This window comes from Lynx canadensis, chromosome A1 (genome assembly GCF_007474595.2).
Source record: "Lynx canadensis isolate LIC74 chromosome A1, mLynCan4.pri.v2, whole genome shotgun sequence".
Taxonomy (NCBI): domain Eukaryota; kingdom Metazoa; phylum Chordata; class Mammalia; order Carnivora; family Felidae; genus Lynx; species Lynx canadensis.
Genome location: NC_044303.2, coordinates 129,672,753 through 129,744,841, shown reverse-complemented (window position 1 = coordinate 129,744,841; position 72,089 = coordinate 129,672,753). Strand labels below are relative to the sequence as shown.

General features: G+C 41.5%; 1 long non-coding RNA gene across 1 annotated transcript; it reads right to left on the bottom strand.

The window, feature by feature from the left end:
* Positions 1–41,221: 41,221 nt before the first annotated feature.
* Positions 41,222–68,989, bottom strand: LOC115518311. The gene is made up of 5 exons (XR_004343647.1): positions 67,809–68,989; positions 67,074–67,192; positions 61,303–61,351; positions 59,452–59,582; positions 41,222–41,558 (listed from the first exon to the last, which is right to left on the bottom strand). It is a non-coding gene; the product is annotated as an uncharacterized LOC115518311 (long non-coding RNA).
* Between the last annotated feature and the right edge of the window lie 3,100 nt (positions 68,990–72,089).

Genomic DNA, 72,089 nt, shown 5'->3' with positions numbered 1-72,089 from the left:
CATACAATTACCTTCTCCATATTCACACTGCTGAATAAGCTGAATTTTTAAATTATACACTTGTAGCTGGTTGAAATCTTCCCTAAGTATAAAACAGATGTTAAGTATCTTGAAAGTTGATTTTAAGATATTTCATCCTTTGGTTTCCGGACAGGAAAACTAGCCTTACTTCAAAACTCTTAAGAAAGATTACCACCATGCTAACTATTTTCTCATCTTTGGAACTATTCTCTGATTATATCACTTGCTCTTGTTCAAGTGTCACCAAGTGAACTTTAACCTGAAAATTCTGGCTATGTTCACATTCTGAGAACCAGAGACTCAGAGTTTGAAAGTTACCAGGTAATGGGGGTGGAGATGGTAGGAATCTATATGAAGTGGTAACATGCTTGGTGAGCTCATTAATTTTTAGCTGAGTTTTAAGATGGCCTGATTTAATTGGGTGATTTCTAACTTGTTCTAATACAGGGGCTTGACAAACAGCAGAAACTGAGTCATTCAGGTTGTTGTCTTTTGTTTTTTAACTGCCCATTTGTGAAAAATGATACCATCGCTTGGAGAGATGTTTACAAGCGACATGAGCTCCCATATCTTACCTCCACACGTCAGCCAGGGCGGAACTGGCTTGGACTTAAGAAGAGGTGATGATGTCAATGAGAGTAGCCATGTTGATGCCGAGATACACAAACAGATACACAGAAGGGAGTGAGTCAGGGGCTCGGCAGATGAGGCTGAAACAAAGCCTCGGATTTGGAAGTTATAAAGCTACAAGAAATAGAGAAGCCATAGATTTGGGCAAGTTCATTTATAAAGCACATAGAAACAGAACCAGATGGCTGACATTGGAACCCCGGGGCATGGCAGCATTTTAGGGGAGAGCAAAAGGACCAATGGAGGAAACCGAGACGGAAAAGGCAGACGAAGGCCAAGAAGTAAGAGAGTACACTGTTCCTGAAGCAAGTGAAACAGCTCCAAGCAGGAAGAAGCAGTGTGTTGTGTCTTTGCTGCAAAGAAGGAAGATGATGATGGAAACTCAAAGCACATCCATTAGAGTCAACACTGAGGCCATTTGTGACTTTAGGATTGGGAAAGCAGTTTCTTTAGGATAGTGGGGGCAGAAGTCACACTGCAGACAGAGTGTCAGAAATTGGTGGGAAGAGAGGAAGTTGGGCTTAAAAGGCTAATAAGAAAGAGGTAATCTGAGTGATATTTGGGATTAAAACCATTTAGACATTGGTTCATTATTATGTTTTAAGGAGTTGAGAGGCCTGAGATCTTGTGTATACTCAAGGGTCCAGCTTGCATAGCAAAAAGGAGGTGGAATGTTCAGGAGGGAGAATCAGGGACTTGGAGTAAGCCTTGGAGGTGATGCAGTAGTCAAGACTGAGCACAAGGAATGAGGAGCCCCAGAGGCAAGAAGGAGCCCCAACCCCTTGCCTAGATTAGTGGGGAGGGAACAAGGCAGAGGAGAAAGGAATAGCTTTAGACACATTTGTGGGAGATGGTGGCACATGGGAATCCTACGATGACTCTTTTTTTTTTCCCCTGCAAAGAGAAGTTGTGGTTTTCTGAAAAGAATAGGGAGAAACTGGAAAGGAAGGAAGTTTTAAAGAAGGTGAAAATCTGCAATACCTATTGAGGGGGATGGGAGAGGAAAACCACTTAGATAGGTGGAGGTAAGGGCCTTTACCTGAGTAATGGGTCTGTGGCTAAATAAGCTAATTTAAAAAAAAATTTTTTTTTTCAAAGTTTATTTATTTTTGGGACAGAGAGAGACAGAGCATGAACGGGGGAGGGGCAGAGAGAGAGGGAGACACAGAATCGGAAGCAGGCTCCAGGCTCTGAGCCATCAGCCCAGAGCCTGACGCGGGGCTCGAACTCCCGGACGGCGAGATCGTGACCTGGCTGAAGTCGGACGCTTAACCGACTGCGCCACCCAGGCGCCCCTAAATAAGCTAATTTGATTGGAGATACTGGAGTCGATTAATTTTTTGTTTCCCAGACACAGAATACACCCCCAACTTATGTCACAAATGTGTGTTGTTGAGCATAAGAGAGAAGCAAGTGGGAGACTTTGGAAAGGTCTAGAGCACCTCGGTGCTAGGGGCAGCAGGTAAAGGATGAAAAATAGCTTACGGTGGTATTTTTCATCCTAATGTAGTCAGCATGCATATCTTCCCCTGGCAAATCATCAGTTTCATCTTGTATTTGAAACAGTCTGTGGTCATCAGTATACTTTGAATTTCAGTCAGAATAAGGACTGGTCCCTTGGGGTGCCTCAGGGGCTCATGTGGTTAAGCGTCTGACTCTCGGTTTTGGCTCAGGTCGTGATTTCATGGTTCGTGGGATGAAGCCCCATGTCAGGCACTGTGCTGTCGGCGTGGAACCTGCTTGGGATTCTCTCTCCCTCTCCTGCTAGGCCCCTCCCCCCATGCACACTCTCTCAAAAAACATAAAATAAAATAAAGAAGAAGAAAAAGATTAAGAACTGGTCCCTTAATTTAACAAAGCAAAAATGCCATATTACCCCAAACTGTATAGTTTCCCATTATTTTGAACACTGCATTCTAATCCCACATTAAAAAAAAAAAAAAAAAAAGCAAACAACTTTCACCAGTTTGATTTTAGTGGCCTGGTGAACTTGATTATTACATGATTTTTCAAAATGACTTAGCCACTTTGGTAATTATAGGGCTCACAGGATATTTTTGCATCTGGGGCTACTTTTAAATTTTCTCAGAACTTTTGGGTGCTTTTGGGGCACCTGGGTGGTTTAGTCAGTTAAGCAACAGATTCCTCATTTTGGCTCAGGGCAGGATCTCTTGGTTTTGTCAAAATGAGCCCCTGTATCAGGCTCAAGCTGACAGTGTGGATCCTGCTTGGGATTCTCTCTCTCCCTCCCTCTCTGCCCTTCCCCCACCTCTCTCTCTCAAAATAAATAAATAAACTTTAAAAAAAAAAGAGTTTTGGGGCGCCTGGGTGGCGCAGTCGGTTAAGCGTCCGACTTCAGCCAGGTCACGATCTCGCAGTCCGTGAGTTCGAGCCCTGCGTCAGGCTCTGGGCTGATGGCTCGGAGCCTGGAGCCTGTTTCCAATTCTGTGTCTCCCTCTCTCTCTGCCCCTCCCCCATTCATGCTCTGTCTCTCTCTGTCCCAAAAATAAATTTAAAAAACGTTGAAAAAAAAATTAAAAAAAAAAAAAGAGTTTTTGTGTACTTTCAACTGTTAGGCTTTTGTTTTTGTTTTTGTTTTTTAACAGGCTCCACACTCAGCATGGAGCCCAAAACCCAATGCAGGGCTTGAATTCACTACCCAGAGTTCAAGACTCTATTATCAAAACCTGAGCTGAGATCAAGAGTCGGCTGCTCAACCGACTGAGCCACACAGGCACCCCTAGTGTTTTGCTTGTTTATTTGTTTGTTTAATGTAACTGTGATGGAGGGATTTCTATTTGCTTCGCTTGGGAAAAAGAGTGACTGACTATGAGAACTCTTTCTTTCTAAAGGTCTTATCACCAGACTAATATTACCCCAGTTATTTTTAAAATTAGTTTTTGCAGGTTGTCTTCAAAATTTCTGGGAGGTCAAGGTATCTTTAACAACAAAAGCAAAAACAAAGACAAACAAAACTGTTTTCCTACTGTCTCTTCTCTATACAATCTTTGTGCTAGCAATACATTCCCACCAATGCTGGATGAAGTTTTCTGACTGTTTAAGTTCTTAATCTCAAGATAAAGTAGGGAAAGTGGCATTGAACTAATCCATTCTTGAAAACATCTTAACATTATAAGCAGAACAAAGTGGTACAAAATGTATTCAGCCTCACGGATTTCTCTAGATTGTAACCAGAATAGAAAATGGCAGAATGTATTAATTCCTAAGATAAAATTATAATGAGAACAGAAAATGGTGCGAGATGAATTAATGTAACGGCAGGCTTCTGTCTGCAGAACTCGGCACTCTCTAAATACCACATTGCAGCGCTCTGTAGTCAGCCTCTGCCTTGTAATCTATATTTTAAAGATGCTCTAAAGATAAAGCCAGACCATATTCTCGTCTCCAGGAGCACCTGCCACAGCACTCTGGACACTGAGGGGCCCCAGGGAAGGGGCGAGCAGACTTACCTTGAGGGAACAAAGCAGATTTTGCATAGATAGTGGGAAGATTTTTATTATTGCAAACATACACTGACATGCTTCCTTCCACTGCAGATCATCTTAAATCTGGAACTCCAAAAAAACCTTAGTTGAAGTGGTTGTGGTTACAAAAGAAAAATTTGCTCTTTGTCCAAAAAAAAAAAAAAATTCACATTTTACAGTGTGTAACTACTTGGTATTTTCTGTTATTGCTTTTGGGGGGTCCAGGGATGACCCTCATCCAGGGTGGGGTGAAAATCCAGGGTGATTGTCAAACAGATACTGACCCAGTATGTGTCTGATGCTAGATTGTCTTTTTCAGTATCTTTTATCGGTATTATAAATATACTTATTAATAGACCCAATGTGAATTTAGGGAGAGAGTTGGTAAATGTAGATGAAGATTATAGTAACATACCTGCATTGTCATTCTGATGCATATTTTTATAAGCTTTGTGCTGTTCAATGAAGTCAAATGCATCTGCATAATAAGCAACTTGAGGTTCACAGCTTCAAACACTTCAAAGGTGACTGTGGTTCCAGAAGGCACAGTGGAAAACCTCAAGTGGTCATACTGGAACTTTCAGATATTCAATAATGCTGGTTCCACATAGCTTTGCATCCTCCAAAACCTGATCTGATTGCAAATGTTTAATCTAGAAATCTGGTCTCTGAATCAGAACAGGTTTGAAGATTTGATTGGCAGCAATATTGCTCTTGTTTTGAATTTTCATGATGCAGGAAATTTGAATCCAGATTTTTCCCTCTCTCCATTAATATCACGACACGGGGCATGGCTAGTTTATCCAAACCATGAATCAGAGTTTTAAATAACATCAGAGCAAAGCATTAGCAGTCCTATCTTATCATGACTGCTTGTGATTTCAGAAGAAATCTGCTAACTCGATGATAATAAGCAAGAACGAATTGCGAATTACCAGAATGTGCAAACTCCAGATGATATTGAGACCCAGGCTTATGCACTTTTAAGTTTTTCTTTTCACGTATACCTGCCAAAACAGTTCTGTGGCATAACCTCCTTAAACAAACTTGGTGACTTATGACTGTACCTTTCCCAGGACAAATTCTTGCCTCCCTGCCCCCCTCCATCTGTCCCTTTGGTCCTGCCCTTACACAGTCAGGCATTATTGCCTTAGAAGTACCTTGGAAATAAAGCTGTTTGTTTTCAGCCCTCTGACCTGTCTCTAAACATGCAACCAATAGTATTATAGCCCCTTTCATGTTTCATTAAAAGACAGAGAAAGAGACTCAGGATGAAAACCCCAATTTCCTTAAGAAATCAACACCTTTAAGTGAATAGTACTTTTGAACTCATATTTTGGAAACTGGCAGCTTCTTTCTCTGGAGAAATTTAACCTAACGTATCTTCTCCCCACTGTTTGCACACTCAGTACATGCAACATTTGCATTTTCCTTTAAAACCATAATAAGGAGAATTAAAACCCTATGATTAAGCATTTAACATAAAATTAAAGGGACATGGCTATTCATCTGGAAAGTACTACATACCTAAAATTCAATCAGATCTCAGATTTTTGTTTCTATACAAATTGCATTTCATAGATTTGATATTTATGCCTATATTTTTTTCAGGCATGGTTTACAATATTTTATTCATATCTATAGCATTTTAGGGGTGGGGTGACAAATTTTGGTGAGTTTACCACGGGTTGGACTTTAACTTCTCTGAATAAATTCCAATTCTTCTTTGCTTACCTGACTTTCATTAGGCCGAACAGAGAGGGGTACGTAATAGGCATGAGGCGACTACAATAAATATGCCTGACTTCATGAAGCTTATACTCTAGAAGGTAAGGCAGAATTCTGAAACCAACTTTTGTGCAAAAAAGAACTTTACATATGCTAAAAAAAAAAAAAACTTAACAATTTAACAGGAAAGTTTGAATATTTGGAAACAGAGTCCAATGTAGATTCTAATCTTCTGCTGTATTCCATGATAAATACCAGGTATATTAAAATAAAAACTGTAAAGAGGAAACAAAAGTTGAATATTTACCTGTGCTCTGTATGTGGAGGGACTGTCTGCATTTGAAAACAAGAGAAAAGTACTACATGGAAAGAAAACAAATTTAACTAATTTTTAAAAGCCCGATTCAAAAAAATAAATAAGATTAAGGAACAAGAAACAAGAAAAGCATTTGCCACAATGATGTAAAAGGTCTAAGTCACTTATTACATCAGGAGCCCATGCGCATCAGTATGCACACAAGACTGCAGAAAGAAATAGGCACGTAGGCAACAAAGGACAAAAGAGGGAACTCAAGGGTCCAAAGAGAAGAAGACATTTACCTTCACAAATGTGCAAATAAACATAACATAAAGCTAGAATAAGTTACCGTTAAATAGCAAAGATTATAATGGAGGCAATATTTGGTGATGGTGCTAGTAGAATGAGATGGTCACTTCATACCCCACTCACGAGAGTGGAATTGATGGGGCCTTTCTGGACATCAGTTTTACATATGTCAACAGCCTTAAAAATATTATATTCTTTGTGTCCACAGTGTATTGTTAGGCAAAAACAGCAAATTACAAAACAGTTTTTAATCATATGATTCCATTGCTCTTCCATAGAAAGAGGGGAATGATGGACAGAGGAAAGCAGAGAGGGTAGGAGGGAAAAAGGAAGGAAGGGAGGGAGGGAGGAAGGAAGGGAGGAAGGAAGGAATTGGTACAAAGACAGTGGTAATTTTGTTTTCTTCTTTAAGTATCAGGGCTTTTGTTTGTTTCTTTGTTTTTGCAATGATTCTGCAATGCAATCAGAACAGAGACTAAGAAACTTGCAAAAAAAGGCTCACATCCTTTGACCTACTAGGACCCCATTTAGAAAATCATCCAAAAGAAATGGCAAAAATGTAGACAAAGAGTTACATACAAATATGTGGTTAAAAATGAAGACAACATCAGGAGACTTTAAATAAATTCTGGAACATCCAAAAGATAGGCTATTATGCAGTTGTTATAAATTATATGTCAAGGTTTTCAATGACATGGTAAAATACACTTGACAAATTTTAAGCAAACAGAATAAAACAAAACAGGGTATAAACTGGATAAAAAGGATGACCTCAAACTCAAAAAATGTGAAAAAGACTAGAAAAATAAAACCCCAAATGGTAATGGTTGTTATCCATGAATAGATTAATTATTGAGAATTTTTTCTTGTCTTTTGCTATGCTTTTAAAAAAATTCTTATGCCCTGTTATATTATGTACTTTTGTGGTACACCTTCTTTTTGTATTATGTACTTTTATAAGCAGGGGGAAAAAAAAAACCCTAGATCTTGTGACTCTCCAAATGAAGTTCTTTCCATTATATCAGAGTGTAACAGTTTTCTTCAATAGAGAGCTTTGCCTCGGACCAGAAATGATAAAGTGTTCGAAAGGGGCCGTGATATCTGCACACCACTGGGAAAATAAAATTTCTCCCAACAAGCAGCAGGCATCACTGTCCTCTACCTACTTTGCCCAATGACACACCAGCTAGCTAATGTCCATTATTTAGAATGACATACTACAGTACTAAACACAAGCAGCCAATAATCCATACTCGGGGGGACATCATTTCTAGAAACACAACCTCCAGAAGGTCTGCTTCCCATTAATGATGTGCTAACTCTCAGAAGCAAGGATCGGTGCATCGCCACGTGCAGTACCTCGGATGGCTGCAACGCTGGGTGCATTGAATAATCACTAGATAAACATCTGAGCACCAATTGCAAAAAGATACTCCTGTGGGTAGTAAAAAATGTTCTCTGTTTGCAAGTTGAGGCTTACCCCTGTGTTTTGGAGATACCTGAATTGGTTTGGCTCTTTTCCAATTACAATCTGTTCGTAATCACCTAGGGTCTGTAACATCAAGCAGTGTTATGAGGGAATTAATTCTTTCTATGTGACAGTTGTTAGTGTAATTCATGTCCTTGTTTTTAATTGCTGGATCAAATTACTTTGTAGATTATTTCATATTTCATCCCAAGAGAAAGGAATAGAAAAAATGTACAGTGCCTGTGGTGACTTATTTGTTTAGTCTACCCAGAAAAAAAAAAAAAAAAGGCAGAATTAAAAAGATTGACTTTCTAAACAACATGGCTCTTCTCTATCCTTGGAGTATATTTTGGATGAATTTAGATGGAAAGTTAGCCTGAGTATATTCTTTCTGTTTAAACACTCTAGGAACAAAGTTTATTTTCATAATGGTTCTGCCAAAAAAATGGCCATAAAGGTCACAAAGCAATATCTCCTAATAAATACCTTGGAAAGGATTTACAATTCAATGCTCTTTCGTTAAAAGAAGCACCTTGAAGATAAGAAATTAATGAGATTTAGAATAATTTATTAAGGAGCACCTAATAGACTCTCTTGAGATTCAAATGTCAAGATGTTTAAAAAAAAACACAAAAGAAACTTAGCAAATGCAAATTATATTTGGGAAAAAAAGACAAAGAGTATTTGAAAAATCTCACAAATGTTTGTTTTTGCCGTGCTGAAATCTAATTCTTGTATTTGAATATTTACCCCACAGACATTTTATTCATTTTTCAGTCAGACCCATTAAATGCTTTTCAGCTTAATGTTTGGAATCTCAGAAAGAATTACCTATTTCTTTAGGTGTCTTACGGGTTGAGAGTTTACTTGCAGGCTGACAGGGAGGTGAAAGCCCAGACGAAACAAGCTCACCTAACTGGAAAAGCTATAGAGAAAAATTCATTGCTCTATTTATTTCCACTTTGTGATGAGTTGAGTGGAGACCAGAATGTATTTATAACAATGGGACACTTGAAATGAACTGTTGCTGTAACTGTCCAAGGCCAGACAACATTCATATTGCCTCGTAAATAGTCATCTTATAAAGTAGACCTGACTGATAAACTAAAGAGGAATTATAGATCAGTGATCACTTAAAAGCAAGCAGCAGGGACATTGATAAATACTGCCGGGCTGCGCGGCAAATAAAAAACCCAGTCATCATTAGAGACGGAGCGGCAACTTGCTGATTGCTGGGAAATTACGCCAATAGACAAATGAACAGACCCACTCACTTAGGGCAAAGGTACCTCGTAGTTCAGGTAACAAAGTACTGTCAGCATGGAAAGGTCCTTGAAATAGGAGCTGAACCTGCTTCCCCTAAAACAGAAGACATATATACAGACACAGTGTTGAAAAGTCGGCAGCCCTGAATCAGTTTTCTCAGCCAAAGTGCTGAATGTATTATCGTCACTGTCATTTTTGAAAAGGGAAAAGAGGTATCTGTAAAAATAGTTGTCTTTTCCACCTCTGGCACTATCAAATGATTACAAAGAATTCCTCTGGTCACTTACAACTCTCCTTGTAAACCCAGTCCATTCTAGTCTATTAGACGAAACTGAGATGGTTGCATTAGTTTAAACATAGGCTGTATGGTTCTCTATTTGAAATGTTTGTTTGCTTATGTGTTGATCAAAAGAAGCAAGTTACCTGTTACAGGATAACTTGATTGACAACTGTAGGTTTTTCTAGCCACACTTGAGCTGCTACAAAGCAAGTCTCCAGAACTAGCTCAAAGGCCTCTAAATAAGTCTCTTTAGGAAGACAAGGGGAAGGTGTGGAGCTACAAGGACTCCACGGGGTGGGATACCCCATGACCTTTGTGCTTCATACCAATTTCATTTTGACTGGAAACAGAAAACCACCATCTGAGGACTTAAAGTCTGCTCATTTGTAACAATAACTTGCCTGTGTGCAGTGCATTAGCATTTACAAGGCTCTGTGAAGTGTGTATTGTTACCCCCTTACGAAAGGAGACTGAGGCTCAGAGAGATGTGGGACTCACCCACAGAATGAGACATGGAGTCTTCGTTCCACCCCTTACAACTCAGATGTTCTGATTCTAGCTTTCAAAGCCCTTCCCCCAATTTCGCTGCAGTAAAAACATCATTTCCCCCTAGTTTGATTCAAAAAAAGACCTGTAGAAGAAAATCAAGAGCAGACATATTATTCTTTCTATGGCTATCTTCAAATATACAAAAGAATTAAACTAAGAATGATCAAATGGCAACAATAGAAAGCAGAGACTTGCATACGTGGAGGTAGGTCATCTTGCATACTGGAAGCAATTGTGAAGCCAGAACTAGAAGAGTTGAAAGTATTCAAGAGGATGGTAAGTTAATACTCCCTAGAACATCATCACATGATAAAATATACAATCATTAGCAAATCGAACAGATGGACAACATATACTGATTTTAATTTTGTATATTTGCTTCAAAAGAAGAGTTTTTATTTTAAAGTACAATTAATATGATGAGTATTTCAAGATATTTACTGTAAGTTTTCACATATATATTGACTGTTGTATTGATTACCTTTTGCTGGGTAAACCAACCATTTAAAATTTGCTAGTTTAGGGGTGCCTGGGTGGCTCAGTTGGTTAAGCGTTTGACTTTAGCTCGGGTCATGATCTCACAGTTTGTGAGTTCAAGCTCCACGTCGGGCTCTATGCTACCAGCTCGGAGCCTGCTTCAGGTTCTGTGTCTCCCTCTCTATCGGCCCCTCTCCTGCTTGTACTTTCTCCCTCTCTCAAAAATAAGTAAGCATTAAAAAAAATTGGTAGTTTATAACAACATTTATTTAATTTAGCTCACAATTTGGGTTGGCTAGGATAACTGGAATATCTGAAGTGGCTTTTTTGGTTACGGTTAGCTTGGCCGGAGCTGGACGGTCTAGGATGATCTTACGCATCTCATTTTTGGCAGATTGGTCTATAAGGGTCTCAGTTGGATAGCTTGTCTTTGTTCCACATGGTCTCTCAATATTTGTTTGGCCAGCATAGATTTCTTCTCATGTTGGTTACAAAGTTCCAAAATGTAAGGAAGAGAGAGGACAAGCCCTAATATGGACAAGCCTGTCAAGACTCAATTTGTCTTGTGCTTACTAGGGGACAGGGAGATTGGTTTGTTAACAGACCTTATACTGAAAACTGAAAGATGAATGGAAGTTAGATAGACTCAAGAAGATGTGAGGTCCAGGATGTGAGATGTGAGGTCCAGATGTGAGGTCCACCCCATGGATGAAGGGGGTGTTAGCTACAAAGCCCAAAGGAAATAAAGCATCTGTGAAGAGATAGAGTCTGGTCTGTTTCAGGAACTGAAAGACTTTGGTTATGGATGAAGCCTGAGGGAAGTGCTAAGTTGCAAGAGGTAAATCTGGAGAGGAAGGCAAGGGATAGATGACAGGACTAAGGCTATTTTTTGGGTACAATGAGACATCATTAAATGTATTTTAATAGGGATATAATAAAACCAGGCTAGTATTCTAGAAGAACCACTTTGTAGCTGAAGATTTGATTAGAGAGAACAAAGCTGTAGGGAAAGAGACTCATTAGAAGGCTGTTGTAGTGACTTGTTGCTTTAAAATCTATTTCTGGCAGATATTAGTTTAGCTATTCTAGGCCCTTTTCTCCTTCTTTTTTTTGTTGTTTTCATGGTCTGTCTTTTTTACATCCTTTTCCTTCCAACCTCTCTGCATCATTACATTTGTGATATACCTCAGATACACAGCATATAACTGAGTTTTGTTTTTTTATCAAGTCTGGTAATATTTCTTTTCTAACTAGAATATTTAATCCATTTACATTTAACTTAATGATACATCAGGTTTAAATTTACCATCTTAGTACTTTTTCCCCATCTGTTCTTTGGTTCTTATATTCTTCTTTCTTGCCACATTTTATATTAATCAAATAATTTTTATTCTATTGCCTTCTCTAGTATCTTGTTAATTATATACAAATATATACATATATATAATTTTTTAATGGTTACTTAGAGACTACAGTCTGCATCCTTGACTTACTAGGATCTCTTTTAAATTGGTACTTTTCTAACAAACCAGAAAATGCAAGGATTTTACAAAACTTTAAGTTGTACACAGTTTTAATCACACTATATTTTTACAATTATTGTTCATTCTGTGTTCATCTAGGTTTAGCTATTTTTTTACCTTTTCTGTTGCTGTTTATTCCTTACTGTATTTCTGTGCTTCCATCTGGGATCATGAAGAATCCCTGTGTATTTATTTTAGTATAGATCTGGTGGTGAATAATTCTATCAATTTTGGTGTTCCTGTGTATGTCTTTATTTGGCCTTCATTTTTCAAGAAGACTTTTGTTGGGTATAGAATTTTAGATTATTTTCTTTCAACAACTTAAAAGTGCACTTTCTTCTAGGGATGCCATCCAAGGCAGAAAGAGAGGGAGAAACATCCAGGCTTCTCACATTCTTCTGCTCTCCTATTTCCTTCAGTGCCTCCTGTTACCTGAACCCAACTAGAAATCAGCAGACATAAGAGTCCTGTAAACACAGCCTGGTGATGTCTATCCTCTGTGACGGATCTCAGAACACAGGCCAGGCAAAGAATGGGTCTGAAAGCAAGCAGGACACAAGCTTTCATAGTAGCTAACATTTATAAAGTGTTTGCTTTGTACCTTGCACCATGCAAATCAAATTACATGGTGTATCCATTAGAATATACTAGATTATGCTGCAGTTTAAACAAACAAATAAACAAAAATCTCATGGTCTAATGAACACAAAAGTTTCTATCTCAGCTAGGTTATGTGCTTCAAAGAGACTGGAGGCAAGTCCTGCTCTACACATAGGGGCCTACACTGATGACAGCTCTTTAATCTTGTAGCTACACTAACTGAAATATGTCAACTCTTTGGTTGCCACCAAAGTGGAAAAGATCCTGGAAAATTGTGCCTTGCCTCTTCACTTCTCCTCAGAGCTCACTCAACAATACTAGCCACATGGCCCCCAGCTAATAGTATGGATGCTAGGAAGTGTTGAGAAGCACAGGGAGTATTGGTGAGTGTTACTGCCTTTCCTACGCATTGATGATCTCATTTAATACCCAGCTAATAGAGTCTGAAGGTCTCACTGCACAGGTCATCAGAATTTTGTTTTTCTAAGTTCTCCCTCCCAAGTACCTTCTGGGAATTCCTCACTCAAGCTCACATGTTCCACTACCCCCTTCCCAAGGTCAGTTGTCACCTCTACCAGCCATCTTTCCTCTAGGTGCTGTATGAGACCCAGGAGGTAAATCAGCTCTTGCAACTTTTATTTGACTTCTCTGAACTACATCAGCTCTCTCCATTCTACTGTTTAATCCTAGGATGGACACATATAGCTCTCTTAACCATACACAGCACACATAGACCAGACAGTGGTATTTAACAAAATTCTACAGACGGCTTGGGGATACTAAAAGGTAGTTAGAAACAGAAGGGGAAAACTAAGATATTAGCTAACTTCTACTTCTAGATCTTGTGCTTTAATAAGTGGTTACCTTCTGGTTATAACCCTTTTCTTGGACTCCTCAGCCTGCTGTAACATTTACAGTGGTCAGACCACAATGGCAGTTCTGTTTCATGTCCCTCCTACTCAAGAGGACAGATTTGCTCCTGGCATTCAAGAGAAGAGAAATACTTCTCTCTCAGCTTTACAGCTATTTTCTTCAGGGAAAAAGTCAACTCTTAGACCACAGTGTGTGGTCTGGTCCTAAGAGCGCAGACAGGGCAATCACAAAGTTTGATGTTCAATTTCCCCAAATCTAGATTATACCACCTGAAATAACATCACAAGTGGGTTTTCAGTCCAGAGTAGACTTTTGCATTTCCCATCTGGTTCCTTTTAGGTCTCTGCACCCTCCAGTTAAAGGTAAAGATATGCTTCTCCATCTATCCTATCAATCATCTGGTTTCTGCTCCTGATCTCCAGTGAGTAATTTTTAAGACGGAACCTATGTGTATGTGAGCATATGCATATACATATACCCAAGAACAAAGAACAATGTGGTGACAATTAAGTTTAAAAAAATCACATTTAGGAAAAAAATCTTTTCAAGTGCATAATCCTACTAAAAATATATTAATTTGCATTTCTAAACAAAATGTGCGACATGTCAACTTGAGGCATTTACAGGTTAATGGGTGACAATCTTCTTGAAAAATGATGTGTGCCACATTTGCTTTACCTTTGAGTCAGAAAAGGTAATTATTTTCATAAGTCAATTATTTTCTTAAATCAAAGAAAGGCTTTTCCAAAGATAAACTGATGTCTTTACTGGTGGAGATAGAAAATGGCTAGAAACTTTTAAAGGACATCTCACTAGTATTAAAATAAATGTCTACCCCATTGGATATCTCACTACATTTGGGACTGATGCCTAGGGGAAGGAGCTGGGATAGAGATATATTTAATGGCTGCATTATAGGAGATTTTATGGTTGCACAGTTGTTTGTGTTTATGGTTGTAGATGTAAACAACAGCAAAAACAAAGTAAATTTTCAGTGATGGAAATTAAAAGTCTAGAGCACCATAGTCCGAGAGAAATATAACGTGAGCCACACATGTAATTTTAAATGTTCTAGTAGCCACACTAAATAACTAAAAGAAAAAAAAAAACTAAAACAAAAAACAACCAACAGGCAAAATTAATTTTAATAATATAATTTAATAACCTGATATATAAAAAAGGTACTAGAGGGTATTTAATATATTTACATTCTGTATAAATATAAAATATACTAAAATATATAAAGTGTTTAATAGCTATGGGTGGCTAGTGGATACCAGGTTGGAGTGTGTAGGTCGAGAGGCACGGCTGGAAATAGAGATTCAAATGGGGCAACAGGATCCATTTTTCTCCCCAGTTTCTCTATTATGTTTTCTCTTTTGGCTTCATTCTCAAAGATGTTCCCTCCTCGTGGTGGCAAAATGGCTGTCGTACCTCCAACCTACATCTTTTCAGGTTCAGGGCCCATATTAAAGGAAGCTTCTCTTTCCTCAGCAGTGGGAACAGAAGTCCTGAGCCAGGTGGCCGTGTATCCATATCTGAAGCAATTCCTGGAGCAAAGAGACCAGAATGAAGGTTCTAAACACATGACCACTCCAAATTCAGTCCCATCAAACCACAGATGCTAAGAATAAGGGGAGGGCCTAAGAGCAAAAGGTGCTATCACCAGAAGAAAAGTGGCTGCTACTAGGCAGCAAATACTGAAACAGAAACAAATGAAAAAAAATAAAAGCAGCAGTTCTCTTCTAGAAATCAGCAGAGTGCAGATGGCAACTGAAGACCAGGTGTTGATAAAATGTTTCAGGATTACATGGAGAGAGTGTGAGGACAGCAGAGCCCTGACGGGCCTCCACATGCCTGGCACATGCCACGGGCCTCCACACGCCAGGGAAGAGCGACAGAAAAGGGGGAAGAGAAGGCTCAGCTGTGACGCTGACAGAAGGGGGCTGGGGAGGCTGCTAACCCACAGAAGCCAAAAGACAGAAATTGTTTTGAGTAGGGTATGGCATTGAAGGCTGCCAAGGCCCCAGCGAGATCATCACCAGCAAGTGTTCAATCGCTTGAATGAAACACGGGCCTGACTGACCTTGGCAAGAGCAGTGTTGGTGGAGCACTGGTGCAGGAGGTAGATCCCAATAGGTGGAGGGTAGGTTCAGAGGGAGGTGAGGAAATGCTGTCCAAGCATGAGAACCCTCTCAAGAAGCCTTGGTGCAAACGGGAAGAGAAATCTAAGGTGGTAGCTTGAGGAGGTCATTACATTGAGAAAAGGCTTATTAAATACACTGTATACAATTTATTTAAGTACCAAATGTTTTTACAGGAAACCAAAAAATGTGCAGTCCAGTGTAGAATTGGGTTTTAATTCTAGCTCAATGACTGACCACTAGACCACCTTTAGCAAGTTACTTGGCTTCCCTGCCTTAGTTTTCTCATTTGTAAAATGGAAGTATTTACGCTGTCTTCATAGGTATGTTAGGAGGATTGAATGAAATAATGAATGTAAAAAGTCCTCAGGAACTGTAATGATTATTATGTCCCTCTTCATCAGCCATTGGTGAATGAGCATACTGTTTCTTATTTCTGTGCTTCTTTGCTTTGTTTAGGATGCTTCTTCTCTTCTACCATTAGCCTGGTGAACTACCGCTCACCCTACAGGATCCACATAAGAGTGACTTTCTCTCTCCTGCCTCCTTCTCTGTCTGTCCTCCTTCCACAGATGCTCTCGGCAGAGATGAAGCATGGCTTTGCCTCCACGGCCCCTGTGCTGATCCAAACTGCCTGCCATCACTGAAGTGGATACCTAGACGCTCCTGGTATCAAGTCTTCCTGTCTGTAATTCTAGAAATTCAGTCTTCGCAAAACAAGAACCTTCCCTTTTGAACTATTCAGACTTTGTCGTTTGCATTTCTCTTTCTAGCTTTGTGTGTTCCTCTTGGTGACAGCATAATTCTGTGCAACGCAGAAAAGCTGGAGGTACAGTTCTCCATGTGTTGCCTTCAGATGACAAATGTATTCTGCTGATGCCTTGGGCAAAATGCCTCCTCCAAAATGCCATTGTCTGAGAATGCTTCCTCCTGCAAAACTCTAGCCGTGGTTACAGGGTGAGGGATTTTATGGACAGAAAGCAAAGTTGTGTTTCTCTCTTCCGGATCACTCAGAAGTTCAGTCCTCTATGGCTGCTTTCTGCAATCCACTCTGTAATGTGGCTCCTGGGGTGTTTCTGCACCTTCCACCGGCATCCTTATCCTTCGGCTTCTGCAGCTGGATTTAGATCTGCCTCCTGCCTCCTCAGCGGCTTTTGTTACTTAACTCTTTCCCACCTTCTTGTGTGTGATGACGGTGACTGGCCTTTGCACGGAGGAGGGGTAATGGGGGCAAGGAGATTGTGACTTTGTATTTTGTGTAAGTCTTTGTGTCTGCTTTCTTTGAATACGTTCTGCCTTTTTACTTCATTTAAACTACAAGAATATACACCTGCTATGTTTATACACTCGGGCTTTCTCTGTACATCCCTCCCATTCAGGGCAAAACTAAATGTGAATGGTTTTGTCATGTTCTGGTGCCCCAGAAACCGCAGTGCCGCTGTGTGGATGGGGCAGAGGGTTAAACCCTGAGGGTTAGCAATCCTCACCTTTCAAATGACTGCAGCTCTTGAGGGACTTGCTTGATAGCTGTAGGTTACAGAAAAAAGTTCAGGAGAGAATGGGTTTCAGATATTACCATTTTGTTGGTTATCTCAAAGTACTGCTATTGAGATATAATTGCTTAGAAACTGTTAAGAGGTATGGATGTATGTATGGATCAATGGATACAAAGATAGATAGATGGAGAAACTTGGGACATATCCAATTGGCTGTATTTCTGAAACTAAATATTTTGCTGTTTAGATGTGTTTATTTCATGATGGGGATTTCTTTATATTCTGGGAGCCCAGAAGATTAAGATAGACTCCGTGCTGCTGAGGAGGCAGAGTCCGGAACGCATGGCACAGTGTCTGGAACATAGCAGAGGACCAGTGAATGTTTACGAGGGGAACTAATGCTCCATTTGGTCTATTCAAGTCAGAGCCAGCTCCTCTGTGCTCTGTCCTTGTCAACAGACTCCCAGCCATGGAGGTAAACCAGAGCAGACTGATGGATTTCACCCAAAGTTGTTAATCCGTTAACAATTGGCTGTAAAAGTATGCTTATGAAAACAAAACGGGAAAACTAAAAACCAGATTTGCAGTTGCAGTGTAAAAATATAATTGCCATGCGTTAGCAGAAAGAAGGGCCCCATGCAGATTGCAAATGTTATTTTAATACATAAGGAAAATGTACTGGATTTAATGAATTTGCTTTAGCCATCAGCAAAACAGAATTTTGGATTCACCAGACCTGAATTTTTTGGTTCCTGCTGCTATTCATTTTTTTTTTTCATTCAATCATTGGGGGGGTGGTGGGGAGGTTGGCAGGAAGGGCTCCTGCCCAGGCAATTCTACCACTTATCAGGTATGTGACCTTGGGTAATTCACTTAGCTCTCTCAGTCTTGATTTCCTCATTTGTAAAATGGGTGCAAAAATCTTCACTTGTTGGGTGGTTGGAGGAGATGATGTGTATAAAACATCAAGCAGAGTGCCTGGATCACAGAATCGGACTCAAAAAATAGCAGAATGTGCTGCCATGGCTGCTGCTACTGCTCGATATTGGGTGGGCTTATACCCCCTGTATTAGTCCTGACTCCAGACAAAGAGAACCAGTATACTGTGTGTGTATGGATATATGTATGTATATGTTTATATGTATGTGTGTGCGTATGTGTAGAGAGACAGAGAGAGATTTATTTTAAGGAATTGGCTCGCGTAATTATGGAGGCTAGCAAGTCCAAAATCCACAGGGTGGGCTGGCAGGCTACAGACCCAGCAGAGAGAGCCCATGTTGCAATTCAAGTCCAAAGGCCGTCTGCTGCAGAATTCACTCTGGCTCAGGGGATGTCAGGCTTTCAGTTGATTGGTTGAGGCCTACCCACATTATGGAGGGCAATCTGCTTTACTCAAAGTCCACTGATTTAAATGTTCATCTCATCCAAAATACCCTCACATAAACATACAGACTGATGTTTGAGTACATACCGAGGCACGGTGGCCAGCCAAGTTGACACATAACATTAGCCATCATATCCCTGTTTCTTTATTACCCAGTGCTACGTAAAATGACAACGGCCTCCCGATGGGTCTCTTGGCTTCTACTCTCATTTCATTTCAGGACATTTACAAACAGTAGCAAGAAAGAAAACCTAGATTCCTTCTCTTTCATGCTTAAACCTAATGACCTCCCACTGCACTTAGAATAAAAGCCAGTTTCTTATCAGTGCTTACTTATAAGGCATCGTACAACCTGGCCCCCTCTGACCTCACTTTACAAGAACCATGTGTTTTGCTCCTGCCCTGTGTGACTTAAGGTAACGCCAGCTGCTATAACTGATAACACCTGGAATCTCAGTGGCTTAGCACAACAGAGGTTTACACCTTACAGCAGAAGGCAGCTTCTGACATGGCTCGGAAGATTTGTGCCTCCCAGAATTCATGCCCAGCGCATCTTGGGGAAAGCCTTGACCGACTGCTAAAGGTCAGAGGTAGGGGCCCAAGCAAGCCAATGGGCTCCCTATGAGGCAAGCAGAGAAATCTGGACTTTTACTCCTGGGTTGGGGAAAGAAGAGGAGCAAAGCAAGGAAATGGAGAGAGAAAGACCAGTTAGCCAGGAAGGCATTGGAAAGTTGGATGTTTCTGGAAATGACAGAGAACATGAGAAATTCTCAGTGGCAGAACTAACATGGATGGGAAGTTGTTGGCTATGCAAATTGCAATGTAATCCATAAATCTCCATGACCTATAAAGTTTTAGCAGGATCTACCTTCCTCACATGTACTTTATGGGAGTGAAGAGAGTACATGGATGTGTGTGTGTGCGTGCATGCCATACAGCGTCATCCAAAACCAAAAAGCGGCTGTGTTTTGCCTATACACTGACCCACTGCAGAGTGCAGACAGCAGATACAGAAAGTGGGAGTCTGAAGGCAGAAGTCATCTTGAGAATTTCAATCCCCAAGAATTCACCAAGATCTCTGTAAGAATCCCAGGCGTGCCACGGGGTGTGGGAAAGTTCGATTTCCACACTGAGTTTTAACTGGTCTCAGCACTGCCAGCTGACATGCTCCTCACCAGCCTTCTCACTTCCTGTCATTGCAATCTTCACCACCAACGTGTTGATGCCCAGCTGGGGAGGACATTTGCCAGCTCCACTTAAATAGAGGTAAGATCACATATCCAGTTCTGGCCAGGGGAACATGCACGGAAGTAATGTTTTCCACAGCAGGCCTGGCATGTCAAAATCCTCCCTGCATTCTTCAACTTGGCTCTTCTTCATTTACCAGCTGGGTATTAAGGTCTGTGGGTGACCTCAGAAGCCATACACCAAAGACGGTGGTCTCTGGGAGCTTAGGCTCCCAGATGTCTCCACGTTTCAGAGAATTTCAGGTGTATTTGAGAAAATGTCTCCATAAAAAATGAGACAAGCAAATGCGAAATCATCACCACAATCCTTGCCTAAATGCACCTTATGAAATCGTGGAAGAAAGACAAAGGACATAGTCATAAGCCTTTGGAACCAGAGGGGCTCACTCAGTCATTGTCATATAACCAAATGGAGCAGCTCATTTAAGTCACCCATTTCCAGTGGTCTGTTAAAAACTACTTAGTAGGTGGGAACTTCCCTGTGCATGGGTTTAAACTCCCAGGCCTGAGAGGATGTTTGAGTCTCCCCAGCAACCTTCACAGGCAGCAATGAGATAAGGAAATGAAGAACTTCTGTCTGTGGGCCACCAGAGTAAAGGTCTTGTGTACCTATGGAGTGGGGAAAGGGTGGGGGCAATTGTTAGGAGCTGTCTTTTCTCCTTATACAGAGATAGTGGGAGGCTTTGCAGGGAGCAATGAAGTCAGCAAGGTTTGCTGGGATAGGGAAAAAGCCACACTGTTCCAGACGGTAGCTTCTTCAGTACAAAGGCAGTGGCTTCCAGGGAGTCGCTGGTGCCATACAAAGTAAGTGATGCAAGAGTGACTTCCCAAGAGTGGAGGTACCCAAAGCGCTTTATCTTTTCCACAGAAAAGTCTTCATAACTCTGGAGAAGGGATCCTATTTAATTTTTCTCTTGAAATGAATGCCTCGTGGTGAGATCTATGCCATATCGTCTCCTTGTTAAATAAGACACCTTGGAGGAAGCCTGGCAGAATCCTAGTTTGAGAACATCTTTTTGGAAGCTGGAATGGTGCTTGAAAGTTAAAGGAAAGGAACAGTGCTTCCCCAACTTCAGTTCTAGGAAAGCATCTGTCTTCTTCATCCTCATCCAGACTAACAGTTTGTGCTTACGAGAGACAGATGTGTCCTGCAGGTCTTTCCAACCTCACATGACGAAGGCGTCAGTGCATCACACCTTGCTTGCGAACAAACAGAGAATATCAGCTTCCACCTCGCAAATACATCCATTCACTTGGAGGAATTTTTTCTTCCTCTGGCTGAGGGAGCAAAATGCCCATTACAGTGTATTCTCCCTGTCCCCAGGCTTTAATACATCTTGGAGCAGGCTCTCCTCAGCCTTCCACATTATAAAATCAATCTCTATTTAAGTAAGAGGGGGATATTTATTTCTTAATTTTTTAATAATGTATTTTGTGATTTGTTATAGCTTCAGTGTTGTATTATTTATTTATTGTGCCTATAGGGTGCACTGCCACTTGGTAATAGAGGAGCTATCGAAACTTGAGACCTAAGCAGAAATGAGTTCAATAATATTGCTGCACTCTAGGACTTTATCCAAAATTAACAAAAGAACAAAAGTGCAAGGCAATGATAACCCATCGGACAGCATTTGGCGAGTGTTTGCAAAAGCAGTCATGATGGAGATTTTGAAAGAATAGCGGTCCATCCAAAGACAAATGGATGGACTGTTTTACGATTCGGAACCATTTCATAAACCTCGTAAAACTGGATTTACTATGTTCGGGTGTGTGTGTGTGTGTGTGTGTGTGTGTTTAATGTTTTACTTGAAAAAAGCCTCATAAGGACTTTATCAAACTTATATCTTCCCCCCACCCCCTCCTCTTGCAAACCACACAGACAAGAATGTAGCTTGGAACAGAGACGCCTTCACTTGGATTCCCAAGCCTGCTGACAATTTGTTGAAAAGAAGGGAGACCTTCAAATGGAAAACAGGGAATGGTTTTCTTTGTTTGTTCTTGTCATTTGTTAAACAGCATACATGTGCTTCTGACGCTTGATTTTCGTCTCCCAAAGTTAAAGCAGTAGGAAGTAACCTATAACAGCTGAAAATTGTATAATATGCATACAAATCGTGTCATAAAAATTGGGGACATCAGATAAAATCAGCGTTAAATTGGCATGTTTAACTCAAAGATTTCTACCCCTACAAGATATTACTGAAGTCCTGCTACTAATGATATGATACTAATTGGGACCAAAACCCCCAAACAATTTGGAATTCTCTACCCCTCTTATTAATCCTGATGTGCATTTCAGGAAAATTATACCATGCTGATGACACCATTTGACATTAAGCAATAAATAAAGGCAGTGAAGGACACTTGCCCTTGGTGGAGAGATGCCATTTTTAGTCAGGCAGTCAGCCAGTCTGTCAACAACATTTATTGAGTGCCTAATGAGAGAAGGTGCCATGAGACAGAGAGGAGACGTGGGCTCTGGCCTTGAGGGGCAGCCAGGACAATGACAGAGTCAGAGAAAAGAGACAAGCCTACAGAACGCCCTGGAAGCAGCAACGCAACAAGGGCAACCAGGAGGACGAGCAAGTCACGTTACCGCAGTCCACGCTAAGGGCCTTTTTATCAGTGAGCTCCTTGATCCTCACGCGACGCCACGACGGACGCGGTTTTACCTTCTCCAAGCCTCAGTTTCCTCAATTGCAAAGCGAGCCCAAACCAGGAGTCCACGAAGGGCGAAGCCAGGGTCCCCGCGGCTCCTTTCACCACGCAGGGGTCAGAGGGCACCGGAAGTGCGGAGGAGGGCACGCGGGAACTGCAGTGCTTCCGCTCCAGCTGTGTGAGACTCCTCACCCTTTCGGGTCTGTTAAGACAATGTCAGGTTTCAAATGAGGGCAGAGCTATGAAATTACTGTTTTAAGGTCTGGTTGAGGAGATGACAAAAGAATCGCAATATGCACATTTGGCTCCAGCACATGTTCAGTTCTGTCATGTTTGTGTGATTTATGCTGGTGGAAGCAAGTTTATGGCTGGATGCCTGTGTAATCTAGTAACTCCTCAGTAGCAGAGTAGGGCAGAGCCTGCTGACTCTCCCTTCTGTTTCCCTTTAGGGTGCAGCTTAGGGGTGGTTCTTTCATGGGCTACAAATCCTCATCCACCTCCTGGTAGCCCGAAGACCGAACCAGCAATGGGAGGGTGCCGTAAACTCGCTGCCTGTTGTCTCATGGAGAGGGCTGCTCACGTGCTCTCAGTGAACCCACATTTGTGGTCCTTGGAGATCACAGCACAGGAGGGACATGAATTGGCCTTTGGGAATAGACAAGAGCCATGAGGGCTTCAGTGGTAGCCATCTAAAGCTACCACAGACTGGCTGAAATAAAGACCATTCTTCATCAATAAACTAGTTCTTCAGTCTTGACAAAAGCACAAAGGTAAAATTTGATTTTTCTCTCTTTTTCCTTCAACTGATTGATTTGGAGAAGGTAAAGCTGGGGCAGAATGGCCACGTCCTTATGAGACAGACACAGAGAACGTAGGCTGCTCCTTAGGAAGCCAAGTCATAGCTCCCATGTATGGAATTGAGGCCATCAAAAGATGGGTATAACATATTTGTCTGCTGGAAGGTGTGAATATGGGATGTACTTATTCTTTATCTCCACATAAATTCCTTCCAAATTAAATAGGCTTAAATTTCAGTACGATTTGGCAGTTCATTCACTCAACAAATATATGTGGATCACCAACCGTGGATCACATAGTAAACACCAGGTATAGGGAGTTTAGAAAAGACTGCCCCACCTTTGTGCTCTGAGCTTGTCTATAGGGAGGAGAAGGTATAAGGAAGATCATGGAACACGATGTGGTACCACACATGGTAGATGTAAGCACGAGGTACCCTGGCTGTCCAGAAGAGGCCATGTTTCATGGTACACATGTGTCCTGGGATTCGGCGGTGCTGTAAAACCCAGTGAATGGCCCAAGGCTTGGAGAACTGTGGAAAGTCTCCTTCTGGTTTACAAGTTTAAGTCCTCACCCCCTGGAAGGTAGAGACTTAGCTGCCCTGCAGTGGGCTAATGCGTGGAAATGGGTTGAGATCGGCTTGGCAGTGCAGAGCTTGTCTTTGCTCAAAAGCCGAATGCTCATTTACCCCCAATCCCACCGTAGGTCTTCCAACTGGAAGTGAAGAAATATTTTCAGTTTCCCAGGGTGGTGTAATCAGGGTGTGGGCCTGACTGAATCTCCGAATGTTCAGAGTTGCCCTAGCCACAGTGAGAAGGGAAGCAGGACCATCAACCAGAACTACGAGGGGGAGAAATGGATGGGTATGTTATATATGTATATACCTATGGGTGTACCCATGCACTCCTGAACTTTGGCAGGCGGTGGGGGAAGTGAAGCGAATTTTGATCTGTTGAATCGCGATTTTAACTTATTAGGAAATTAAAATCACCCTATGAATAAAATGAAGGCATGTATTTTGGAGTAAAAACTAGAGGGGCACCTGGGTGGCTCAGTTGGTTAAGCGTCTGACTTCGGCTTAGGTCATGATCTCACAGTTCGTAGTTTGAGCCCCGTGTGGGGCTCTGTGCTGACAGCTCAGAGCTTGGAGCCTGCTTCAGATTCTGTGTCTCTCCCTCTCTCTGCCCCTCCCCTGCTCACATTCTGTCTGTCTCTCTCTCTCTCTCAAAAATAAATAAACATTAAAAAAATGAAAAAAAAAAAAAACCCTTGAACCCAAATCAAATCAAATCAGGGTTTAAAAAAGAACAGAGTATCACTAGAGGCAATGAGAAGCAAAATGAACAAAGGCAAGGAGCAGTAGAGGATCTGGATTTGGTTTTTGTTTTTCTCCTTTCGTAACAGAAAATTTCAAACATCATCAGAAATAGAGGGGTTGGTGTAACAAGTGCTGCTGTACCCAATTACTCGGGTGCAATCATTCCACGAGCTTGTGACCAAACTCATTTGGTTTACAGCACCCATTCCCCCCCCCCCCACACCACCAGCCCAGGGACTGAGACGGTAATGTGGACTGTGAATTCAGGACCAGGCATGGCAAGCGAAGAGAGTGGTGAGCAGGGAGGACTCTCTGCCAACTGTGAGGTTGTGCCAGGTGGCACCGAGTGAGGTGGTGGCATCTGTGTCCCCATGCTTGTTTGTTCCCTTGCCTGCGTCTCAGCTTTCTGTTTCTTTCCAGCGCCTGGAGTTTAAGATTCCAGGAAGTAAGGTACAAGCAGTTTAGGTATTTTCCACTCTAATCAAGGACCATATCTGACAGGAAGAGGGGAGGGAGGGAGAGAGAATGGAAACGTGGAAGGAGGATGGCAGGGCTGAGGAGTGGAGGACAGTGATTAAGCTTGCAAATGGCCAGCCCTCCTCTTGGAAGATTGGGAGAACCAGCCACACTCCTCAGCCCCCCATCCATCCTTCCCACACCCCAGGCTGTGGATGGACAGGCTGAACCACTGCCAACTCCCCGGTAATCCTGGTCTCTGTTCAGTTTAGATTTCTTTGAGCGCTAGCACTCAGCCTTCAGTGCCGCCCCTCCCTTTTATACTGCCTCCACAAGAGATCCCCTGAGCCCCCAGGTCCGGGTGGAGTGCCCTTCTTCCTACACGCATACTCGTAGTGTCATGTAACTCGCTGTTAAATCACTTGCCTTCTCCTGCAGACCATGGACTCCATAAGGACAGGAGCTGTGAATGTTTTGTATCCCTGTGTATATCAAGGGCCCAGCATTCAGTAGATCCTAAATATAATTGCTGATGTATGCATATAAAATAAGCTGAAACAGAGTATGTTGGATATGCAGCAATGCACACCCGGGAATAGGGGAATGACCCAGGGCCTCCTTTGCGGAAATTAGACAAAAAATAACCCTCATTTAAAAACTGTTGCCACCTCCAAATGAGGGCACACTGTGTACGGGCTGAATTTCAGTCCCCACTGGTCCTTCAGTCAGATGTCCTTGGGCAGTGAACAACCTGCCCAACCATGGACCTATTAGGATCTTTATACCAGCGGTTCTCAAGTCTGGCCACATGTTAGAAAAACCTGGGTCACTCTTTGAGAATATCCTTGTCCAAGTCGCAATCTTGGAGATTCAGATTTAATTGATCCTGGGGCACTGATTTGTTTTTAAAGCACTCCAGGCATCGCAGCCTGGGCTGGGAACTGTAACTTTAGACCTCATGGTTGTGAACATCTCAAACTAGGCTCTGTTGCAGATGTGTGTTTGCATCATATAGGCATGTGTTGACACGGCAGTGGGTTCACGTTCCAGCTGCAAAGTTAACACCAACATCAACCACTGGCACTTCTTGATTTGCTGCCAGGAGTCTTTGCATTCACCACCCACCTCCATATGTCTGGGTATGCCCTGCCAATGCGTCCCTCATCAAGGAGGGAGCCAACAGGGAGCTGAACCATTACCCTGTAACTCCAACGCAAGACTGTGGAAACAGGAGTTCTGAAGTCCTTGGACACCTGAACCTGGCTGTGCAACCTTGAGAAGGTTCCTTTCTAATTCCCTGCTTCAGTGACCTTGGCTAGAAAATTACACTAATGGTATGGACCCATTTGCCAGAAGTGTCATAAGATTTAACGAGCAAATAATTGCAAAGTGCGCCATAAAGACAAATTGTTGTGCAATTGCTAAATAACTTCATTGTACAAAATTCCACAGAACTCTATGCTGTTCCTTTGGGTTTTTAAAATCACTATTTATTTGATTTATGCATATAAGACAGCATTTGCCTAAAAACCCTTTCTTACATTGGTTTTCTCTTTGATTTATGCTCTTTCCTTCTGCCAGCACACAGCCTGACATATGTATAAAGGATTTGCAAGAAAAATCACTTAATGCATAGCATTTCCTTTGTTGTGACTGTCTTATCACTAACTGCTATAGTTGTCACTTATTCTCAGAATTGTTTGTCTAGTTTTTACTCAGGCTTATAAATACTCACCTTGGACATGGTTTATAGACACTGTAGGGAAAACAAATACATATGCTGGAATAGTCAACTTAGATTTATTCTTACTTAAGGAAAAAAAGGCTTAAAGGTTTAATGTGCGCTTGATAAGCTATAATTCAGCCTGAAAGATGCAAGTGGTTTATATTTACTCTCTGGGGTAATCTCAACATTTATGGTGTCAACCCTTCTTACTACCTCTTCAGTAGGTTATGTCTTTCCCAGAAGAATGTATCTCAAAGCGCAATTTGCAAGAATGCTATTACCAGAGGAATGGGGACTTTTAACCAACTGTATCCTGTAGAGAAGGAGAACATGAGAAACTCAAGAATTTTGAGTGTTTGTGAAGTACCATGAGTAGGCTTGGCTACTGATGTACCTGAGGTCACTTAGAGTGCCAGCCCTTTGAAAATCTGCAAAATAGAAAGTTTGCTCTCCGAGCCCCCAAATATCTTAACAACAACCCTCACTTCTAGAACATTACCTCTCGTATTCCAGAAGGAAGCCATCCAGTTTTACCAGGCAAGAGTCTTAGGTCTGCTCTCTGGAGAAGGCCCAAGAACCAGGTGTTAAAGCAGGAGGCACCATACATCACCCTTCATCAGAGATGCAGCGTGCTGTGGTTTGGAATCTCACGACTCAGCTTTTCCTCACACCCTGGGTCTTTGGGCAAGTCATTTCATTTTCTGAGCCTCGGTTTCCTAACCTGTAAGATGAAGGCGAAGGTACAAATGCCCAATGGGAATATTGTGGGGAACAAACGACATCGCCTACATGATGTGTGTAAAACAGCGTCAGGCACACAAAATGAATTCTTCAAAGGCTTGCCGAATCTGAATGATAAAATATCCAGCATCTTAATCCACAGAGAAAGGCTACACTTCAAATGAGAGCAGGGTACACATTGTAAAGGAAAAACAACAGGCTTTAGTTTCAGGAGAAGTGTATACCTCTCCCTGCCACCAGCCGCCTGTATAACCTCGGATAGGTCACTTAACGTCTTCCACCCCCGTTTCCTGAGCTGGAAAATGGAGATAATGGTGTCTACCTACTTCACAGGGGACTAGCATTACTATTATATAAAATAATACAACTGAATCCCTGGAAAAAATGGAAGGGCTTGATGGAGTCAATGACAATGATTTTCATTGCCTCACTTTTAGGAAATAACTCTTCAATAGTCCTTCAATCACTGATGGATTGGAGATTTAAAAAACAATGTTATTTTTACAGAGCTCAGAAACTCTTTATTGACTACACACTGAAAAGTCTCTTACTAGTTATTTTCTGCAGAAAGAAATAGAGATCAAATACTTTGTACAAGGCTGGTGTTTCTCGGAGCTAAGATATTGCACGGCAGCAATGATTAATGCCCTCGGAGCCACTTGTAAGCCTTTCCTCTCGTAGCATGTTAATAGGTTAAGTTTTCTGCACGATTACTAATTTCATATGACTTCATGGGATGATTACATATTTATGTATTATTTATTATGCAAATCTAGCATTATACATTATTTAAAGCCATATTAACAGTATGTATTATTTATGATGGAACTGTATTAATATATATTATTTCAAGTAACTTTGGCTAGGGCTTTTTTTTTTTCTTCCTGTGGATCACGGGCATTGGAAGTTAGTATTCCACTCAAGAATCCATGCAGCTCTCCTTCCAGGGACATTGCCAGCAAGCTCCCTATCAGTGCAACTTCTGCATAGCCATTGTCTGTTAAATGAATCTAACATTAAGGGTTTTGTGATTGCCCACAGTCATGGTTCGATAGTGCCACCCCTTTGAAAAATTGTGAACTAGGTGGTTTGCCATTGGGATTCCACCTTCTCTGATAGCAACCGCTATTCTCAGAACATCGTCTTTCCTATTCTGGAAGAAACTAATCAGGTAAATCTGAGAAACTGAGTCATGGTAAAAGTACTTATCACTTAAGATGTATTTGGCTGCAAGTCACAGAACTCCTGAAAAACAGTGGCTTAAATGTTAGGAATGTACATTATCTCATTTAACAGGAAGTCCAAAGGTAGGTAAGTCCAGGGATTTTTTCATATCTCATTTTTTTTCATATTTCAATTTCTTAAAGACAAAATTGATTCCTTAAACAAAAATGATAACCATGTATTGTACACCCTGTAACATCCATACAAGTTAAATATATAACAACAACAGTACAACAGCCTGGAGAGGTAAAATGTAAGCATTACTGGTGAAAGACTTTTAAATTATGCTTATAAAAATACTCTGCATGGAGTGGTATAGTGTGACTTGAAGGTAGACTGATAGGTGTATGAGAGGTACTTTAAGTTCCTCATACCATGCTGTGAGGAGACCGGTCACTTGGCCACAGTTGATTACATTAGACTTTCTCCACCCTAGAAGGGACAACTATTTATCTTGGCTGACACTAGCACATGTTTTGAATATGGTTTTGCCTTCTAAAGTGTTTGACTCACTAACAAAAGATTGCACATAACATCACATTAGACCATGGGGCCCAAATTCCCACAAAGGAGATGCAGCATGCACATGACCATAGGATTCACTAGTTTTATCATATTCCTCACCTTCCAGAAGCTTCTGGGCTTCTAGAACGACCTTTTGACAGGGCAGATGAGGTGCCATCTTAGAGAAGATGCCCTAACAGAATGGGATGGCATCCGCCAGGTTGCAATATATACCCTAAGTCAATCACGTGATATATTCCCCTGGAAAATGTCCAAGAACCTAGAGGGAAAGGTAGCATCAATAGCAGTGACCTGGGGAATTTCTACTTTCTGTTCCTGACTAGGATATGTAGGTCTAAAGTGATAGTTCTGAAAGGAGTGATTGTTTCTCCCAGAGGACACAGTGAGAAGCCAATTAAACTGGAAGCTACCATTGCTGCTCAGTTACTTTGGGCTCCTGTGCCAAACTAGGTCTTGCAGAGGTTATACAAGCAAGGCAGGGAATTCTTCACTAAATCAGTGATCGGCTAGACCATCTCTTGGTATTCCTTTGACCCACCTTCACAACACATGGACTCAAGGAGCAGCCGTGACCTGAGATGGTGACAGTGACCAGTGTCTCAGGACATTCAGGGATTAGGAGTGTATGGCCCCACCAGCTTAGCCACCAAGACCTTCAGAGATACAACTGAGTGGGAGGAATCTAGAATGGGTAGCAAAGGAAGGAGAGGAAAAGTATCAGTAATGGCTTTGAGACCAGCTGCAGAGGGGGGGGGTATAGTTCATTCCACTGTCTTAATATTGTTAAGTTTTCTTGTGAAGAGAACCAACCAAAATCCTGAGAGGCTGTTTCCAGATGGGCTTAACTCCGTTTGGAGGAAGACTCAGTATAATGGAGAACTATAGTGATATGCCTCTGAGATCCCCTTGCAGGATTTTTATAACTGCTTGGAGTGTTGGTTAGTGACAACTCATACCCAAATCCCTCCCCAGGAATTTCCCTCTGCTAACAGGACCTGCCTTACCCAAGCTGACAACAGTGTGTGGTCTATTCTCAATAACTGGTCATGGGGTGGGGCCCCATTCTCTTTCCTCAACTTGTACAAATATAAAGGACTATCTCAACTCCAGAATTACCTATAGATTATCTGAGATCCCTGTTGCAACTTCATGACAGCTCACCTTGTCCCTATGTTGAATCCTTCTTCTTTTATTGGAATTGGTGTCAATTCCAAGAGCGTTCCCCTGTAAACCTCCTGCATGAAAATCTGAGAGACTCACAGTCTCTCCTCTAGAGAATCCAATATATGACATCCACCATGCTCACCATGTCACGTACAGAGCACAAGAGGCAGAGGCTGGCAAGTGGTATGCTTAACACACAAAAAGAACTGCTAATACAGACTGTAAGGTACTAAACCACCCTCAAGTGAAGAGAACTTGAAAAGTCTTTGAGGCTACCACCTCCACATACTTGGAAGGCTAGCCTTGGTCTCAACAGAAATGTACAAGTGGGTATCATATTTTGAAAATGGTTGGGAAAGTTCTTAGAATTTGCTATATTGGCATAATCTCAGAGAAAATGCCGTCAGCAGATGAGAACCCAAATCTCTTTCATGACAAAGCCTCAAGATGTTGAAGGCGGATAAAACGGCAATATAAGATGGCAGGTTTATATCTTTATAAAATATAAAGTGGCAGATGAAAGGACAACTTCATTAATTCACTGAAAAAATTCATCTGGATTGGTCTTCTGAAACAGTACCCAAAAGCCAGTTATAAACTCAACTCCTCAGCACAATGATGAACATATCTCCCCAACACCAAACCTTTGGGCAGAATCTCTGAAGGACTTTTCCAGTTCCCTGAAGACCACTGTTCCTCCTTGCTTGCCTTTACTGTGACAAAATGTCCAAAATCCAGATGACCTAAGATGATCTGAACAACTGTCTGGAGTAGTAAAACCTTTGTGAAATGCCAATTCTTACATCCAACTTTCCTTATTTCCTGCTTATTTATTCTACATGTGTATTGTCCAGTTCTCTTTGTACTCTGGCTTCCTGGTCATTAAATTTTTTTTTCAACTTTTAATTTAGATTTACAGAAAAGTTGCAAAGATAGAACAAAGCGTTCCTGTCTCCTCTTCACCTGGCTTTCCCGAATGTTAACATCTTACATAACCACTGTACATTGTTAAAACAAAGAAATTAACATTGGTATGATACTATAAAATAAACTACAGACTTTATTTGGGTTTCACCAGTTTTTCCACTAATCTCCTCTTTCTGTTCAGGATCCAGTCCAAGATACCACATCACATTTGGTTGTCATGTTTTCTTAGTTTCCTCCAATCTGGAGCACTTTCTTATTCTTTTCTAGTTTTTCATGACCTTACAATTTTAAACTCTTATTCAATCGTTCTGTAGAATGTCCTTCAATGTCTCTTTATTGATGTGTTTTCCTGATTAGACTAGTTCTGGGTTTTGGGGAAGTATACCACACAGGTAATGTGTCCCCATCACATCTCAGACGGCACGTCTGAGTTTATCGGCACAACAGAGTTTATCGCTGCTGATGTTAACTGAATTCCCTACTCCCCTTTTTTCCTTCAATACTTTATTTTTTGGAAGCAACTCACTAAGTCTAGCCCACATTCATGAGGAAAAGGAGCTAAGCTCCACCTCCTGGAGAGAAATACCTGTATGTATTACATGGAGTTCTGTAAGATTTATTTCTTCTCCCCATTTATTTATTCAATTATTTATTTACATCCATATGGACTTATGAATATTTATTTTATTATGTTATAATCCTTAACCTTTTAATTTTTTTTTTATTTTTATTTTAGAGAGAATGAATGTGAGCAGAGGAGAGAGGCAGGGTAAAAGGTAATCTTGGGCCGGCTCCACATGCACCCTGAGATCACGACCTGAGCTGAGATCAAGAGTCAGACAATTAACTGACTGAGCCACCCAGGCGCCCCTGCTGTAATCCCTTAGAGGAACTATTTTATTGCTCCAATTGTCCCAGCTTTGGCCACCGGAAACGTCTATGTCTTTTTGACATGCAGGTACTATTTTTTTGTTTGTTTGTTTGTTTGTTTGTTAGCACTTCCTTACTTTCTTAATTTCTGGCATTATAAGATGCTCCAGGCTCATCTGGTGTTTTCCTTTTCCCAGCCCCAAATTAACCACTTTCCCATGGACGCTTAGTTCCTTTTTTTGGAGAATGGTTGTTAAAAACCAAGACCTGGATGCTGCATGTGTTTGTTGCTACTGGGCTGACACTATCCAGATTCTCTCAGTGGTCAGACCTATGTGTATATACGAACCCATATGTACACATATGACTCTACTTTTGTATATATCCATGTGCATCCATATTGAAACAAATATGAGTCCATATGATATCTCTGACTCTAGTCCTTTACCCCAGGGTCATTTCTAGCTAATCTTCCTTGTTTATCTGTAATGTTTTTTTCTGAACCATGAGAATCTGACTCCCATTATCTATAATTTATTTATTTATTTGTTCAATCCCCATGTACATGTAGTTTCAGAATTGCTAACTTACATTCCCTCAAGAAACAAATTTACCAGGTATCGTGTGCAGTTCTTTTTATTTTTGGCTTTGCAGTAATCCCTAAAAATACCATTTTCCAAAGTTAGTTAGGTCAGCTCCTTTTCCCCCACTCCCTTCAGGAAGGTTATGTTGGACATTTACAGTGCACCTAGATTCATTTGTCACAGTCTTTATTCCATCTTGAGATTCTCTGACATTCTGGTTGATTTTTAAATAATCTGAATAAAGTTCATTCTTTGTGGCGTACAAACATATGGGATTTACCAAATGCATAGTTATGTAGCCATCACCCTAGTACTACACAGAGCAGTTCTGTTACCTACAAAGTTTCCATGTGTAACATCCCTGCAGTCAACTGCTCCCTATACCCTCAACCTCTGGCAACCAGTGGTCCGTTTTACCCACGTATAGTTAGCCCTTTCCTGAATATCACATAAACGGAATTTTACAATATATAACCTCTAGGTCTAGCATTTTTCCCTTAGTGAAATATGTTCAAGATCTATCCAGGGTGGGGGCACCTGGGTGGCTCAGTCAGTTGGGCATCCACCTCTTGATTTCAGCTCTTTTCACGATCCCAGGGTCATGAGATTGAGCCCTAGCCCGGGGGCCATGCTGAGCATGGCGCCCGCTTGAGATGCTCTACCTCCCTCTACCTCTCTCCCCAATTCACACACTCCCTCTCTCTCTCTAAAATAACAACAACAAGATTAATAACAATAACAAATCTATCCAGGGTGTTGCATAAATCAATACCTCATTCATTTTCATTGCTGACCAGTAGTCCATCCTATGATTATAGCACAGTTTATTCATTCATCTATTGAAAGACATCTTGATGGTTTCCAGATTTTTGTCAATTATGAATAAACTTATATAAACATGATGTATAGGTTTTTGTGGTATAAACTTAAGTTTTCAATTCACTTGGGTAAATACTTAGCAGTGGAGTTACTGGGTTGCATAAATGTGTGTTTATAAGAAACTGCCAAACTGTTTTCCAAAGTAGCTATAGAATTTTGCATTCTTACCAACAGTGGATGAACTTTCATTTGCTCTGCAATCTCAACAGCACTTGGTTTTATCAGTTTTTAAAAACAATTTTAATAGATGTGCAGTGATACCTCACAGTGGTTTTCATTTGCATTTCCCTAGTGACTTAGTAATTTTTAACATTGCTTTTTGCTTGGTTTTTAAAACTTCATTGACATCAGCCTTGGGAAATAGATGGAAAGAAAGGATATAGAAAGTATGAGATTTTAGGACAGGGAACAAAGGAGGGGAAGTGATGCAAAAGTAGAAAGGAGGTTTACCTGTAATTGGAAGACCAAGATCTAAATTCTGGACCCACCACTGGTGGTCTTGCAAAAGTCACTGAACTTCAGGACCTCAGTCTTCTCATAAATAAATTGGAGGTAAGTTGTGGAAATTGTGTATATCTGTAAACACAATCTGCACGTTGTGCAGTGTAAGGAGACAGGATTTGCATTCTAGTCTCTCTCCTTCCTTAGCCAGTTAACCTTCAGAAGTACATCCTGTATCTCTCTACCTTCACTTTTATCCAGCACCTTCAGGCTTTCCCTGGTCACCATCCCACACACAATGCCTCATCACCTTCCATTTTCCTAATCTTTACCTCATTTGTCATAATTTACCTTTCCTTTGGGAAGATGGGAGTTGTAAGAAGGAAGGGCCATGACTAGTAAAGGCAAATGCAGACCTGCACCATGAAAAGAACATGATAACTAAACTCCTAAGAGCTCTAACTCTGCTACTAAATGCCTCCAAGTCATTTAATCTTTCCAATTCTTCATTTTTTCACCTATAAAATGGAAATACTCAAGAGCCGTGATGAGGTGCAAATGAATAAATGAATGTCAATGTTCACAGACCTGTTTGCAGTTTTGCGTGACCCATAAGTTCCACCTATAAGCATGGGCTTCAATGTCCACTCCCTCAGGGTGTTTCTAGAGATTCCTGGAGTCCTTGAAATACTGCACATTTGCTCAAGGCCCGTCCTTTCTTGTCTTCCCTTCACAAGCCCTACTGACATCTGCTGTGTCTATGAGGATGCTGCTTTCTGACTAGGCTAGGGGTTGCCTCCTGGGCTACTAAAGCCACCAAACCCTTGAGGTGCCAAAGAATACTACAAGTTCTTTACCTCTGCCTGGGCCACTGCAGTGGCACCATATTCCATGAACAAATGGGCTGACTACCCACACTCTTCACATTTCTGTACCACAGAAAGTAGTTTGGATCACAAAGAGCACTTGCTTGGGCTCCCAGTCTTAGCCCCTCAGGAAAGTTGCTCTTTCAGGTCTTCCTGAAGACCATCTCCTTCAACAGAGGCTCAAAGGTCAGTGTGGGGCTGGGCTGGAGCCAAGTTATGACTTCTCTAACATCTCAGCCTATGTCCCATGCTCTGCCTCCCAGAGACCTTGATAGCAAATACTTTCTCCTGATTGACTCCTTCTTACCATGCAAACCACACAGGGAAATAGTTGCAAGAGGAGGATAATGAGGGTGAGGTTTTTCTAGAACCACCCATACAATTTCAGGTGAAGTTGGTTCACCTGGGACCATCCCACAAAAATGCAGTGAAATAAAAGCATTTTATAAACCTTAAGGTTCTATCAGATTTTTATTATCATGATTACATATATAGCCTCCATGCTACTTTGTGAGCTACTTTCAGGAAGCTAGAATGCCGTCACCATGGAGTTAAGATAATGGGAATTTCAGGGCCTGGGAAGATGGCTAGAATCACACCCCTCAGACGCCCCTTCCCTAGCACGCTTTCCTGATAAGTGTGGCCCTGCCACTCCCTCTCTCTTTAAGCAACAACTCTTGTGTTTCTGAAGATACAACTCAATTCCTGCTAGAGGCAATGTTGACCTGGTGGATCAGAAGCAACCAGCCTAACACAGGGCACAGCAGCAGCCAGATCTTTCACACACTGCTTAGAAACACATTTTAAATAAAGAATGTAAGCGAGACAGAAGAACTGGCCTCCCATCCGTTCCCCAGCTCTGGGGGAGCCCTCAGAAAACTCACTCCGTGGGAGAACAGAGCTCAGGTGATGGCATGCTTGCATTGGATGAGGAATGGAAGAAAAAGTGCCTAAAACCGAGTTCTGAAACAGAGATAGGAACCAATGACAATTTGCTTGGCTGTGGGCTTTTCTGGCTACCTGCAGAAAGGTAGGGCAAAGGCAAAGCATTTGCCAAAATATCCTCCTTTTAGTGTCCTCCCCAACCTCAGTCTCTGGTGTGAGCTTTGCGGTGCACATTTTAGCCCAACATAGAGGCTTACTGAATAAAGAGCAGGAAGCTCAACCAAAGTCTGGGTTCAGGACTCCATGAAGGCAGGAGTCACACAAAGGCCATGGTGTAGGGTCCTGGTGAGCCTTTCCAAGCTCTCCTTTGATGCTTCTTTCTTTATAGAGAGGACCTGTGTGGGCATGTCTGCTGGTTGGGAGAAGAGGAAGAACAGGTGATTTGGTTCCTTTTTGAAAAGCAAAGCAAACAAACAGCAACACAACTCTCTCAGTTATTCTTTTCTCCACTGCAAAACCAAAGACCTTCAAGAGGCCATCTCTGGTCCCTGCCGGCAGGTATGACCTTAACCCATTCCCCCAGTTAGAAAACTGAACTCTTCCCCTCTCCCACTTTCCATGCATTAAAATGAGGTGAATGTGTAACCAGCTATACCCCATGCCCAGCCATTCTCAGACACTGGGGATCCCCAGCAGGGAGGCTGGGCTTACAGGAAGTGTCTGAGTTGCTGTCCACTTGTTGTCCACTGCACAACAGATCCTCATGGTGGTCCATTCATTCTCGCCTTGCAGTGGTTCTGAGAGTTTTGCAGTGAAGGTGGATAGCAGCCCTGGGCCCAGAAGCCACCACCAGAGATTCTACTATGTAGACAGGACAACAAGTAGATGAAGCCACCTCTCGGAGGGCTGGACTTTTCTTGCCCTCCTACTGTTCACAGAAGCCACCGAGTAAGCTCTGGCCCAGGAGGAGTGAACAGGTGCCCCTAATGGAAAAGATGGCATCAGTCTGTTGTAGTTCTCTATCATTCCTCCATGGAAGATGCTCAGGACAAACATTCAGTGGCTTAGGGACAACTGTCCCACAGGCTGAAACTCCCTCACTTTCCCTCCCACTCAGGAGAGCAAACTGTCACATAAGAGAATGAGAGCTACTTATTTTAGGTTTACCTCTGAATCTACAATCCTGTATTAAAATTCACTTATTTTCCAACTTCGGTGTTTATCTGTGGCAGATAATTTGCAAAATGACTTCTGAAAGTGGGTTCTGAGAGCACAGTGAAGAATACTATTCTACAGAGTGAGCGATTTGTTGGGGGGTGGTGGTGAAGGGAGAGTCATGTGTGTAAAAAGACTGTTGAAAAGAATTTTTCTCCTTTTCCTTTCTTTACACCATCACCCATGGCTTTTGATCTAGATCTGCCACTCCAGAAATGCAGAAAGGCCAGGAAAACGATGAAGAGGGATATGTGCTCACAACTTGGGAAAAACAAGGTACCTTAAAAACTAGAAATAAGGTGTTGAAGAAAAGAGTGAGTCTTAAGTATGTCACTTAATTATGTCGCATAAGCTAACTGCATATATTTTTGGAATCTGGGAAGAAAAGGGAAAAAGCTGTTAGCATTCTTTTTAAAAAGTTCACAAGAATTATCTGGTATCTCTCTACACTAATCATGGCAATGGTTTCACTAGGTTCTACCTAGAGAAGATGTTTCCCTAAACCAAGCAGGCAGTACCCTCTGGGAGGTATTAATGTATAGGAGATGGATTTTGAAACTGCAAATATTATATAAATAATACAAATTATTTAAATGGTCTTGCTACTTGGTGGCAGAATGACTCAGGCCAAATCAGGTAATAGTCAAGTTGAAAAATCCAGATGGGCTCAAATGGAGTGGGAGAAGAAATCTGGCTTCAAATCACCCCTAATTCACCTCATACTTTTTTTTCTGGAGCAAAAAAGAGCCTAAAGCTCTAACAGGACTGTGAATGAAAAACAATTCTGGAAACAAAATTAGCATGACTCAGAGCAGAGCAGTCTGGAAGCCTGGGCTGGCCTGGCATGCTCCAGGCTGACCTTATTAACAACAGGAGAGAGAGGAAGCTGCCTTCGTGGCCCCCAGTGACATAGGTGTGAATGGCACAAGAACAACAGACTAGAAGCCCCACAGACAAGCAGAAAGAGTCACGACAGACACAGGAGGGGCCAGACCTGGGCACAGATCTGGATGCCAATTATTTGAAAGAGAGTATGGTCTAAAGCCAATTGGAAAGCCCAGTGCTATGGCACAGGTATGACAGGTTGAAAGACAGTTAGAGGTCATGGAGTAAGTGGAGTCGGAGACCACACTGTATTTTTGCACATACACACACGCACACAACCTGACCCCCTTGAGGACAGGAATGTTTCTTACTCCCTCTCTATCTCCAGCAACTTACAAGAATTCCAGGCAATAGCAGGTGCTCCCTAAGTGTTGTTGAAAGTAAAAATGTGGAAGTGAGTCAGATCAAATGAGCAGCTGGTCCTGGGCAGGTACAGATGCAATGGTTGGTCCATCTGAGCTGGCTTTAGGGGATGAGCTAGGAATCAGAGGGAAGAGAAGTGTTACGAGCAGCAGCCAGTCTAGGCAGTCGAGACACAGCTCTAGCAACAAGGAGCTGTCAACTCTGAAGCCATCTTGTAGCAAGACGTACTATAGCACAGTGTTGAGGAGTGCAGGGCTGTGGTTAGGCTCCCTACACCCATGTCTCAGCCTGCTGTTTAGTAACTGCGACACTTACTGGACCACTTAATGGTTCTTTCAATTCTTGATTTCTTCATCTGTAAATGGGAGTAACAACGGTGCTCAGCATACAGAGTGGTGTGAACTAAATGAGCTATTGCAATTAAGTATTTAGTGCCTGGGATACAGGAAGTGCCCAATAAACATTAGTGATTACTACTATTAATTATCCTTCTCCTCCATCCATAAAGTTTCTGTGTACTTTGTGCCATCATAGAACAAGTTCCAGCACTTAGACTCCCCAAGGCTCTGCTAGGAATACAAGCCGACCTACCTCTCAAGCATCTGGCTTGCATGACCCTTGAGTCATTCAAGACATCAACTCCCCCCCCCCCCACCGCATGGACTGGTGCAGTAGTCTCTCTGACTCTGCCTGTAGTCTCAGTCTCATCCAGCCAGAAGTGATATTTCTAAAATAGGAATCTAATCATAAGCTCTCACTTGACTGCCTAATATCATGATTTTCATTTGTCCTCCAGATCCTTTGGGTTTCCTTTCCTAAAAAGGATGAGAGAGCTCCTTGGAAAAATAGCTGACTCTGAGACTGGAGCAGGAAGTATATAAAAAGAACCTGGAACATCTAGTGGTGCCAGAAAGTAAGGAAGTGCTCACACAAACACAAAACCCCCCAGTGATGGGGGCATGTGAAAGGGACAGAGGAACCAACTGAACAGAGCCTCCAAGGGTCAAAGCTGGAACCGTTTGAACACAAAATAAATAACAAAGTATTAGATTATAACCCAAAGTATAAAGTAAATATCCATGAGTTCATATTAATTTAAGTAAATGATTGAATGAATAAATAAATAAATAAATAAATGGTAGAGAAGGGACAAATTCCCCCTGCAGAAGAATTCCAAATAAATTATGTAGCTGCTTCATCCTCAAGTAGGGAGCCTAACTCCTCACTCCTTAAGTGTGGGCTGTGCCTGCTGACTTCTTTCCAAGGCTATAGAGTATGGTAAGGGGGAAAAGACTAATTTTATAGTGGAAAAACTTGGCAAACATTAGCTTAGCCAGGTGATCAAGGTCAGCCTTAGCGAAATGACTCATACGTGATGGAGTTCTTACATTAATAGCCTGTACCTTCGATAGAATGTGATGAGAATGACACTTCCTCTAGGGTCTTCTTCCAAAACTCGTAATTCCAGATAACTCATGTTATAAACGTCAGGCCAATCCGGTACCTGACCAGTACTCTTCGAAACTGTCCCAGTCATCAAAAACAAGAAAGTCTGAGAAACTGCTACAGTCAAGAGGAGCCTAAGGAGACATAACAATTAAATGTGATGTGGTATCCTAGATGGGATTCTGGAACAGAAAAAGAACCTTACATAAAAACTAAGGAAATTTGAATAAAGTGAATCAAGTGTTGACTTGTTAATACTTGTTAATACATAGTTAATAACAATGTTCTAATAGTGGCTCATCAGTTGTGACTCATGTACCCTACTGATGTCTGGCCCCTACCAGGTCTCTGTGCAATGTTCACAATTTTTTTTCTAAATCTAAAACTGTTATAAAAATTAAAGGTCACTAAAATGAAAGAAAACAAATAGGAGAGAATCAAAAGACAAACGTCACCTGTTTTGGAATTCTGGTAGGCTCAGTTACCATTAGACCAAAGCACATTCCAAATCAGCGGCAACATCTCCCCCACCCACAGGCACACTCAAGCTCTGAGTTCTTCAGAGAGGTGACAACAGGGTCACCCCACTTTCTTCCATCTGGAACATAGAAAGCACCCAGGTTTACTACCTCATCATACAGGGCACAGGGTTGATGGGAAGCTCAGTGTCTGAAATGAGGCCAGTTGGCTCTGCCATAAACTCAGGCAAGCTCCTGACCCTCTGCGAACCAGTTTCCTCATCTATAAAATGATGAAACAATAACACTTAGCACATAGAGCTGTTGGGATAATATATAAAGATGGTTCACGCAGTGCCTGGCAGATAATGATTATGGAGTGTGATCATCTTCTTCTTTCCAGAACTTGCTGAGTAGAACCCAGTGTGTGGATTCGACACACAGGAAAAACAGAAATGCTTCCTGCTCTCTAGAAGCTTCTTGTCAAAACCAAAGTGGACAGATATGGTGGTAGTTAGAGTCTATATCAGGCAGTGAATTGTCTAAGTGACTTGGCCAGATCTAGCTGAGAAGCCCAAGCGGCAGTTTATTATGGAACTGAGGCTGTACGTACATTTGGAAGGGAAGCCATGTTGAAGTCTAACATTTACCCCGAGGCGACTCACTTGGCCATTTGCTGACTGGATTGATTTCCAGAGGATCGGAAAGCTCTGTTTTAATACATTCCAGCCAGTTTTCAGCCTACACAATGATTACAATCAGATCCAAACCAGTTTGAGCAGAATTTGCCAGTAAAATGTCGTAAGACGGCAGAGCGAATTCTTTATTACTTCAATAAATCTAAACATACAGCAACTACAGTTTTAACAACAACCCGTTGTGTTGGTGTAATTTTAACACAAATAGCAATTGAGTGTGTCTGGTATGATGTGTTCCCACAATTTTGAGGTCACCCTGCTGACTGAGCAGAATCCCCTCCCCCCCCCACTCCCACCCCCACCACTGATAGTTACTGAGGGTCTCCTTCATAACTACTTGGCTATTTGACCAGGTAGAGATGCCAGCTGTTGCTGGTGTCGCTGTCCTTCCTTTCTGAGGACCAGGAGAGCAATCCCTAGACACCATTCAGCTGGGCAATTTCCTGGCCGAGTGGAGAAGCTCCTGGGTGCTGGATGTGGAGGCCAAGCTTCCAGCCGTTATAAGTCCCTGCTCACACTCCAGCTCTGGTAAGCCAGGCTCTCAGAAAAGGCACAGAATGGAAGATTCCCGTGAACCTCAGGCCAAGGCCAAGCCATCCTGTAGGGTGCCGTGCAATCCTGTTCTCTTCTAGAAATTTGGTACATTCTCATTTCTGTGTAATTAAAAATTACATATTCAGTAGGTATACTAGTCAGAGCCTTTTAACATAATAGCAGTCAATCTCTACGTATCTACTGTGAATCCACTATGTCAAGTATCGTGGGAGGACCTTTTGGTTATCCTCCGAAGCAGGTCACTTGTAATACATGTTTTGTGTTTTCTTCCAGCATGATCTTTCCCACTTTAGGTGCCTCACCGATTTCACAATACTTTCAGCATGTTATATTTTAAGGTTTTCTTTGTTTCACTTTCCTTTTTTCTTCTTTCATATTCGATAGTTCTATCATGCAGGGGAAGGAAAATAATAAACAGTCATCTGATAAATGCAACTAAAGCACAATAACAATTGAGTCCTTCTGGTTAAATGAAAGTTTCTAATAAGAATTTCCTATTCACTCCACTCTACTGTAAATAGTTGATTAATTCTATTCCCAGCGATTAGGGGAAAGTTAACTAATGTTTATTGAACACCTACTATGTGCTTTATAGACATAATTTCACTTGGACTTGGTTATTATAGTCATCACAGATTTGCACTTTTTTTTTTTTTTTTTTTTTTTTTTTTTTTTTTGGTTTTCAGGCAGTTGAAGTTCACATTTCCCTGAACACACCCACAATAGCACAGCAGAACAAATGACCTGATGGGTGCCTTAATACCTGACCTTCACCAGGGCAGTATTCTCCTATGGAATCCTGCATTTTTATATACTGGCTACTCAGTAAGAGTTTTGAATTGAATAGATAATCTTGTTTAAATCTTTATATTACTCATCTCTATGTACAATGATGTAAAGAAATCTTATGAAAAAAAGCTAAGTTAACATTAAAAATTATTCAAAATGTATACAAATGTTTTGGAGTGATTTCTGACATTTAGATCTGTCTTTGCCCAATATTTGGATGTCTTTATAAGAAAACAAGAACTAAACCAATATTTGAGATTCTCAAAAGATCAAGTGATAGGTTAACTCATTTTGAATGCTATTTTGGCTTCAGAAAACTCCACGTGCAAAAGTAAAAATTAAATATTGGCAAAGGCTCCCCGTGCGTAAGTGAGCACAGTCAACTCAAGTTTTGCACTCCATGCAACGTCAGTCAGTCTTGCTTTGTATACGTGATGGGCCCACGTTACATGACATCACACGTATGGAAGAAAATCAAATGTTTGATCATTCAACCAAAATGAATTTACTGAAAATCCATTGCAGGTATATCTGTAGAGTACCATCTGGGGAATACAAAGGATTAATAAGATAGGGTCCCTCTCCTCTTGGAGAGATAAGACTGGCACAGTTAAAATATATATGAAGGAATACAAAAGTAGGATCCAACTCAATTTAATTATTATCTGATTGAAAACCATTAAAACTTAATTCAACAAATCCTTTTTGTGCACTAAGTACATACAGGGCTTAGTCATCTTTCAACTTTGAACATCCGTTCCTACCAAATGCTTGGCAATCAGCACGGAAACAATACACTATGAATGTACGAATAAATGAATCTTACTGTATGGAAAAAGCTTACAAGGGAGTAAAAAGGGAAGATGAATATATAAAGAACTGTAACATTCACTAGCAAATGATCACAATTCAGTGTTATGAAAGTGTACAAGTGGAGAAATCACAAGGCTGAAAATTAGCCATATAGGTTCAGTGCCAGATAATGTAATTGGAGTGAATTCTAGGGCAATGGTTGAGGGTGAGGATGTAAAGTTGAGCTGAGGCATACAGTGAAGGCCTATCCTAGGCGATGGGAGCCATAATGGGGTTTAAAAACAGAACAGTCTAATTGAACTATGCAGTGTTAAGAATAAGTCAGAAAGTTGGGTCAAGCAGATTGGGGTGGGAAGAAAACAGAGGTAGGAACATGGTTGAGGAGAGTCTCTAACAATTGTATACAGATAATAAGAAATAAGAGGTTGAACTAAAGTGGACAGTAGGATAAAGAAAAGAAGTAATTTTTCAAATATGTAACAAAACCAACTCTTTGCTCTCTAGAAGCTTCTGGTCAAAACCAGGTTATAGGTTTCACTTCCTGAGTGTATATGAAGCATTGGGATGGGGGATAGAGAATAAATCTAAATTTGAGGCTGAGAAGAACATAGTTGCTTTACGTTGTCTGTTAAAGATTAGAACTTTATAGTAATTTAGGGAAAGGAGATTTCACTCCTAGCTGGAGAAGCAGGGACGGTGAGGATTTGGGGCATACGCTGAGCTGGATAGAAAGACAAGAACAGTATTGTTCAGAACAGTGAGGAACAACAGGCAAAGCTCTGTTTACATATCTGTTATTAACAGCAATTATTTAATCTGAGACCTCTTGAGTTTATTGAAGCAATTATTTAGATGTTAGGTCTACACAATGCCAAGCACTGGGATATTTTGTAATAACCCAATAAATTACAAGGATTTTGTTTGTTTGTTTGTTTGTTTGTTTGTTTCATTTTGTTTTTAATCTATGAGATCATGTAGTAACAGATTCAGCATTTGGCTGGTTTTTTCATATTAAGGTTTTTAATCTCTTGGAAGATCCATCCAAGCCAGAGAGTATATTAAATGCCATCAATTTAGCCAGAATGTCATAAGGAGATCATAAATTACATAAGGATATGTATTTTGGAAAATGTTATTTTCCAAGTGAAATTTTTGTTTGTCAGGAAAATTAAGATCTACAAAACAAAAGAAGACAAAAAATCATTTTGTTCATTTTGGAAGTAAGTCACAAAATTCTAAATTATTTCTAAAGGAGAGAGGCATCTTTATAAAGTGAGGGAAATAAATGGAAGAATAATTAAATAAAAAAAGTGGTGAATCCTCTCTGTTTCATTCTCAATTGTCAAAGCGTCAATTCTGGGAAAAAAATTAAAATTATTTTGTATCAGCAAGATCAATTTTGGCAACACACCATCTTTGAGATTAGTAGTAACATGGCATTCCTGATTTTTAAATATTTTGTTTAATGTTACGACTCAAATTTTACTGTTTTGGTCACGAATCACTTTGGGGAGCTGATAAAAACTGTATACACTGTCCTCCAGAGAACCTACAACTTCAAATAAACAAACAATGGTTGCATAAACAGACTCCAAGTTGACATCCTCTGCTACCCATTTCATTCTTGAACATAGCAGCTCAAACAAAGCTCCTATTTGCAATTACTAGATGAATGGAAATATGGCTTTGAAGGATTTACCACTCCAGTGGTATTTGGTCCTTGGTTCTGTTTGAAATCATGATAATAATAATTCTCCTAATCCTACACATTCTTTAGAGAAGCTTTCATTCTTTATAAAAGCTGTTTGGGCCTGAGATGTGAGGTAAATCTACATCCAATGACCCATACACACAACTGGACCCAATTCCATCTGCCAGGATCCCATGGTGGAGCGGGCCTGGTGCCCAGCCCTGGAGCCACAGTCCCCAGCCGTTCTCAGTGGCCTGTTGGTGGTGAAGCAAGGTCTCAGGAACACCACCGGATACCTAGTATTTTTGAAAAAAACACAGTGACATGTGTCAGACAGCATGAGAACCACTGGCCCGAGGTAGTTCGCAGTTTCTATGTTAGATCAGACTACATCTTTTTCAGTGACATCATATCCTTGTGAAGCCGGGTAGGGCAGTGGCTGTGTGAAAAGCAAGCACTGCATGAAAATCAGGGCAGAGTAGGAAATGACGGTGGGGACTTCCAACTGGAGTCTAAGATTTAAGAAGCTGTGCAATACCTAATAAGGATACATATCTCGTTGGCAAGTAATTATCATTATTTTGAAATGGAATAAAAATCTTAATATTTCCCTTCAATGTGTATGTATTATTTTTTCTCAAAAAGCTGCTGAGTTGTTAGGACATAAATATTTATGGTTTTTTGGACCTAAGTATTGAATAAGCGAAACTATTAGGTATTTCTATGGGCCTATGGGCATCCTGAAAAATTGCTGACACATCAAGGGCATTGTGAACTGAAAGTGTGGGAAAGACTGTCCTACAGGGGAACTAACTTAAATAAAACCCAGTCCCTGCTTTGTAACTGCTCAGAAAGATATAGGTCCTACAACCACAGTCATTCAGGATATTTGCCATAACAAGAATTTAGACAAAATTCAAAGAGCTAAGAAATCCCAGATGCCATTCTATTAGAGGCAGGAGAGACAACATGAGGTGGCATTTGAGTTTAACCTTAAAAGACAGTGAAACTTTAATAGGTGAGAAAAAGAGGAAGAACATTCTTCTAGAAGGGAACAGCATGAGCAATGGCACAGAGGCATAAAATAAACACCTTCTTTGGCTGGAAAGAATAAGGGAAAGGAGTGGAAGAGCTGCAAATTTTTACCTTGGATGATAGCAAGGCAAAGGAAGCTTCCAGGCAATTGTGCCTTAGAAAGCTGAATATTACAGTGATATGAAAGGTGGGTTGGAGACGGGAAGTTAGGGGGAGAATATATTGAAGACGACTATCATTTCCAGCTTAGATTAAACCTCTTGTTTGCACAAACTATGCTTTATTAATCTGTGTATGGATATTACCCGGGACAAGCCGGATAATTTGAGACACTGAATAAACTTTGGAATTTGAGGTACCTGGCGAGACAGGGAAATAGCTCATGGTAACTATGGGGAAATATCCTATGGCACAGTAGAGAGGTCAAACTTGCCATGTCAATTTGGAAATCATCCACCTAGAAATGAGAGAAGGAACTGACAAAATAAAATTTCACAGGGAGCAAATAGAGATTAAAGAGAGAAGCCCAGTGACAGATCCCTGGGGAACATCCACCCCTGGGAAATGAGGATGAGCTGCCAGCAGAAGAGACAGGGAAGGATGGAGGGGTGCTGACGGGGTGAGAACCAGAGGGAGCGCTGGCCCGGGGAAAAAGCAGGGCAGACTTTCAGGATGGAGACAATGGTTTATAATATCTAAGGGAGGGGGACATCCTGCAAGGGAGCTACTGGATATGGTTCATCAACAGGTCCTTAATGCCTTCGGGGAGGACAGGTTCAGAAAGATTTAGAGGTGAAAGTCAGACTGTGGTGGAAATGATCAGAGAGGCCCTTCTGGAGAAACTCGGGGGGTGAAATGGGTCTGAAATAGGAGGATTAGGTGAAAAGAAGTTTGTGGAGGGAGCCTGGGTGGCTTGGTCGGTTAAGCATGTGACTTTGGCTCAGGTCATGATATCATGGACCGTGAGTTCGAGCCCCAGGTCGGGCTCTGTGCTGACAGCTCAGAGCCTGCAGCCTGCTTTGGATTCTGGGTCTCCCTCTCTCTCCTCCCCTCCCCTGCTCATGCTCTGTCTCTCTCTCAAAAATAAATAAATACTAAAAAAAAAATTAAAAAGAAAAAGAAAAGAAGTGTGTGGGAAGATAGTTGGAGGACAGGAGTAGCCTGCAGGGAGAATGCAGTGGAGAGGAATAGAACACAATCAGGTCTGTGTTCAAGAGAAGAGATCATTCCAGTTTCCAGTGAGAGGGAGGGAGTGGGATTAAAAATATGATCAGTTTCTTCTCTCGTCCTCCCTTTCTTTCTTCCCTTCCTTTCAATTCCTCTTACTCAGAGCCAGAGCAGGGTGAGGAGGGTGACCAAGCAGGGGTGGATGAGAGCAGCCTGCACATGGCAGGGAGTAGAAGGGAGTGCACTGGACAGGTGAGGCAGCTGTCCATGCAGGAGTAGAAGCGGGGTAAGGAGTCCGGTGGAGCAGAGTGGGGTGCAGAGAGGGGACACTGATGCCATGGGGTATTTCTTATGTACAAGAAGACTGACCAAGTAAGTAAACATGTGAAGAATAAGGGGGGCTGAATTGCTCACCGCTGAAGAAGGGAATCACAAGTATGAAAGGAGAGAAACCTAGAATGAACTCTGGTTTGGGATTGGAAATGAAGATACCAGTGTAAGCTTATGGATTCCGATCTATGTAATTATAAAGAGAAGTAAACATACACACAAGTGCAGGCGTGTATAATACAACACACACACACATTTCCCTAGCTTTGTCTGCTAAGAGGGTTGAAAAGGCCTGGCAACAGCAAACTCTCAATAGCAATGAACACACCTAGTACAAACGAGACTTTTAACTAGCATTCTTAGCTAAAAGAAACCAGGAGAGATGGATGATTGCAGGGCTGGACACCGAGAAGTATAAGATGAATCCAGCATTTCTTTTTGACTCTGAAGATAAGGAAGCACTCATGGGAGGCAGGTCAAAAGGATGCCGAAGCCAGCCTCAAGTGGCTTCCACTGGCCAAAAGGGTGACAAGCTGAGACCAATAGAATGCCAATAGAAGGTTATGCCCATTGAGTAAGATAGGGTATCATGAGTCCATACAAACAAACTAGTTGATTGAGAGTTTACTAAGGAACAGGATATTGACATAGCTGGAAAGGACCTCCCACAAGGCATTTTTTAACCACAAAGGAACAAGGAGGAACTTTACAAAGAGGAGGCTGGGCGACACCACTTGACTCCAGTCCAAATGAACATCATCAGTAACAGGTCAAACTGCAGTCATGGGCCACCTGAGAGGTGGCAACGGGGACCCAACATCACTCCTGGGTTTTTCCTGCTAGAGATGCTTATGTTGAATCTAATCATCAGGAAACATCAGATGAACTCGAATTGAGGGACCGTCTGCAAAATAACCTACCTGTAATCTTCAAATATGTCATGAAAGTTAAGGAAAGACTATGGAAGTGTTCCAGACTGAAAGAGTCTCAGTACATTTTGTGCATAAAAGCAAGTCATAGAATAATAGAATTTAATACTATTTAAATATAGTTTAAAACACTGCAGAGGCGCCTGGGTGGCTCAGTCAGTTGAGCGTCTGACTTCGGCTCAGGTCATGATCTCACTGTCGGTTGGTTTGAGCTCCACATCGAGCTCTGTGCTGACAGCTTAGAGCCTGGTTTGGATTCTGTGTCTCCCTCTCTCTCCATCCCTCCTCCACTCACTCTCTCTGTCTCTCTCTCTTTCAAAAATAAATTAACATTAAAAAATAAAAAAAAACACTAAAACAGTATTATATATTTTTTAAGGGAGCACAAATATGTAGCAACACGCTAAAATCATGCATTGAAATGACAGTGTTTATCTTTTTGGGGGGAGGAATATAGAGAATGAGTTTGAGGAGGGTGTCCACAGCGTGGCCTTGGTTATCGATTGCTGCAATTAACAGACTGTCCCAAAAAAGAGTGGCTTTAAAGCCACAGCTATGTATTTGCTCATGACTCTATGGGTTGGCAGTTGGGCAGGGCTCAGCTGGTGTGGGTCATTTCTCCTCTACATAGTGTCAACAGTGCTTGCTCATAGGTCTTTGTCCAGTTGGCTTGTCAGCTGCAGCTGTCTGTCCAAGATGTCCTCACTCACAGCTCTGGGGCCTCAGCTTTGATGCCTGACCCTCTCTCTGTATGAGAGCTCCCTCCATGCACTCTCTCTCAAGGAGAGAGAGCCTGGGCTTGTTCACAAAGTGGCAGCATTCCAAGACGCTGAAAGAGGAAGCTGTGAGGTTTCTCTCTTAAGGCCAAGGCTCAGAAGCCATATAATGTCATTCCATCATATCCTATTGTCCAAATAAGCCACAGGGCCAGCCCACAGTCAAGGGATGGAGAAATAGGTTCTTGCTGGGAGTAGATGCAAAGAACTTGCATTTCACTTTTTAACGTGCCACTTAAGAGCTCCCATTGGGTATATAATAATTTATTTATGCAAATCTAGCAATATCTATATGATTTGATAATACTGAGTACTGGACATAGTTGTCTATTACATTATCTCCTATACTTGGGCTTTGTGTATGAAATACTTCACAGTTTAGAAAAAGCAAATGAAATTAAAATGGTTCCAACTGACTTCTCCCCCTAGAGGCATCCCACACATGCAGTAGAGACTATACCTTCTTTCATGCTCTTCGGGGCCCCAGATCTGCTCAAGTTACTGCCCTCTCAGAACCTGACTGTTCAGCTGCCTTTTCAATTCTAGAATATAATCCATAGACTTAAAAAATACACTTTATGATAAAAAGCAAATTATACTTGGAGAACAATTTTTTGTGTGTAAGAGGAGAACACGGCTGAGTAGGAGTTGGAGCTTCTGGAACATGCACTTTAGGCATCTATTTATTGCCACTGATTTTCACTGAGACTGACAGACTCTTGGGCTAAACTCTGTCCATATATAATATTCAGAGATACACAGATAGAGGGTGAACTGGGGTAGCCCTGATGGGAGCCAGATTACAGAGTGAAAAGTGATGGAGGTCCCCGGATGAACAAGGACCGTAAGGGGAAAGGAAGGACTGGTCAAGCACACAACAGCAGGGTTTAATTGTGGGATGAGGTCGTGGCTCCTGGCACGTATGCCTTCCAGTATTGAAAGTGACCCAGGCCAGCCTGTGCATCAGAAAGAAAAGAGTCTCTGAGTATTGAAAGGGCTAGTTTGCTAACAGCTCTAATGTTTTTGAACCCAAGTGTTTGTGCTTGGGAGCCCCAAAACATTTAATAAAGAAGTGTTTTCCTTCTCAATCTGTATGAGCTGTAGTGAAATTCTGACTTCAAAGCATTTTGATGCTTGCTTAGTATCATCAAGATGGGGTGGGGCAAATCCACCTTATGAATGACTTTGGGGCCAGGGGCCATGCAAAGAGAGCCCACAGACTCACAGTGTTTCCTCTGTGAAAATATAGGCCTGGGCTAGACAGTGTAGACTTGAGGGCTGACTGGCTAACAGGCCACTTTGTGCATACACATAAGCATGGCCTTGGGGTTTCCAGAAATATCTTAGGATGAGGGCTTTTCAAAAAGCATCTTCTGATAGCAAAAGGGATGGGGCCTTGGGTCTACTAGCACTGAAGTTTACTCTTAATGGGATTTAAGAGATCACTAACTCTCAATGGCTTCAGACTATGTATTTGTATTTCTTCAGCATTAACGCAACTAACATTTAGCATGTCTTTAATTACAAGAAGTTTATGGCATCTATATAGAACTCATTTCAGACTCTAAAGCCTCAGGACACTGTAAACATGTTTATAATGTGTTTTCTTTAAGCATTGAATTTACTCAGACTATTCCAGAGAACAAACTGCCCTACCAGCATTGGGTATTTGCAGGCTCTAAAGAAAGAGACTTTTATTATCTGATGATTAATGGTGAAAATAATGACCACCAACTGCTGAGGTGGATCTGATACCTTTCCCTCTTCTTCCTTAGATCAACCTGTAATGAATCCCTAATTCTTCTACTGTGGCTTAGCTTTTGTATTAGTCAGGGTTCTCCACAGAAGCAGAACCAATTCATTCATTCATTCATTCATTCATTCATTCATTCATCATAAGGCCTTGCCTCACATGACTATGGAGGCTGAGAAGCCCAAGGTCTCCAATCGGCAAGCTGGAGACCCAGAACTGATACCGTGAGTTTCAGTCTCGATCCCAAGACCCAAGAACCCTGAGAACCAATGGTGCAGTTCCATCCTGGAAGCCAGCAGGCTCGAGACCCAAGAAGAGCCAATATTTTGATTCAAGTCTGGAGGCCAGAACACACAGATGTCCCAACAGCTCAAGGTTATTAGGCAAGAAAATTTCCCTCTTCACTGCAAGAGGGTCAAGCCTTTTAGGTCTATTCAGGCCTCCAACTGATTGGATGAAGCCCACCCACGTTAGGGAAGCCAACCTGCTTTATTCCGTCTACCAATTCAAATGTTAACTTCCTCCACAAACACCCTCACAGAAGCACCATGAGGTCAACTCCAGTCAACACATAAAGTTAACCATCACAGTTTTATTATGCATAAGATTCACAAGTTTTAAATGTGCAATTCAGTGGGTTTTGACAAGTGCATAAGGCAGTGTAACCAACACCATGATTATAATACAGAACATTTTCATCAGCCCCAAAAGTTTCCTTGTACCCTTGTCCCCCAGCCCCCAGCCCCTGGCAACTACAGAAATGCTTTCTATCACTATAGCTTTGCCTTTTCTAAAAGTTCATATAAATGGAACGACAAAAGATATGGTTTTTTTTTTTTTTATGTCTGGGTTTTTCACTTAGCATAATGCTTTCAAGATCCATCCATAATGTTTAGTATCTCCGTAGTTCATTCCATTTTATTGCTGAATAGTATTCCACTATATAGACGAACCACAATTGTTTACCTATTCACTCGGTGAAGGAAATTTAGGTTGTTCCGAGTTTCTTTCTCTCTTTCTTTCTTTCTTTCTTTCTTTCTTTGGCAATTATTAAAAGAGCTGCTGTAAACATTTAGGTGTCCATTTTTGTGACAGCACAAGTTTTTATTTTTCTAAGTTAAGCACCCAGGAGTGGGACTGCGGGGTCTCCTAGGAAAATCTATGTGTACGTTTATAAGAAGGTGCCAAACTATTTTCCAGAGGGGCTAAAGGATGTTACATTCCCACCTGCAATGTATGAGAGGTCTAGTCTCTACATATATTCCTAATAAACAGTATTTCAGGACAACCATGGAAGGAAGTGTGAGGAGGAGCAGACGGAGAGAAACCCAACAGGAATTGGTTGTTCTAGAAATAAACTAAGCTCCTATCACTGCGAAAACTTTAGAGTTGAGATATTTGAGGCAAGAGAAGGAAAAAGGGTAATAAAAAGGCAATTATGACTTCAAAATGTAGGGGATATTTGTTGAAACACAGTCACTGGCTATGAAAATGGCCTGTGGCAGAGAGAGTCGCAAGAAAAATAAACAAGCCTTATTTAGGAAACAAGACCTAATGAATGAAGATAGAGAAAAGCATTCAGTTCAGGATATTACCCGCCCTGTCTTTTGCGTTACTCTAACTGCAGTGTGTCCTTGTTATTGAGGAGAGATTTATGTTCTTAATATTAATTATTACTATACATACAAGATATAGATCTGTATGAGGGTGCCTAGCATAGTAAAGCGTTTCTTAAACCTTAATATGCATAGGAATCACCTGGGGACCTTGTTAAATGCAGCTTCTAACTCAGCAGGTCTGGGCAGGGTCTGCACTTCTGTATTCTAGAGAGGTGGTAAGTGAGGACACTATTGCTGGGCTGCAGACTGCAGGTTAGTGGCTATGAGTGCAGACCCTGGAGCCAGAATCCACAAGTTCTAGTCCTCCCTGTACAATTTTCAGCCGCGTAAATCAGAGCACATTCCTTAACCTCTCTGCCTTAGTTTTCTCATCTGTAAAGTGGGGGCGATAGCAGTGCACAAGTATCTCACAGGGGTGCTGTGAGGATTCCACGAATTACTATGTGTCAAGCACTTAGATGAGCGCTAGACATACAGTAGGTGCTGTGTCATATTCCTCTAGCTTTCCAGTAGATTCCAATGGCCAAGGCAGCAGGATGCCTAACGGCTTTAAACCACGCTGATTGAGTGTGCAGTGCTTTACTTCCTCCTAGGTCCTGCGCCATACTCCTGGCAGTCACCAGTTCTCCTAGTGGTAATTAAGGGAGCCCCTTCACAGCCACTAGGCTGAGAGTGCCTTGGAAAAAGAAAACCCACTGAAAAGATTTCAAAGAGAGAGACTGACCATTCAGTGTGCTTTACCTGTCGGAAGTGTCAGCAGGTTCACCCCCTTGGGGAGACTGGGGCCTCCACACAATAGATATTCCTACATGCAGGACTAGGACGGTGCTCAGGCAGTGCATTTGAAAGAATTTCCAGCCTAACCCGAGGCCCGGCTGATAGCTAAGAGAGCTGCGCCCGCCCATGTGCCCTTCTCTCCAGGAGTGCCAGGCTGTCGCTCGGCCACACCAGCCAGTGAATAGACGCTCTATTGTTGTTTGCATCCTGCCCCTTTAATCTGCCTCCAGCACCCCTGTAGACATCCTAATTGGTCCTATGGATCCAGCCTTCTCTGGCCTGTCAGCTCAGCTCTGTGTTCATGGCCCGCTTTCATCTCCCTGCTCGCTTGGCACATTGCTCTATTCTCGTAGTTTCTGATGTTAAAATGCAGCTTGTAGAGCCTGGATGATCTTCATACCATTTCTGCCTCCCTGTTAGTAACTGTACTAGAAAAACAGCTGTTAATCTCAATTAGGTTTTGATTGCTAATTAGCAGCTACCTGTCAGGATCAAGCAGCCCTCATCCTGGTCCCTTCAGCTCCTTCTCATGCAACTGGTACGCTTGGTTTCCATGAGAACCGTTTAGCTGGATGCCTCCTCTCCCCAAACTGCCATCTCTTCTGTGGCTTTTGTAATGTCTCCCCGCTAAGCTCTGAGAGCCCTGGTCTATTCCCCTGCTTCCCGGTTTTCTTCATTTCGTTGTCCGGCCAGAGTTTCCAATGAAAGCCACTTTATCTCTACTGCCAGTGTAGGCTGGAATAGAAATCAGGTGATTAATAAGCCCATTCATTAAATTCAGGTTGAGAGCCCATTCCTTAAGATTTCATCCTTCGACTTCTGGTTTCCAGTTCTGCATGGAAGAAGCTTGCCACTCCATCCTAACAAGTAAAGGGCTGAACAAACTGAGAAGTCAACAACTTTTCTTCAACGCATACGAGAAGTATGGTTGTAGGGCAAATGGCAGCCCTTAAAAGTGGCGAGACTGACAGGCAAACAGAACCACCATCCACCAGAGCACAGCGTCTGCGGGAAGGAGCATGCAGGAGGAAAACTTGAACTACAGCTGACAAACTGGTGGGCACTAAGCGAGGACAAACTCTGAGAGGGAAAAACTCTAGAAGGATCCAGTCTTTGCGGGGGGGGGGGGGAGGGGGGAGTCCCCACCCTTGAGAGAGTTTTACCTCCAGGAGTGTTACCAGGTCCTCACAGTGCACATCAGAGCAAAACCCCCACACGCCTCCCCAGTGAGAGGGGAAAAGGAACTATTTTGAACAACGTCAGAGCATTCTGGTCTTAACAATATCTGCCCACAGGAGAAACTATTTAACCACAGCCTCACGTGCTGGGCTTTTTCCAGAATCTAACCCAAAGGAAGGGAAATATCCAACTCTGGCCCCTTCTAGCCCTACTGTCCTACCTAAGGGGCAGGGGGCTGGGGTTCACATGTGTGGGGTTCACAGTCCAGGATAGGCTCACTCGAACACGGAGATCTGCTAATAGGACTGTAGAACACTTCTCTGTCCCCACACTTTACACTGCATTACTAATGGCTTACTCACAGCAGTTTCTTTCACCCAGCCCATTGTGTCTGGCTATCAGAAAAAAATTACAAGGCATAGTGAAAGGTGAAAAACACAGATTGAGGAGACAGAGCAAGCATTAGAACCAGACGCAGATAATGGCAGGGATGTTGGAATCATCAGACCAGGCAGGAATTTAAAACCACTACGATTAACATACGCAGGGCAAAGTAGACAGCATGTGAGAACAGATGGGCACTGTGAGCAGAGAGATGGAAATTCCAGGAAAGAACCAAAAAGAAATGTCAGAGATCAAAAACACTAACAGAAATGAAGAATGCCTTTGATGAGAGACTGGACAGGGCTGAGCAAAGAATCTCTGAGCTTTAGGATAGCTCAACAGAAATGACCACAACTGAAAACCAAAGAGAAAAAAGACTGAACAACAACAACAAAATCCAGAACAGAGTGGCCAGGAACTATAAGACAACTAGACATCAACAAAGGGTATAATGTGAGTAATGGGAGGAACAGAAGGAGAAGACAGAAAGGAATAGAAGAAACATTTGAAATCATGATGACTGAGAACTTCCCAAATTAATGTCAGAAAGTAAAGCACATATCCAGGAAGCTCAGAGAACACCCAGTGGGATACGTGCCAGGAAAACGACTCCTACTGTATACACACACACTGTGCATGTGCTCCCTGGCTGCTGTCGTGCTACTGTGGCAGAGCTGAGTAGCTGGGACAGAGAACTGATGTGCAAAGCCAAAAGCATTTACTATCTGACTCTCTACAGAAAACAATGGCTACTCTAAGCCGAAGGCAAATTTTCCAAAGCTGTATGACACGCTTGTTTTCCTGTTGATGAATAAGAGTTCTGAATATAGGTGAGTGCAGTGGACAAGATGGGAACAGATGGCGAGAGGGATATTTTGACTTCCAGATGAGGAGGCTCAGTTTCTACCTGGTGGCAGTGACTTGTCTGGGGTGCATGCCTGCTTCCTCAGCTCCACAACAACTCTTAAGAGTCCCCCTTGTCAGAAGAACCACTTCAGAGAGCCATGTTGTATATAAATCATTCTGGGGAGAAAAATCTCTTCCTCCTCTCTCTGCTAGCATTAAGGGGGTATGAAATTCTAAGTCTCTGCTCCACTTTCCCTACTGCCCCCACGCTGACATTAGGCACTTTCCCTACACAAAAAGTTGTCCTCAATGTTATGGGCAGTAAAGAGGGGGTTCTATGGGCCCAGCTGCTAGGAATGTAGACCATTATGTAATTATCCTGCTGATTATCCCTTTAACATCTGTATTTGTCCATGGAGTTTTCCTAGAACAGTTCTTTTTTTTTTAAATTTTTTTAATGTTTATTGTTTTTGAGAGACAGAGAGAGACAGTGCGAGCAGGGGTGGGGCAGAGAGAGAGGGAGACACAGAATCTGAAGCAGGCTCCAGGCTCTGAGCTGACAGCACATAGCCCAACGCGGGGCTTGAACTCATGAACCGTGAGATCACGACCTGAGCCAAAGTTGGACACTTAACTGACTGAGCCACCCAGGAGCCCTCCTAGAAAAGGAGTTCTTGAATGCTATGTGTATCAGAACCACCTGGAAGGCGTGTTAAAATCCAGGTGGTCGGGACCCACTCCACAAATTTCTAACTCTGTAGGTCTGCACTGAGACTTAGGAATTTGCATTTTTAATAAGTTCCCAGGAGCTTCTGCTACTGGTCGGGGGACCATCCTCAAGAATGCCTGCTTTAGGGCTTTATTGGGGAGAATAGTTCTTATCTGTGGAGGACCTTTCCTTTGTTGCTTTGGACTATGGTTTCTCTACTTTCTATCTTCCAGAGCTTTATCACTTTCTGGTAACGGTACTTACTTTATTTGTTTGTTTTACGTAGGATTTGATTCTTTCATTCTATTCTTTCTTATCTATTTCATGGGCACTGAGGACAAGAGAGGAGACAGACACATATGCTACATCTTCTATTGTGATTTACTTTCCTAATGATTTCTTCTGATTCATTTATGCTGAAAGAGTACTTCTCATTCTATATTTACCTCTAGCATTTAATAGGTCAAAGGTCACCCACTGCAATTTATTTTAGAGTGGTAATTTGACTGTGTTCTTCCAAATAGTTAACCATCGGTTCCAGGACCACTTATTCAATAATGGTTCCTTTTTTCACTGATTTGTGATGCCACCTTTAATATATACTAAGCTCGCATCTATACTGGGGTCGATTTCTGGGCTATCAAATCCATTACATTGATCCATCTGCCAATTCTGTTGTCAGTAGCGCACTGCTTTAATTATTGGAGTTGCATTATCTGGTAAGGCAGATTCTCTTTCATTAGTCTTTACTTTCAATATATTCTTGATTATTTTGGCCCTTCGTCTTTAAAATTACTGTATTGCACTCCCTTCTCCCCATTTATCTTGGGTTTTTATGAGGATTTCATAAATCTACTAAGTATTTTGTGTAAGACTGACATTACTTTTTCAACACAAAACCATTATATTAATCTATTTATTCGACTTCTTTTATAGATGTCAAACTTTTGTACTCTTCTGCAAATAGGTCACATATTTTTCTAGGTGTTTTATCTTTTTGTTGAAATTATGAAATAGGACTTTATTTTCCATTACAGTTTCTTGTTCCCATTTGGATACAGTTTTGGGGTGGAGTAGAGGGAAGGCTGGCAAGAAGGCCCTTTTTGTAATAAAAGAATTCAACATGATTGGGAGTTTTGGCTCTTGAAAGTGGGTATTTATTTTGGATTTCAGTATATTTGAATTAATGGCAATGCTTGGTGGTTCTTGACTTAAAACCCATAATAATATGCTTGCATTAGGCTGAATTTTTGCAATAAAACAAAGAGAATGTTAAAAATCGAATAATAACAGAAATGTAATTCACAGTTAAGTTTGCCCACCAGTAGGCAGGGACAATGGAGTGCATCAAGCATACAATTAAGCAGATACACTCTTTTTCATTTCATCCAAGGCCAGTTCATTCAGTGCTTGAATAGCGCTAGAATATGTCAGCCCCTTAACAATATTTTTTAATTTAGTTGATATTCCCAAATGATCTCTCCACTTTTGGACGATGTTTTGCATATTGCCTTTAGTTCACAAACGAGAACGTATTGTTCAGGTAATAAAATCTTACCCTGGCACTAAAGTTCAACTAGGCATGCTCTGAAGATGTGCTAACCTGAAAATACAGCTTTATAATATTGGGGGTTATTGCAAACTTAAAGAAAAGATTATCTTAGAACAAAAGCTTACTTAAAGCATTAAAAGCCAGAAGTAGAAAGAAAGAAATCCCAAAGCCTAAAGTAGTCATCAAATCTATAGTAGTTTATCCGATCTAAGACACCACATTTTAAGACACAATATTATCCTATGTATTGCAAAGAAGAAAGAAGATTCTCCCAATAAACTATGCTGTACTATAGACTGTAAGACTGATCACAGTTTTAGAGATTTTAAAATTGGGTTGGGAAGTGTGGTTCTTAGAATCAATTATATATGTTAGGCTGTTTCAGACTAACAGAAATCTGATTCAGAAATCACATCCCTGGAAGCTGAGAGGAGGTGGCAGCTTCAAGAAGGGGCTGATCCAGCAGCTTAATACTGTCATTAAAGACTCACTATCCCATCACAGGATCAATTTCATTCTCTAAGGCTGCTTCCCCTTATAGGCAAAACACAGATGCCAGCAGCAAATGGACTGCAGAATTCCATGTTCACACTGAGTCAAAGAAAGAGGATTATTTCCGAAAAATTAAAAAGAAATTTCCCAGACATGCCTAACTTCTCATTGTTTTCTCAGTAGTCCAACTCCAGAGTCACCTACCCTGTACCCATAGTATTCTGTGACCTGTGCTGTCCAACATGATAATGACTCACTGTTATGGTCACCTCGAGAGGCAAATGAACCCTCACCCAAAATTTGGTTTGGATGTCAAAGCTGATGATGCCACATATACACCAGGAGGATATGAAAGGTTTGATAGCTTACATAATTCAGGTCTCTCTCGAGAGCACAGCAGCCCTCTCAAGCAGGTTCAAAATAGTTCAAGAGAGCAGGGAAAGGGGGCTGGCCCGGTTCTTTATTATAGTCATGGGTGGGACCAGTAAGAGAGTTCCTGGGTGCAGGCAAGGGCTTGGGTGGTTAGAATCTCCCATTGCTGCAAAGGAGGAACTCCTAGGCTTTCTTATCTGCTTGCATAGATGCAGGCACAAGGGGAAGACAGAGGCGTGAGGCCTAAAAGCTGTCAGCAAACATCCAAAATGAAGATTCCTTATTACATTAGCCAAAGGAGATTGTTTACATTTAAATTATTTAAAATTAAATAGAATTAAAACACAATAATTCACCCCAGACACACTTCGAGTACTCAAAGTCACATGTGGCCACTTATAGAACATTTCCACTATCCCTCAAAATGCTGTTAGAAGTGCTGGTCCCTAGAACAAGTGTCAACAGACTACAGCCCACGGGCCAGATTCAACCCAGTGTCGGGTTTTGTACTGCCTGCTAGCTGAAAAACGGTTTTTATATTTTCAAGTGGTTGAAAAGAATCAAAAAAGAGAACGCCATTTTATGAGGTGAACACTATAAGGAATTAACAATTTAGTGTTCCCAAGTAAAGTTTTCTTGGAACTCAGCCACACCCATTCATTTATGTGTTGTTTGAGCTGCTTTTGCACTACAGTGGCCTGAGTGGTCGCCACAGGGGTGTCTGACCACAGAGCCTAAAGTGTTTACTATCTGGCCCTTCACAGGAAAGGCTTGCTCACCTCTCCTCTGCAGGAACAAGATGATCCTTATTAAATCAGGCTCACTCCTGGGAACTGTGGAGTGGGGGGTCACCTTCCCATGTCTCCTGGGGTGTGTGGAAGCCTGGGGGATACCCGAACAAGTCAAAGTTCTGTTGGGACAGGACAAAACAGAGTTGGATGCTGAGAAGATCACCACCAGTGCCCACAACAGCTAATAGGAAACACAGGCTAACATTTCACTTCTGTGTGGAACCAAACTGATGGTCTCTGAAGCACAGCTCTCTACTCACTAAACAAATGGCATTTCTTACTACAGCATTACAAACTTTCCATAGGAAGACATAGCCCTTGGACTCCACTTTATGTTCATGATGTCACTCAACATCCATGATTTCTCAGTCCTGGCACAAACATTTTCTGTTCATCCATCTTCCTTCATCGTTACTTCTGGTATGCAGAAAGCACAAAATTGCAAACCAAGGCCTTGTGTCAAAATTGTCATCCCCACTTTGTCCCTCTTTGTCCTCACCTGCCCCCACCTGCCTCCAGTTTTTTTGCCAATCACTTAGATTTCTTACTCTAAAACATCTCTGCCTAATTAGCTTTGGTCAATGGCATTTATTTTTTTTCCAAGTTTCATTTAAATTCCAGTCACTTAACGTATAGTATAATATTAGGTTCAGATGTAGAATTGAGTGATTCGTCACTTACATACAACACCCAGTGCTCATCTCAACAAGTGCTCTCTGTAGTACCATCACCCATTTAACCCAACCCCCTGCCTACCTCCCGTCCATCAACCCTCAGTTTGTTCTCTATAGTTAAAAGTTTGTTTTATGGTTTGTCTCTCTTCCCCACACTCAATTCCCCATGTTCATTTATTTTGTTTCTTAAATTCCACATATAAGTGAAATCACATGTTATTTGTCTTTATCCAACTGACTTATTTCACTTAGCATTATACTCTCTAGCTCTGCCCTCATTGTTGCAATTGGCAAGATTTCATTCTTTTTGATGGCTGACTAGTATTCCATTGCATATATACACCACATCTTCTTTATCCATTCAGCAGTCTTTGGACGTTTGGGCTTTTTCCATAATTTGGCTATTGTTGATAGTGCTGCTATAAACATCAGGGTACCTCTATCCCTTCAAATCAGTATTTTTGGACCCTTTGGGTAAATACCTAGTATTTATCCCTGCTATTATAGTAAGGTAATTCTATTTTTAACTTTTTGAGGAAACTTCATACTGTTTTCCAGAGTTGCTACACCAGTTTGCATTCCCACCAACAGTGGAAGAGGGTTCCCCTTTCTCTGATCAGACAGTTTTAAAAAGTAATACCCACGTTAAAAAGTTTTAACATTAAAAATGATTGATCTTTTAATCTGTAGAAGTTTCATTACTACCCATTCATAGATACTCCCCTCAGAATAGGACACGAATTCTAGAATATGTAATGGAGCAGATTTGATTGATATTACAGGAACAAATTATTAAAACATCTTTTCATCTGGCTAGAGTATCAGGGTTATGAATACCTAGGATGGACTAGAATTAGAGAAGTTTTTTCAAAAGGGATCTCTTATCTAGAGAATTTGAGGAAAATTTGAGTCTAAAACATCTCACTTTTGAGGGGGCACCTGGGTGGTTCAGTAAGCTTAGCGCCTGACTCTTGATTTCAGCTCAGGTCATGATTCCAGGGTCATGGGATCAAGCCCTGTGTTGGGCTTCATGCTGAGTGTGGAGCCTGCTTAAAATTCTCTCTCTCTCTCTCTCTCTCTCTCTCTCTGCCCCTCTCCCCCAATCACATGAGCTCTCTCTTTAAGTAAGTAAGTAAGTAAATAAATAAATAAATAAATATCTTACCTTTGTGAAAAACTATTTCTTCCAGAGGGTTTATCAAAGTGGAATTTCACTGCAAGTCAAATAGAGGAGTGTTCGTATGAGTGGTCAGTGAGTTTTAAATGAGAGGCTTTGGCCCTGTCTTTGTAAATGTTACAAGTCACACTTCTTTCCATTGCTTGCCAATGAATACAGTTTGTGGATTTAAAGAAAAGTAAACCAAAAAAAGGAAGGGGGGGTGGGTTAACAACAACAAAAAAAAGGGATGTCAGGTGAGAATATTTCAACTCAGCTAGCTTGGGAAGAGCTATTGTAGTATTGATGCTGCCGGAAGCCCAGAAAAAGCCCACTGTCGCTCTGATTGCTAATTGGTTTTGAATGGAACAAATTGTGGACTTTAAAATTTATGTTGTCCCCCACCACGCTATTCTCTTCTTAGAAACAAAAGAGAAAATGCCTTTATTGAAAGTATTTATAGGTTTTGGCAGATATGGAGTTTTTTTTTGTTTTGTTTTGTTTTTTTAAATGCACACAGCCCTCTTGAAAGAGCTCACCACATCACCCTCTGCCCACCAGGGTGGAAGGACCAGCAGCCTCTTCCATCAGAAATGCTGCTGTGGATCACGGGAGGGAGGGAGGCCTCCTAGTCCAAAAAATGGGCTGTAGGGACCCAATGGGGTTGAGTTTCAGGACACCGAGAGCGGAGAGGGAAAGCTTCGGGAGCATGCTCAACTTATCTTCCAGCTTCTCAGGGAGTGTAAGATTTAATCTTCAGGTGGGTAATATGGTAGTAAAAGGCATGGTGAATAAGACGTTCGCAAAATACATTCTAGTCAGGTAGAGGACAGACCCAGGGCTACATCTGCCCACTGCAAGGTCCTCTGAGGCCAGGCAGGGAAGATCATCCCCAGCAGTGGCCCCCACTATAACAGTCCACCTTTGCATCCACAGTCACCATCCATAGCCACCCAGTATTCCAAAGCCTTCAGCCTGCCCAGCACAACAGCAATGGAAGGGATCAGGTGGAGCTTTGTTCTGCCCGTTTATATATGAACAGATTTTGTTTGGGGGAAGAAGCCAAGGCGTAGGGGGCTTGAGATACTAGGCATCATCTGAGCATAAAATGTTAATACTTTCCTTACCTCACACATCTGATTCTCCAGTTTGCACATGCTTTTTTCTGTATATCCTTTGAAGCTCTTTGAAGACAAAGAAGCCCTCTATCCTTTGCCCAGAAAAGTTCCACATGCAAAGAGGTCCTTTCAAGTGCGCTTTTAATCACACCAGAGACAAGTTTGCCCTGTAGTTTCCTGTATGTGGCTGGCATACTGCAGACCATGTTATTCTCAAATTGGAGATGCTATTTCCCAATACCTGAAGATTATGTGTCTAGATATCTTAGAATAGAAGGGATGTGCTGATAACCATATTAAAATCATAAAAATACCATTATGTTTTTCAAGGTAGAGTCAGGTTTAGTTAATCAGGATTGGTTTGCAAGATTCCATTTGTTTCTGTGTTTAAAATAGTGTCAGGTTGACAAGTCTTTTGTTCTCACACTATCACACTGGCTTCTATTCTAATCTGTGTGATACCAGGACAATACAGATAAGCTAAATATGGTTTAATCAATTCTGACTCTTCTGATCTGACTGATATTTTTGCGTGGATTTTGATTAATCAGAAATATATAGAATATTCATGCCTCATCCCATAGTTATGACAGGTGCAGACTTTGCTTTTCATACGTTCAGAATAATGCCACAATTCAAAGTGTCCCTTTCATCTGACATACTACTAATTGAATGATTTCTTTTATTTTTTGAAATAATGGAATAGCCTGTTGGCTTTATACCTTTGAAATAGGAAATGGGAAATGTGGTTTAGGAAAGCTTCTGTGAAGTGTTATCAAGGGTAAATAAATGTGTAATAACGTAATTCATATGCTCTCTCAACACATGAGAATTTCTGAAGATTTTATTGATGATCAGGAGAATAATGAAAAAATATCCAAAATGGACTCTATAGCAAATATCAAATGATTCAAATCAATATAGGAGGTGGATACCATTTTACCTACAAGGGGAGTGTATTTTTCAGTTCTCCATTAGGACCTTTAATTCCAAATCCCTAAAATCACTGCCACAAGAAAGGGAGAGGCATGAGGGGGACAGAATGGGATCTGGTCTCAAACACACGGCAGATTTCTAGTTGTCTTATCAAAAGCAAAAAGACACTTTCTGCTCCATCTGGGGACACAGAAAGCTGGAAAGAGTATCACACTCATCCTTACAAAAACAACAGCAGCAAACACAGCAACAACATACACACACAAAAGCAGGCAAATGGCAAATCCACACCTTCTCTTTACCCTATCAGAGAGGTAAGGAATGACAGCTGCTTACAAAGACAGAGGAGGTGAGGCCATTTTCTTACCTGGGACACATGCACCTGGACAATGGTAAGAAGAATTTAGCTAAAATTGTGAACAAATTGGTGAGGATTGAGTGTAGGTCAACAAAGGCGGGCTATAAGTGAGTAATGGAGAGAATATAGGATTGCCGGGGGCTTTAGATTTTTACACACGTGTACACTCTTTTCTAACTAACCTACCCATGTGCTCACAAAACATAATGGTGAGGGTCATGAGAAAGCATCCTTTGGAGTATATGCTTGTAGAAGGTGAATGGCAGGGCTGTGGGAAAGTGAGGGCTCCCTTCTCCATGATCCTTCGCATACTTCCCCTATGGAACACAAGCCTTATACAGTGGGAAGAAGGGAAACAAACATGGTCACTCTGAGGCACTGTCAAAAACCTATTGTAGCTGAGGAAGAAAAAAGAAAAACGAAATCTTCTAAACTCAGGGCAGAGGCAGGAGGACTGACAAAGCAGTGAAAGCCCATAAGACACAAGGGCCCAGGGACTATCTAAGTCTGACATATTATCTGAACAATAGAGGCCCCTGTCAACATCACCAAGCTAACACATGTCAAGTAACAATGGGCTTCTGTAGGGAGTATTGCAATAGTGTGGAAAGAGACTGTCTCTGAGGTGCAGCAAAAATGGATGACCTAATGCTCAGGGTAAGGCAGCCACTGAGAAAAACCCCATAGTGAATCAGCCCCCATCCTGAACTAGAGGCATCTGGAGCATGCGATGCATTGTGGGTAACCATGGCAACAATAAACCCTAAACACAGCTCAAGTCCTTACTGGATTCATTTAAAACTGCAGAGTAAAGGACTAGCATAAGAAAACCATGCCCAGTTTCAGCATAAAATTCTCTCAGCCTCTACCGTTCTACAGAAGATGTCCAGCTCTCAACAAAAAAGTTATGAAGCAAGTGAAAAAAAAAAAAACAAGGGTAAACAAGACACTGCAAAGAGACAAAGCAAACAAAAGAACCAAACCAGATATGATGCAAATGTTGGAACTTTCAGATCCGGAAGTTCATATAACTATGATTAATATATTAAGGACTCTAATAGGAAAGGAGGACAAAATGCAAGATAAGATAGGTAATTTCAGCAAAGAAATGAAAACTATAAGCAAAAGTCACATAAAAATGCTTAAGTGAAAAAAGTACAGTAGCAGAGCCTTCAGTGATGCCTTCAAAGACCTCATCAGTAGGCTCGACACAGCTGAAGGAAGAATCCGTGAACTTGAAGATATGTCAACATAAACTACAAAAACTGAAACACAGAGAGTAACACTAATGCTAAATAAACAAATATGGGGTTTTTCTCAGTGGCTGCCTAACCCTGAGCATTAGGTCATCCATTTTTGCTGTACCTCAGAGACAGCCTCTTTCCATCTCAGGGCTGTCAGAAAATAAGTGGTCTAGTGTATGTATACTTAGAATCCCAGAAAGAAAAGAGAGGAAAAGAGAAGAAATAATGGCTGCAAAATTTCCAAAATCAATGACAAGTATCAAATATCAACTTTAAGAAATTCAGAGAAGACTAAGCAAGATAAATACTAACCACACACACACACACACACACACACATACACACACACACACACATACACACACACACACCCCTCTACCAGCATCATATCCAAACTGCTCAAAGCCAAAGGAGAGGGGAAGAAATATTAAAGACAGCTAGAGAAAAAGAACACAATACAGATAGATAAACAAAGATGAGAATTATAATACACTTCTTGTCAGCAACTATACAATCCAAAGAACAATGAAATGACCAAAAGGAAAAAAAAAATCTGTCAATTCAGAATTCTACCCCTGGAAAAAATATCTTCTAAAAATGAAGGAGGAATAAAGAATTTATCAGACAAAGAAAAACATAATATTCATTAGCATCATATGTAGCCTGCAAGAAATGTTTTTAAAAAGGTCTTCCAGTAGAAGGGATATGATATCAGACAAAAACTTAGTTCTATATAAAATTAAGAAATGTGGTATGATATAAATTCACAATTTCACTTTTAGCTTCTCTAAAAGATAACAGAGAATCTAAAGCAAAAAATCATTATTTGATTCTTGAAATGGATGCAAAATTTTCTTGGCAGAATCCAACATCCATTCATGATTAAAACCTCCCAGGAAACTAGGAATAGAGAGGAACTCTCTTAAGATAAAAGACATATGCTGGGAGCCTACAGCTAACATCATATATGGAGACTCACTGCCTTGCTCCTAAGATGGGGAACAGACAGGAATTTCTTCTCTTACCATTCTTCTTCAACATTGTACTAGAAGTCCTAGTCAGGGCAATAAGGCAATAAAAACAAATAAAATCCATACAGATTGAAAAAGAAGACATAAAATTCTCTGTCACAGATGACATGATTGCCTGTTATGAAATTCCAAACAATCTACAAAAAGGTCTTAGAACTAATAGGTCAGTTCAGAAAGGCCATGAGGTACATGGTCAATATGCAAAAATAATTTGTATTTTTATATACACGCAATAAAAAATCAGAATGTGAAGTTTTAAAAAAAACAATATCATTTACAATAGCACCAAGTGCAGGATCCATACCTTTAAAAAAACTACTGATGAGAGAAATCAAAGAAACCTAAAGAAATGGAGAGATACCCTGTGTTCATGGATTGACCCAATATGTTAATATGTTTATAATACTTTTATGAAAGAAGAAAGGAACTAGAATAGCCTAAACAATTTTGAAAAAGAAGAACAAGCTTGCAGGACTTACATTAGGTGATTTCAAGAATTACTATATAGCTACAGTAATCAAGAAAGTGAGTTACTGGCAAAAGGATGGACACACACACCAGTGGAACAGAACAAATATTCTAGAAGTAGACTGACACATGGATGAGAACCGATTTTTGACAAAGAAGGACAATTCAAGAGGAAATGATAGTCTTTTCAAAAAATGGTGCTGGATATCCCTATGCAAAAAAATTTTGCCTTGACCCATACCTCATACCTATTACAAAGCTTAACTCAAAGTGGACCACTGACCTACAGATACAATGTAAATCTACAGAATTCCTAGAAGTCAAGGAAGTCAAATCTATGTCAAATTATACCTGATGAGTAATGGTCAGATTATGCAAAATTTTAAGTTCCTCTCCTATTGCAGGATTCTTAATATCCCTGAGCCTTGTCTGAGTACCTGCTCACACAGCACAAAGTCCACGTGCAGAACTTGGCACACAGTGGCCCCAGCAAATGAGGGTCCCCACGAGTGTGTGTTGAACAGATTCCTTTCTGTTGCCCATCTTCTTCTCCATGTCTGTGTCGCCCCACTTGGCTATCACATTCTCATTTTATGCACTACAAGAAAGGTAAATCAAAACAGACCTAAAAATGTGGCTCTTCTCAGTTGCCTCTTGTTTCTGTCCAATCTTCCTTCTTTGGGGACCACTTTGTGTCAGTCCCTGGCTGATCAGTGTTCACACCATGTCCTGATTTCATATAACCTGCAATTTTTATGAACACAGAGAAAGATTCACTCCCTCTTCCAAATTAATGATGAAACTGTTAAATAAGGCCATCCCCGGCGGCCATCTCTGCACCTTCCTACCACCAGATACTTTGCAATTTATCAATAATCTTTCTTTGTGATCTTGTAGCTAATTTTGCAAATAAAATTTCCTGAGACATATCAAATCTTTACTAACATAAGATATATTACATCTCTTGCATTTCCCCACCATCTATTCATAACTCTGTCAAAAAAAAAAAAAGCTATTGTGCTGGCATGATTTGTTTCTTTGAAGCCTAAGCCACTTATTGTTCCTGATATCATCACTTTCCTGCTACTTAACCACACGCGCGTGTGCGCGCACACACACACACATACACACACACAGACACACACACACACAGACACACACACACACACACACACACACACTTATTACAGCTGGAACTGATGTTTACAGGGCGATAATTGCCAGGGTCTTTCTTTCCTTCCTTTTCACTTTAAAGAACAGGCTATGTTTCATATTCACAACGGTCCATTCATCTTGTAATTTTCCTGATTCTACACCAAGTGCTGAGCCCGATTTTCTATGATTGCTATGTGAATCTTACCAGGAGGCCCATCTTCTGGATCTTGAGCTACATCCTGAGTAATATAGGCCAATGTCAGGAAGGTCCCTTCCCCCTCCCAATGTGAAGAAAGAGCACTTTTCAGGCTTCAAGAGGAAGGCACAGGAGTACTGCATTCTGCCATTGGTGGAAATATTTTTGTTTCAAGGAGTTCCTATGGAGATAAGGGGTTTTAGGAAATGGTACAGATTACAGAAGTCAGTTAAGAATAGAAGTTCTACCTCGTTTACATGTGGCCTAAAATAAATTTGAGACATTTGGCCATCTTAATCCCCTAAATATTTGAAGACTTCTGGTATCTTGTCTTTGTAAGAAAAGAAACTGACGTTTATTGAAAGTCTATCCTGGGGCAGACACTCTTTTAGCTCTCATTTAGTCCACATAGCAACCCTTCATATATATTTTATTATCCCCTTCCTATATATGACGTAGAAGCTGTGGTTATGTGGTTATGCCTCGGGCCATAGGGCAAAAGGTGGATCTGGGACACATATGCAGTCTGGGTAACTTCAGAGGCCTGTCATTCTACACAATCCATACTGTTCTTTATTTTGCAGGAAATCATTCTATGACTGTAGATAAGTCTCTTTAACTACTCCGACCCCAGTTTCCTCGCCTGTGAAAAGGAGAGGTTGGACCAGCTCAGTGCTAGGATCTCTGCCTGTTCTAACACTCTGAAAGTCTTGAATCTGACCTCAGGGCAAGAGAAGACTTCATTGTATTTCCTATAGGGAAGTACTAATTTAAAAAAAATAGAAAAAAAATACAGAGAGAGAGAGAGAGAGAGAGAGAGAGCGAGCAGTAAGAGGTGGACAGTTTTGGCCTCAGTAAATGGGCATGAGTCTAATGGAGATTGAGAGAGCTCAGCAGCTAGAGGCGATTTTGCAGTTTGGGGATGTATGAAGAACTGAAGCTCCCATTTAAAGTTGCTTCAGACATCTGAAGGGAAAAAAGGGAAACGCTAAGATTTAAATGTATATGACTTCTGAACTCCCGACTCCAACTCGAGTTGCATTCTTTCACCAGGTAATCCAAGAAGCTTCTAAAGTCAGTGTACTACTGAGTGAGGTCCAACCTTCTGAAGAGCATAATTCCATTTAGTGGTATTTCCAGAAATTTTTATTACTTAAAGAATTCAAATTACTAGTATGCCCTTCTCTTAATGTCTTACATCCCTCTCCCCCACCTTTATACATAGGATAAAAGATGTCTTTTCACATAATTTAGTACTTTCGATAGACAGAAAATTGACCTGAAGCTCCGAGAGAAGTGCCCTTACTTATATGGTTGATGACATTCTCAATGTTCTCCCTCCTCCCTCCTCTTTTTTTTCTTCTTTTCTTTTTCTTCTGAGCAGAGTTTTGCTTCCAGGAATTACTATGTCCCAATTTGTAGCTTCTCTAGTCAGTATCATACTTTAAAGAATTCAATGGGCACAATTTTAAAATGCTCTATATTTCCACCTTGTAAGGTCAGCCGAACTCTTTTGAAACCTTGAGACAGGGGCAACTGGGTGGTTCAGTGACTTACATGTCTAACTTTGGCTCAGGACATGATCTCATGGTTTGGGGTTCAAGCTCTGCATTGGGCTCTGTGCTGACAGCTCAGAGTCTGGAGCCTGCTTCAGATTCTGTGTCTCCCTCTCTCTCTGTCCCTCCCCCACTTGTGCTCTGTCTCTGTCTCAAAAATAAATAAAAACATTAAAACAAATTTTTTAAACCCTTAGATGGACAGACCAAGTACTTTAAATAAGTGCTCCTTTCTTGACAGCTTGGATACAATGAAATCTTCTAGAACAGATCCCTGTGCATTTTTGGATGCTAGGTGACAAATGAAGAAATGCGGGTTAGCTGGTAAAAACTGAAGGCCGAAGGACCCCTTCAATCATATTATAAAACTGTATGTATTTAAAAAATTGGGATTCAAGTTCTTTTCTGACTTGATTGAACCAGAAACTCTCAGCAAGAGCTTGATTTCCAGCCCATTATCCAGACCAAAGAGGTCTGGATGAGCTTCTGTTAAGTATGCGATTCTTAAGCCCTCTGAATTCTACTCATCACCAGTCAAGGCGTGTTGCAGACACAAGCAGAGGAGCTTTTGTGCCCTTTAATTTCTACTGTCTAGGCCATCAGCAGTGCATTCCAATATGCGGCACCCAGCCAGAGCCCCTTCCCAGAGCGGCTACTTTGCTACTCCCTTTGGTTACTCCTCTAGGCTGGGAAGAGACAGAGACGGCAAATCCAGCATAAGAAATGCCGCTGCGTTCGTACCGCATAAAGCGTCTCATGAAACGCAGAGCTACAGAGCACTGTCAAGTGCTTCTGGCTCCTGCGGTGGTCGACATCGTGTAACGAGTGCAGCGAACACATATGGGGGGACCCCCTCACCTCTGTTTCTTGCCAGGCTCTGGAATGATAGACGTGAGGGCTCCTGTCCAGGGAAGGTCTGCGGAGAGCCCTGTCACAGCCTGTGCTCTGCTCAGGCAAACGTGCCCATGAGAGGGCTCCTCGCGTGCCACCTCAGCTTGGGCAGCTCCCAGGGCCTGTTTTGCATGCAGGTGCGGACAATGAGGACGCCTGTGCGGCAAAAAAGAAAGTGGAGTTCTAAGTCCTTCCCCACCAATTCCTGAACCCAGATGGTCATGAAAACTGAGACCTATGCTCTTTACCTCCTGAGCCTCAAACTGCACGGAGTTTCTAGCCCAGGCCTAAAGGTGATTTGTTCTTTATGAATATAGCCAAGGTGTCAGCATTCAATGTAAACATATCTTAAATTGTAGACACGACCCCTTTTTTTTCAATGTTTTTATTACTTATTTTTGAGAAAGAGAGAGTGCGAGCGGGAGAGGGGCAGAGAGACAGGCAGAATCTCAACCGGGCTCAGCGCTGTTAGCGTAGAGCTGGTCGCAGGGCTTGAACTCATGAACCCTGAGATCATGACCTGAGCGGAAGCCAACAGTCAGACACTTAACTGACTGAGCCACCCAGGTGCCCTGATACGATGCCTTTTTTATGAAAAGGTTTGGGAAGCTGCAACCGTATAGACTGTGCAGATAGTTTTAATAAGCGTGTGTGTGTGTGTGTGTGTAGCATACATTATGCATGCTCTTTTAGAAAAATTATAAAATTAAGAGATACCAACAGAAACAAGAATGAATGTAAGTGACCCCAAATTCAGAGTCCATCACTGTTAATCTTGTAGACTCTTGTGGTTGTCCATATATGTGCCTCTAAATTAAAAATGTCGACATCCTGTAATAGAAAAGGGCCATATTTTACATACTGATTTTATTCCACTCAGTAATATTATAACTCTCTTTGCATGTCTCTGTCATAATATATATATTTACATTTTTATTCTAAATGACTATGAATAGTATAATTTATTTCATCAATTTCCTATTATCAGACTGCATGTTTTAATTTCTCATTCACAAACGTGACCTGAAAGTCTCAGGCTTTTTGCTAGCCAATGAACACAAATGTAATCCCAGTAACATAAATTTCCCCAATTTAATAATGCTAAGGCCCCAATTCCCATCATTTTCAGAATCTTTCTCCTTAAATGTTTCCAGGAGCCCCCAGGGGTATGTACCTGTGTCAGTGGATCATTCCTGCCATCGCCTGCTTCCACGGCCAGCCAGGCCAGGGTGACAGACACATCCCGTGTAGGACAGTCCCACGGGGGGGCACTTTAGGCTGGAGTTTTGTTTCTCTGGTTGTACCGACTCATCACGGTGTTCTGAAAATCCGCTATTCCCAATGTTGGTACAACCAAACTACCATTACTGTTCTTCAAGATGGATGATCTTTATTGCTGGCACTACCCCTGTGAAGTGAGAAGGAAAACACACCTTTGCCACGCTCAGGTAGGGTCCCGTAGCAAGGCTACTCCAAGCCCAGTGTGTCCGGTGTGGAGGGACACGCTCTATCATTCTTACATAACTTCTTTCTCTGAGCACGAACCTCGTCTCCCTGGTAGAGGTAGGGACCAGCTATTCTAGTTTGCTGAGACTTTCCTGATTTCAGCATTGGGGGGCCCAGGCCCCAGGAACTCCTCAGTCCCAGGCAAACCAAAAAGATCAGTCGCTACCAGAGGGATTGGCTCAAGGGCTGGCATCAGCTAACATGCTGTGTTTCAAACCACTGGTTACTTCTAATGATGAGGTCCTGCCTGACTTGCCTCCTCCTATATGATAAAATTCATCTTAGCACTCCCCCTATCCGGTTTCCACTGAGGCCGCATTCACCAAACCGTCCTGTA